The sequence below is a fragment of the Coffea eugenioides genome, chromosome 6 (genome assembly GCF_003713205.1).
Source record: "Coffea eugenioides isolate CCC68of chromosome 6, Ceug_1.0, whole genome shotgun sequence".
Taxonomy (NCBI): domain Eukaryota; kingdom Viridiplantae; phylum Streptophyta; class Magnoliopsida; order Gentianales; family Rubiaceae; genus Coffea; species Coffea eugenioides.
The window spans coordinates 26,426,253-26,498,341 of record NC_040040.1 but is presented as its reverse complement, the minus strand read 5'-3'; the positions used below and the strand labels follow the sequence as shown (position 1 = coordinate 26,498,341).

Below are 72,089 nucleotides of genomic sequence, written 5' to 3'. Positions count from 1 at the left end.
AGATAATTTTAGTCATTGTAATTTCAAAGATAACTTACAATTGTCTTCTAAAAATGACGATCATTTGAATTTAAAAAAAGTAACGTTGCTCAAAAGACTTGCTCGAGGATGACAAGAAATGATAAGAATTTAACCCCACCACTAGAAAGGAGAAAACTTCTATGTCCTTATTCCTTCTTTCTTGCTAAATTATCATGGATGTTCTCAGCATCTCTGCACCCCAAAATCAAGTTCTGATCAATTAAATGTAAATCCTCTTATTTCATTCTCACAGCTATGGTAAATAGATTTTTGTACCAAGCACCTTCGCCCAAAAATAAAAAAAAATAGACCCAATTAGTCCCTTATTTTTTAGAAAAGATTTTTTCGTGCCCCACACTTACAATGGTATAAAATAAGAGTAAATCTTTTATACACTGACGATGTATTCATTATCACGATCGGATATACGACACATATGCAAAATTTGAGTTTCAAATTCAAATTCGGATTACATGTCATGCATCTAATGGTGAAAGTGTATACACTGTCAGTATATAGAAGATTAATTCATAAAATAATGCCTATTTTGGAAATATACCACTTTAGTCCCATAAATCAAATTCGATCAACTCTCTAGCTAAGAATTACATACCCCAAGCACGCACTTAATATATTAGGGGCAAAATTGAAAGGTAAAACTCTTCCCCTCTAAAATTCAATGTTTTGAAAATCAGATCGAACCGGCCGGTTCGTAATTCAACAAGCCGTGGCACCGGTCCGGTTCTATAATGAAGTTGACTTTGTAAGAAAATCGGTCAAGACCGATCAAACCCGTCAAAATCGGTGAACCGGGTTGAACTAGTGATTTCCGATTTTTCAACATTCCCCTCAATTTTTTTTAAGTTTTGGATCGAACTCAAAACCTTTGTGATAGAAGACCAATGTAGTAACTATTGTACCAGCACATCCTATTAGTTTTATTTGATAACACATTTATATAAAACAAACATTCATTTTTTTTTCTCCATTTCCTATAAAATCTCATCCTTTCATGACTCTTTCTTTCTAATTTTCAACTCTCTCTCTCTCTCCTCTTTTCTTTTGTCACTCCGTTTTTAATCAAACCTCTTTAGTTTTAATTTATTGATGTTTTCTTCCATCTTTTAGTCTTGTTTTTGTCAATTAAATTGAAAAAAAATTAAAAAGAATTATTTTTCTTTAACCCTAAAGACTAATTATTAAATGCCACAGCTACTCACTTTTATCTCATTTTCGTTTCTTATCAAGTTTGCATTTCTAGTTTTGATTCTCATAACTTCCTTCAAATTCCAAACTTTTTTTTTAATTCCAATCTCTAAATCCCAAAAACATTAATTAAAATTTAAACTCACAATGTCTAAATTCCCATAGACGTGAATTTTGTATAATTTCAAAATATTTTGGTATTTTTGGGTTGGATTTAAGATTTTTTTTTTTGGTAGATATAATTGAGATTGAGATGAAATTTATTTGTTTGAACTTATAATTTAAAAAATTTATTTTTGAAAATCCAAGTTATTCGAAAATATTAAACTTTCCATCATATAAAGTTTTAAATTAGTTCATTGCATATCTTATTTTGCGCATTTTTTACAAATTATTTTTTTAAAAATTTGTTGAACCAGGATTGAACCGGTCTGACCAGTTGAACCTGGACTCGAGCACCTCACCGGTTCAATTAACGGTCTGAATTTTAAAGCATTGCTAAAATTAAATGAGAAAATGACCAACTTTGTTCCTCACTGATTTGAAAATATTTTCTTTCATCCATCACATTCAAAAGAATCCAAAACCACCCCTGTCATTTTGAACATGTACCAATTTCATCCCAAAACCAAATCTAAATCAACTTTCCACCCGAGAACATTCAGCCTGACCATGTCTCCATACACTTTCATACCCAACCATATGTAAATCATCTCAAGGCCTATTGGTCAACGAAATGACGAAGCCAAAAGTAGATGTCGCACTAGGATCTCGTTGCTTCACTAGTTATTACATGTTGATTATTTGAAGAAAATATATAATCATGCCCATGGAACAGGAAAAATTCGTCTATGAATCTGTTGATAAAACAACAGATGAGAGCAGTGTAAAAGTAGAGCAAGCCAAAAAAGAAAAAGTAAACATCATTGAAACATAGAAGAATTTTATCTAGCTTTTACAAATTACTACATCAACAATTTGCAGTCGAATTTTTCTGGCTTGGTGGCTATGCATTACTGTGTCCTTCAAATAACGAAACATGTATCAGTCAGCGAAGCAACGAGGTTTAATTCGCCGTTTGCTTTTGTTTTGGTCATTTAGTTAATTAATAGCCTTGAAATATTGTAATGTAGCTAGGGTGTGCAACCCTTTGCCTAGAAGTTGATAAAAACTTGATTTTTGGACGAAATTAGTAGTACATCTTTAACTTGTAAGGGTATAGATTTTGCAAGCTTTAAATATGTGAGACATAAAAACTATTTTGCAAAAATATAAGGGATGAAATTCATCATTTTCTCTTTTAGTTTTGATTGGGAAGAATTTTGTTTTTCCATTTGGCTCCTGATATAATACGCATGTGGTTGGGGCATACGACTCTAAGCCAGAAACTTGGTCGGAATTGGGTTATGGAGCGATATTGGTATGTTTTCAAAATTTAAAGCAAGTTTTGCATGGTTTGAAAGTGACAATTTGGATCATTTTCTCAAAAATAAAATTAAATTACCAAGAGAATGCATCATACTTCTAAGCCAATTTTGCTCCGTAATTCTAGGTTACATAACCATCGATTAATCATGTAAGCTTAGATGAAGAAAACCCCGATTAAGGGTCCGTTTGTTTCGGGTGAAAATGTTTTCCAGGAAAATATTTTCCTAATTTCACGTGTTTGGTTGCACAAAAGTTACTGAAAACATTTTCCTATGTAAAATATTTTCACTCATCTTATGGAAAACAACTTCCCTTCCAAACTTACTGAAGTTGTTTTCCTAAATGTATGCATCCCGCCTGTAGTATGTTCCAAACTTACTGAAAACATCTTATAGTATGTTTTTTTTTTTTTAGTGTAAACAGGAGGACTCGACCCAAGACTCGTCTTACATCCTCCCCCCCGTACCACCCAACCCAACCCAACCCCCCCCTAGTATATTCAAAATAAAAAAAGACCTCATCCTGCTCATCCTATGCTAGTAATTAATTATGTATAATAGGGACATTCTTTTCTAGAGAAACTTTCAACAGTGAAAGTGCAAGATATATGTCACAATAAGCATTGCATGTGATTGATATTTGACACTAAATGACCAGCAATTTGTTTATTGCTTCATATATACACTTCTCCAAGATTTTTTAAAGTTAAACAATGAGATAAATTTTCTTATTTTGCATGGGAAGAAGTATGTAGTTATAATGTGTAGAAAGTAAAGATAGAGATAAAAGTGAAAATATTTCAAAAGTTAAACAAATATCAGAAAAATGAAGTAAGAAAATATTTTCAATAAGCTAACCAAACACCTGAAAATGATGAAAGGGAAATGATTTTCATGGAAAATTACTTCCACGGAAAATATTTTCCCAAGGAAAACATTTTACTTCCAACCAAACAGACCCTAAATGCAAATCTTAATGACTTCTGCTTGAAATTAAAAGGAGAGAAGTGCAACTAATAATTTGCCATGGTGTAGCTGCTTCTCGTAAGCTTTATTTGGGAGAATAAATCAATACGCGTGCATTTTATTGGCCTAATGACTTGATGCATTAAATCTGCCCAATGACTTGACTTTTCCAACTTAACAAGTCCACGCTAAAGAGTTCATTTTGACACTACCATACTCGCTTCATGATGTTAATTCTACTACTGTTTCCTTCTTCATCTGAATTGGGGACTTTAAATTCCACAACATTTCTTAAAGACATATGGCGAAATCCCAATCCTACAATTCAATGGAATAACGACCAATTTTTCCATCAGAACATTTGAGCCATATATATATATATATTTTCCCTGCAAGTCTGCGTTCCAATGTTCACTCTTCTTGTATACCTCTGCTTTCTCTTCAATTTGTTGTTTGTCATCGCTTCCACTGGCAGCACTCCGCCTTACACCCCCACAGATTATATCCTTATCAACTGCGGCTCATCCTCGAATTCAACCTCAGTTGATGGCCGGAACTGGGACGGTGACGCGGGCTCAAAATTCTCACCGAATGACATGGCAAATATTTCATCAGCAGTCACAGCTACTGAATTCAACTCCTCAGTTAGCGAAGTCCCTTTTTCAAGCGCCCGAATCATCCTTTCTCGATTCTCTTACACCTTCCCAGTCAGCCTAGGCAAAAAGTTCCTCCGCCTTTACTTCCACCCTACCTCGTACTCCGGCGGTCACAAAACAACTGAGTCTTTTTTCAACGTCACAGCTAATAACTACACCCTTCTCAGTAACTTCAGTGCATATCTCACAGCTTCTACCGATTTATTCACACTAGGCTTTGTTAAAAAAGAATATATCATCAACGTTCAATATATGAATCAATTCCTCAATGTTACCTTTTTGCCCTCTTCAAATTCCTATGCTTTCGTTAATGGAATTGAAATTGTTTCAATCCCAGACGATCTCTACATGGGCAACATTGATAACCTCAAAGTCATGGATGGCCAGTTCGAGTTTGTTCAGGACAGGACTGCCTTTGAAGCTCTTTACAGGCTCAACGTAGGAGGTGATGTTGTTTCTGTGGTGGACGATAGTGGGATGTTCCGGGGATGGGCTCCAGATGACGATTTCCTCTGGGACGTTAAAAAAGGAAATCCAGTGAGCAATGATGAAATTGCCATAAAGTACACTCCACTGACCCCAAATTACACCGCGCCCCCAGTAGTGTATACTACTGCAAGGGCGATGGGAAAGTTCAGCACCAACTTCAACTTGAGCTGGATGTTCCCTGTTGACTCTGGGTTTTATTATCTCATGAGGTTGCATTTTTGTGAGATTGATCCTGATTTGATTGCAGCGGGTTACGAACGGGTGTTCATAATATTTATAAGTAACAGAATAGCTGAGCCAGGAGCTGATGTTATTCATTGGGCAGGCGGCCAAGGAATCCCAGTTCTCAGAGACTACCTCGTGTTCGTTCCAAACCCACCAGAGGGTCGCCAGACCAAGCAAGGCTTGTTTCTTGCTCTGCACCCAAATCTTGACGTCAAACCAAAATATGCCGATGCAATCTTGAATGGCTTAGAATTGTTCAAATTGAATACCTCCGACGGCAGTCTTGGCGGGACCAATCCTAATCTATCGAAGGATCCCAATTCTCTGGCATCAAACAAGAAGTCACCGATTAAGGGGAGTCCCGGAAAACCTCGGGTACTGTTTGCTGCCATTGGAGAAGGGGCGGCAGGAGGGGTTTCCTTGATTTTAATCCTTGGTTTCTTAATTTTCCGGTGGCGATGGAAGAGAAGGGTAAAAGACTTGGACCAGAAAAGTGCTCCAAAGTCATCTTGTACCCCACTTTCAACCCCACCAAGGTCAACAAAGACTGGAGCTTCAGGTTCATCGTCGCTTAGGAGATTTTTGTTGGAAGAGATTAGATCCGCTACTGCCAACTTCGATGCCAAGTTTGTGGTTGGGACCGGGGGATTTGGAAACGTGTACAAAGGGTACATAGACAACAATCTAACCACGGTTGCGATAAAGCGATTAAATCCTTCATCAAGACAGGGTGCCCGCGAATTCCAAACCGAGATCCAGTTGCTATCAAATTTAAGACATCTTCATTTGGTTTCTTTGATAGGCTACTGTGATGAAAAGGGTGAGATGATCTTGGTTTACGATTATATGGCTAATGGGACCCTCCGCGATCATCTCTATAGAACAGACAATCCACCGCTCCCATGGAAACAACGCCTTCAAATCTGCATTGGCGCCGCCAAAGGGTTGGATTATCTCCACACAGGCACCAAGCACACTATCATTCACCGCGATGTAAAGTCAACCAACATATTATTGGACGAGACATGGGTGGCCAAAGTTTCGGATTTCGGATTATCCAAACTCGGTCCGAGTGGGATTTACAGCCATATCAGTACGCAGGTCAAGGGGAGTTTCGGCTACATAGATCCGGAGTACTACACGAGACAGCAATTGACGGACAAGTCCGATGTGTACTCATTCGGGGTGGTTTTGTTTGAAGTTTTGTGTGGTCGGGCACCTATTATTCTAGACTTACCCCAGGAGCAGGTGAATTTGGCTGAATGGGCCAAGAAGTGTTACAAAAAAGGGATTATCCATCGAGTTGTGGACCCAGATGTGAAGGGCGAGATTGCTCCCCAATGTTTGAGGATTTTTGCTGAAACGGCCATTAATTGTTTGAACGATCAAGGGATTCAACGACCGGGAATGGATGATGTAGTTGGTGGCCTTGAATTTGCATTGCAAGTCCAGGAGGCAGCTGAAAATGAGGGTGGTCGACCTGATCCATTTCCCTTGCATATGCATGGAGGAGATGTGCAAAATATGACCGATGATGATACGGATGTGATTTCTGAATCAGGAGGTGACCAAGATTCTGCTGGCAAGATCGAGATGGTGGTATTACAACTTGGACATCCACGGCAAGCAGTGACAACTTCAAGGTTTGACAGTGTTTTCTCTGAGATTACGAATCCCACTGGACGGTAAGGTTTTTTAATCAACAAACCAACCTTGAGGCTTGAACCTAAAATATTCATTTCAGAGGACTCAAGAGTCTGGTACGCTGTGTCGTTCTTCTTTGTCGCTGTCTTTTTTTTTTTTTTTCTTATAGCAAATGTATAGTATTGTGTGGTTTTGATTCATGCAAGCGCTGCGTTAACTCATAGTCAAAGTTTAGTTCTGTATCAAATAAATCCCGTAGAATATGTAAAATTGTGTTGTTGTGCCATATTATTAAGGAAATATTGACAAGATGAAAAACATTTAAACTCAATAACAATCTAAAGGCATCGATTTTTTTTTAAAAATTTTTGTAGGGATTGGATAGATTGACATATTTAGGAGATGTAATCTTATACTAATCTCTTCTCTGTATGATAATCTTATACTAATCTTTTGGTTGAGATTGTCTTGAGTTGAATTGCTATTGAGTAACGAGATTAATTAGTTATTTGTCACTCTTAAATGTAAGTTGCATTTATTATATCCACTGCAATGTTCCTTTTCTTTTTCTTTTCAGTTGATTTTAGTAACACCTTTGAAAATTTGGTTTAGTTTCCTTCATATTTAAACATCATGAGAATTGCCCCATATATGTTCGAGAGAAAAAACTTTTCTTCTTCCAAAATTTCAAGTTAAAACAAAAAAGTTTAATTACTTCATGAAACAACACTTTTTTTATTTTTATTTTTGTCAAACAATCTTAAGAAATTAAGACACACCTCAGAGTGACCTAACATGGTGGGGCTTTAGATGAAGTGTTGATAATAGAAAGGAAGGCCTAAAGTTAATCCAAATATTCCCAACCATACACTCATTATCTAAAGGATGGACTGATAGTGGTTTCAGAAAAAAATTTAAGTCCAAGGAGGCAAAGGACATCAAAGATGGAGAAATCATCCAATAAGAGCAAGAGCCTGTTTAAGCTTAACTACCCAATGGCATGGCTGCTACTTACTACCACAATTCTCCTCAAGTGTGAATATTATTATTTATTGACGATCGCTATCAAGTTTCCATCGATACAAACTCTCTCACTGTCCCTCTGCTAGAATTTTATCATTCTTTGGATTTATTCCCTGATGTATTTGTACTATTTGACTGCTGTATTTGTACAAGTTCTTTTATGTAACTTTTCATATCCGTTTCTTCAAACAAAAAGCTTTCTATGTGCCGACTTGAGTACATGTCATATCTGACAGTTATAATGGTAGCAAATGGGACGGATCAAGTTCAGTTTTGATCCAATTGAATCGAATTCGATCTAATTTTATCAAGATTAAATTCGAATTCGAATTTAATGAACTTTCTATGTAAAATTCTGTAAAACTTGTACTTGAGTTTGAACTTAATCGAACTCAAAAAATTAAAAACTAATTAGTATATATGTTTAAAATAAAAAATATAGACATTTCACTTTAATAAATAATTACAGAAATATGAGATGCATACATGTAACTTCACTGTTAAGGCTGCTGGATTAGCCTGCAAATCCAATGAAATACTGGCCACATGATTCTTTACGTCGCTTTTCGAGTGAAGTCGGCATCTGTCACTGACGGAAATCAATTATCTCATTCTAAACAGAGCTCTTTCCAACTTCTTTTGGAGCTTCAAATGTGTCTTACTTTTTGTGGTTGTTGAAGTACAATTTTTGTTCACTGTTCATGGAAGAAAATGCAGAGAAAACTTTCTTTCTTAATCTAAACAAAATAAATTTGAAGATATTGTTGGAAACTTTTCAAAATTTGTATGATGTACATACATGTAATTAATGTATATTCATTAATGGTTTTGGTACATGTATAGTATTGTGAATGTTTCTAAAATATACATTTATTTATGAATGTATTCATGTATATGGGAATTCTTGAATGAAAGCATAGATTCATGTTTGATCTTAAAGATCATGAGATGCATGAATTAAAATGCATGAATGTGTACACAATACTTTGAATCTATTCATATAAGTATTTAATGAGTCCTTTTGTTTCCCAAACAATCTTCCTATATAAAGAGGTCAAGTAGAGAGTGGTTTGCTGCAGAAAATCACTTTCCTACTATTCTATACTCTCTCAAAAAGCACTCCTTAGTTCACAAAGGGTTTGTCTTGCTTTGTGCAAGAGTTTAAGACAAACAAACTTCATCTTATCCTAAAGGATATTTGTCCAAGGTTATTGCATGTTATACCGGACAAATAAAGCCTAAAGGAAAGTGATATCTATCACGATTTGAAGCCGATTCTTGTTACAATATTTGCCAGTTCTTTACAATTTTTCCAACAGATATGATTTGCCGCGAATTCCTTAAAATGCTGGAAATACGGAATGGAAAAGGCGAAATGAGCCATATGAACACATTTTTGTTATGTCTTTCTTTTTTAAAAAAAATTATTTCTAGCAGGAGAGGAATGGAATTTAAAAGATGGGAATTGGAAAGGAGGATTAGATTCCAGAACTTTTAAATTCTGAAATCTCAACCTTAACCACTATATTTCCTCTTTAATCTAATACATCATATATACTGGTGTGCCTACACACACAAGAAAAATATGCACAGTAAAAAAACACGTGACCATATTCCTCTTAGTCTAAATTCATAAGTAGCTGATAAAGTTTACTCCTTAAAGGATACAAAAAATTTGCGGAAAGAACTATTCAAAATGCCAATTTTCTTTGTTCCTTTTTTGTCTCTCCTTTTTTTTCTTTCCAATGCTCTTCCTTTTATAAAAATTAAAAAAAAAAAATCAAGCATGCCTTTTGAGGATAACAAGTGAAAGTGTTCTCGAGTGACAATAAATAATAAAAAAGCGAAAATATTCAAAATCGTAATGCAAAATTGCACACCCTTTGCAGATAATTGGTGAAAATGTTCAAACTTCTCCTTAGTATCAAGCATAAATCCAGCTGCGCCACTGGACTTGCCTTAAAATAACCTTCCCTCCTTCGAATAGGTAAGCATGTATATACCAGGAGAGAGCTCCAAACATATTACTTGATAATGGAAAGGTCAGCTATCTGTTTTTGTTTAAAAAAAAAAAAACGGAATGACAAATTGTGTTCGTAATTCAAATCAATTTGACTTCTCACCTCTTGGGATGTTAGCTTTATCTGGATACATGATGATTGATCCCAATGAGGTCCCATGGGCGGTAGCCATTTACACATTACTTCTCCAACACTCAAATTCTTCTATCATCCATACACTGAAAATCGACATGAATCAGATATAAGCCAAAGTTTTTGAAACCCCAGAAAAAGTAATTTAGATAACACTAAAATCAGTATGATGAAAACACACTGGATATTAGACCTCCTCATGTAATACTTGAATAATAAAGGACTAATTTCACTATGTGATGCAGAAATTTTAGTAATATATAGCAAACATGCTATATCCATAAGTGGCTTATATATATATATATATATATATATATATATATATCATGAACATGCTTATTCACAACAAACATTCTAAGAACATTTATTTCTGATAAATAATAACCTTAATTTAAATTCTTGGTAAGATAAATCAATAGAAGGTGAATGATAACTATACCTAGAGGTGGCAATTTGGATTGAGATCCATTTATCTATCCATATAATCCATAATTAAATGGATTTGGATTATTCATTTATAATATTGGTTTTAAATGATTGACCAAAGTAAAACCATTAATTAAATGGATTTATATGAATTATCCACAAAAACCACATATATCCATTTACTTAAAAACCATGTTTCTGTCTTGTGCTATTGTGGCATGCATTAAAGGAAATGTTTTCATGATGAAAGTTTCATCTGATGCTGAGAAACGAGAGGGACCACCCTTGCTGTTAGGCCAAGTGTTGTACTTGGTTTGACTGGCAAGGCGCTTGGCTCCTCTTAAGCAAGGTCTCGGGTTCAAGTCTTGTGAATGGAGAGACAGGTGCTGGGAGAGCTTGCGCCTCTTATGGGGTGCAACCTGGCTCAACTCCGGATTAGTCAGGGCCCAAAGTGGCTACTGCATACCGAGGATATGACCAAAAAAAAAAGTTACCAAAATATTTAAATGGATAATTGATTTTTATTTAATGGATAAATTTTATCCACCATCCATTAAGTCAAAATCAATTATGAACCATTTATCCATATTGCCAACTCTAACTATACCCATGATTTCTTGCATGAAATAGCTATATGCTTATTAATATAATATCAATATGCTTATTAAAACCAACTTTTGGAAAATTTCACTTTATGGAAAATAATAAAAAAGAATACATTGTCTAATGAGCAAAACACAAGCAATTTTCCATTCTTGTCATCAGACATTTGCACTTGGAAGTCATCTTTGGTGTCTATGCATAGGCTTCCAATTTCTTTATTCAGGCGGGCCAGGCAATTGTCAACATGACTAGTTGCTGATAAATGTTCGACAGCACCTTGTGATGAACCATGTGAATTCATCCATTCAAGCCTGCAAAAACATTTGAAGTGTGCAAGGTTACAAGTTCATGATTAAATTACATAGCTAGTGGAAGCAAGATAAATAGTAACTTAGAAAAAATAATGAATGTGTAGACTGGAAAGATTATTATGAGCTTCATACTTCAAATAGCTTTGTCGACAGCAAATGATATCAAATGAAACAAGGCCTAGAACTACGAAAATGAAATTATTGGATTTTTGTCAAATAGTTAAGTAGAAAATAATGAAGGAAGAAAGAAAATAATAAGAAAATAATGAGAAAATGAAGTTATTGGATTTTTATCAAATAGTTAAGTAGAAAATAATGAAGAAAGAAAGAAAGAAAATAGTTAAGCAGAAATCTCAAGTTTGGTTAGATTTGCACCGGAGCATAAACCTAATAGCAGCTCCAAAAGAATCAAGATCCTTAGCTCCTGTTTGGATTGGCTAATTATAAGAGCTTTTATTTAAAAAAAAATAATGTAATAATTTGATATATGTGAAGTAAAAAAGTGATTAAAAAATATGTTTATAAAAATATAAATTTTTTTTTTTAGAAAACTGTGATCCAAACAATGCCAGTATTTCTTTTTTGTACCTGTTTATTCATATGAAAATTTGACATTATTATTTGTATAACGTATAATCAACCCTATTAAAAAGTTCGTATTGTGGTTGATGCAGACAGCAAAGCAGAAGAGAGCAGCAATCCCACATACGTGGGAACATGCAATAACAGATATGTTTTTTTTTTTAAGGGAAGCAATGACGGACTCGACTGCATCAACCAATGCAACTATGAAAATCACGGTCGACGTGATATCTCATGTGCCCCCGGTTGGCAGCCCAATACCCATCGATGCTGCTACCGTCATCCTGATTCGCCACCGGCTGCCATTGGGGGATCCAGCAAATTAGGCTTAATTCATTGATTTCATGCATTGGATATTGCAATTGATTTGAAGTATTCTATATCAGATTTTATTGGCATTTAAATATAAATTGTAGAAGTTTTGCTTGAATTAAATGTTGGTAGATTCCAGGATTAGTGATCAAGTATCTTATTATACGGTTTTTATCCCATGTGTTTTGGGCAACCGTTTACAAGATTGAATTTAAAATTACTCCAAGCCATTGGCTTTTAAACTTGTTCTAGTATTAAATTTGACCAAAAACCCTTTATAGTTCTTGTTATTCAGAATAAACTACTTTGTTCCTTGTTGGGGGTTTTGGTGGTGGTGTTTGGTGGGGGGGGGGAGGTGTCTGGGTCGAGCAGTGAGGTAAGAAAAATTGTAAAGTAGAAGATTTTGAATTCAAAACCTCCCACTTACGAAAAAAGGGAAAAAAAGCTACTTTGTTCCTTGAACTATAGCATTTTAATTATGATTAATTTATTATACATTGACATTGTAAAAATTCATACAAGCAGATTCCACGATTTCAAATATGAGCACAAGGCACTGAATAAGAGTGGAGATATTAGTTTTGTTAAAAAAGTGTAGCTAATTTAAGAAAGCATATAAATATAGGAGTGCAATAATTGTAAGGGATAATTTCAGAAACCTCCCCTGAGATTTTTAACAATTTCATTTGGCTCTCTTGAGATTTACATAATTACGGAGACCTCCCTTAGTGTAATAAAAAGACAAAAATGCCTTTCATTAATTGTCAAATCATTGAAAAACTCTATCAAATATTAAAGTTCTCTCATCTATTATCAACCAATAATTCAAACTACAGTCTTTCCTATTTAACTATCTATGCTCTTCCTCCTACATCTATTTTCCTTTCAAACTTATTTATTTATTATTATTAACCAAATATGTACTATCGTTACTAATAAAATCACCGTACACACAAACCACCAATACTTACATATTTTGGTATCTATTCCCAATTCTCAATTTTTCATTATTATTAAATAGTTTCCTTGGGCCCATTTTTGTTTCCAATTTTTTATAGGCATTAGCAAATTGCAATTGTCAAATGACAAATTGAGTGCTAATTTCATTATCAAATTAGATGGAGATGAAGATAGTTACAGTAATAAAAAAACATAAAAATTAAGGATAGGAAGTGGGATAGAAACTAAATATAGGTTATGCTGTTATGGTTGTCATGAAAAAAAAAATGTTCTTGGTATATATTTATAACTACATTGTATTTCTATTTTTGATTTACAATTATTGATGTTATTCCTATAAAGAGAATTTGATTGATTTTGAGCTCCGTGCTAATGGAATATATTGGATATTGACATTAGTAGTGATGAGTTAAATTATTTTGCATTAAAAAGGTGACAGCCATAGAATTGAAATTTAGGGATATTGATGAATATTGTTGTGTATTAAGTAAAATCTGATATTGACATGAGATGGTAGATAAGTTTTTGGGTATCTGATATAGCGTTTATAGTTGATACAATTGTCTACATTATAAATTTTTAGGTAAAAGAGAAACATTAAAACAAAGATAAGTATTTATTTAATAGTGATTTGGATATTGATGGGTAGGTAATAGTGATAGCAAGTAAAGATAAACGAAATAGAGACTGTGAACCATTTTTTTCCTTTACATTTTTATTGTGAATTGTAACTCAAGGGCATTATAGGAATTTTGAGAAAAAGTATAGCCTTTTGGGGTTAAAATGTTACTTAAGTAGTGAAAATAGGGGAGGTAGGTGTAATTTTTAGAACTCGAGGGGAGCTTTCTGCAATTGTCAAAAACTTTCGGGGAGGTATGTGAAATTAACCCTAATTGTAATTGTGTGTATTGACGTCATATGTTAGGTCTACCTTAAATGTGCTAACGGATACTAAAAAATGCTAATTCTTTTAAATTTGCAAAATGGAAATCTCAATGTTGTCCAGTGGGCAAAAATTAGCATCTTGATTTCTGTTCCTCTTTTAAGTTGTTTTATTACAAGTAGGGCAATCAGCCATCCGCCAAAATATAGTACCTGTCTGTTACCATAAATACCCTCAATCATAGAACAATCTTGTGAAAACAGGAAACAAAAAGAGGTACAAAAATAAAAAAGCTAAATTTTTAGAGTTCTCTCTGTGAGGTTCGAGGTTCGAAGTTTATATTTGATAGTTGTGGTGAAAAGAGTGTGGGGAGGGATGTGATGGTAAAATGATTTGATTTTGATACCTGACGATTAGAGATGGAAAGAGTGTAAGGAGAGATAGAAAGATTAAAAAATATATATTAAGTTATCTTTTTTTTTATATAATAATATATTAAGTTATCTTTGCTAACACACTAGCACATAATGCACGGCAGAAGCAACTTGATTTCAAGGAAAAAGTTCTAAAACAAATTCCTACTAATGCATTACATAAATCCACCAAGGTTTAGTGACTAAAATTGAGGCACTTAGAAATTAGAGGTCCTGGATTCTAACCTCCCTTCCTCCTTTCTGCTTTTTGAATCCTACCCCTCCCCTGTTAGAAAAGAAATTAAAAAAAAAATTCCCTGCTAAAAAAGCAAAAATAAAAATAAAATCGTGCAGTATCTTTGTAATTAACACACATACATCATCAACATATGCTTAAAAATATCAGCCAATTGGACTTCTGGTAGATGGTATCTTTGTTAATCTATAGAATTTTATTACTTGGGACTTGTGAGGCCAATTGGACATCCTAGGGATCCAAAAGTGGCTGCTCAATTATTCGCCGGGAATGCTTGTTCTACATCAGACGTATATGGAAATCTTCTCTACCATCTTTTCTTCTTCGACAATTGTTGGAGATGCACCATCTTCCATCTAATAAAATTTTCAGATTTCTAGCAATGAAGTATATGTATGATAAATTCTTTCTTCCACACCATAATCAATTTGTTTGTGGGAGCACGATGTAGTAAAATGTCCTGTAACTATATAATTTCATGTCAAATAATGTACACGTCTCTTTATTAGCCCATTGCTTCAAGTAAGATATTCATTTAAATCAAGTACTTTCGAAGAAAAAAATCTTTGCCATTTGCAATCTTTAGGGAAAAAAAGATAATAAAAGCTCTAGGGTGAACATGCTTATTACAGTTATTCCGTTGCTCTAAAAGAATTATTGGTTGATTCATAGTTGACCAACGCGGGATACACATATAACAATAAACTCATTTCACAGTCAAATTTTACATTTATAAATTCTAAATACCCCACACGCGATTTTTTCCAAGTATACGAGTCGCGATTGAGTATATGTGAGGACCCGAATTTTTTATTTTACTTACTTTTATTTTTATTTTACTGGCTTATTTAATTATTTATTTACCCGTTTACTCCGAATAATTTATTTCATCCATTTTAAATCCATTTGTATGGAACAATGTCTCATTTATATTTTTAAAACGTTTCGTTAGCGAATTTAATTTTTCTGCGGCTTGTTTAGCGAGAAATAGCCAATGCACGTTTTTTGAGGCAAATTCGGACCGAGAGTACATTAATCTTGGAGAATTAAGAATGATCAATAGTAGACTAAAAAAAATTAACTGAGGGATTAGAGGTGAGTAAGTTAAATTAAACTCAATTAGGAACACTAATTGCTCACTAAACAATTGTTGACTTTTGGGGTCAAGAACACCTTTATGTCATTATTCTTGTCACTCAATCAAATCACCAACTACCACCCAAAACCCTTCTCTTCTTCTCCTCACCTTGGCAGACTCCCCTCCCCCATTTCCTCCCCAAAAAATTCAGCTAGCTTCTTCCATTGTTGCTCCAAGAAAACTCTCCACACTTGCTTCTTTCCTTGGTTCTTCATACAAGCTAGGAAGGTGACTTGAACAAGGTAGAAACTTTGGTGATTCAAGAGCTTATACTAGTGGTTGTTCTTCATTCTTGGAAGAAAGGTAAAACTCCTAAAGCTCTCATCTTTTCCTTCAACTTATGGATAGATTAGTTAGTCTAGCTAGTTAGTTGTTGGGTTGTTGATGGGTTCACAAGAACCTTGACATTAGATAGAAGACTTGAGGTGACTTTATAGGTAGAGGCCTTGAGGATTTTGTATATTTACTTGCTTGTTTGATGCTTATTTTTAGAAGATATGGCTTAGTTTTAGTTGGAAAGTTGGAAAAGAAAACTAGAAGATGAAGGATGCTTGCTGTCCGAAATTTGGCTTGATGAAACCCTCATATTAATTTCGAATTTTGATGTTATTTTGGTGCTATAATGTTTGTTCTATGATGGTGTTTATGTGTGTTAAAAATCTCCCAAAAAGCTTTACAATTGGTTGAGTTAAAGCAAGGTTTAAGTGAGGAAGAAATCTGGAAATTTTCTGACCAGAAGCACCAATTAGTGTTCACGTTTTGGATCATAACTTTTTGTTTAGGAGTTGAAATTGAGTGCCATTTGTGGCAACCAAAACTAGACTCCGAGAGCTTTCCATTGGTACAAAATGCATCTCCAAATTCATTTTCTATGAGCCATAGTGAACCGGCAAAGATGACTGAATTTCTTCACTGCTTTCATCCGAGAAACAGTCCTAGCTGCAGTTTGTAGCTCAATTTTACCTATCTTGCAAAATGAATTTTAAGACAGTTCCTTCTAGTAATTTCTAGCATTTTGAATCTAGTTTTCAATGCCACAAAAACACTAAATTTGAGTTGTGTAGCTCCAGTTATGATCAGATTTTTAAACTCTGTCAAGCCTTCAAAACTGAAAATTTCGTGTAATAGGTTCCAAAATTCAGCTTTCTTAAAACCATTGTATCTTGATGTAGAAAGGTCCAAATTGGGTTCCGTTTATTGCATTTGAAATTAAATTTCAAATTCTATTAGCAGTATAAATTTCAAGGGTTGATTCCATTCCTATGAATTTTACCGAATTTCCAAACTTTACTAAAAGAGCGAATTGCGCGAAATGTCACTAAACTATTTCAAAGTGCCGGTTCTGGTCACTAAACTTTTTTATTAGCGCGAAATGTCACTGAACTAATAAATCTGTACCGTTTTGGTCACTCCGTGTATTTGTGCCGTCAGGAGAGACGGAAATCAACTTTTTGAGGGGCAAATTCGTCTGCACAGCCTTAGTGGGAAGAGTTTCATCTGGTAAGTGAAAGGTTTAAGTGTGGGGCTTTGGAATGTTGGTAAAATTTTGAGAAAGGGTGGTTATATCCAGCAATTTCACAGGTTGATTTCCGTGAAAATAAGTTCACGTATCAAACCAACTATTTTCATGTTTAGATTTCAAGTTCAAGAAATTAACATATTTTTAGTCTCCAGACTATTTTGCTAACACTTCTGCTCTCTTATATTTCCGTGAGAAATATAAATTATGCTTTGTAAACGGCACACTTTTTTTTTTAACATTAGGGAATTTTGTGTATGCTGAAGCGAAGGAAGGTATTTGCACTGGGGCATTTACAGAATTCCTAAAATATTCGGTCCTCAATAGCAAGGGGTTTTTGAAGCTTGAAGGCTGAAGCGAGGGGTTTTATGAAGCGGCAAACTTTTTGCCGAATGGGAAGGGGTTTCGGCTGCCTCAGAGAACCTCGACTCAGGTAACTAAATCGCCGTTCCTCATCCCCTTCGCCGCCGTTAGAGCCAGAAAATTGGACCTTTTGTAACTGCAAAAGGATGATGCGAATAGCTGAGGCTAGAAAAATGAGATCTTTGGGCTCATCATACGCTTGTCTGGAGTCTTTGAGTTATCAATTTCTGCAAAGATGCTTAGTCAGCGGAACTGCAAAAGGGAAATCTAAAATCAAAGGAGCACAGCCATTGAAGAGATCGAAGGTAACAACCAAGAAAAGAACTGGGTCGGGTGATTCGAATCAGAAAGATGGTGGGCCCAGAAGAAAATCCGAATTTGATGAATTGGTCGACGAGTGCTTGGCTTCAACTTCCCCAATTAGATTCTTGAAGCCTAAGGAAAAAGCTAGGGAAGCCGAGAGAGAAAAGATGGGGCTGAAAAGTAAGGTAATGGAAGAACAGGAGAAGAAATGGAAGAAAATGAAGAATGAATTTGATTCCCCATTTTTGATGGGTACCCCAGGATTGGATTTGATAAAAAATTTTGAGAAAGGGTGGTTTACCAACATTTTACCCCTCAACATTTTGAGAAAAGACTGTGCAGACGAATTTGCCCCTCAAAAAGTTGATTTCCGTCTCTCCTGACGGCACAAATACACGGAGTGATCAAAACGGTACAGATTTACTAGTTCAGTGACATTTCGCGCTAATAAAAAAGTTTAGTGACCAGAACCGGCACTTTGAAATAGTTTAGTGACATTTCGCGCAATTCGCTCTTACTAAAATTGCAAGCCTGTTTGGCCCTGTCCTGTCTGGAACAGTGATTTTGAGCTAAAATTTGAGTGAATTCGGATTGGAGTCTAAGAAAAGTATCTTCTAGAGAGTTTTAGTTCCTTGAGTCTAGTTTCCAACGGTATAAAGTTCCCAACTTTTGGACTTACGTAACTTGAGATAAGATTTTTCCAATTAGTGTCGCACTAAACTGGAAATTTCTGGTTTCATACAAAGTACTCTTTTAAGCACTTCCAACCTTCCTTTGTGATTGTTGGCTTGTTTTAAGTTAATTTCATGGTCGGATACAAGTTTTTTTTGAGCTTTAAACTTTCATTTTAAATCTTAGTTTCTAAAGAATTAAACCTCTCTTAATGTGTTTACTTGGTTGTTTAACTTCCTTGGTTAATAGCACTTCATTTTATACTTGAGTTATGGATTTCAGTCCCTAGGCTTATACCCTTCATTTCCATGACATTTAACTTTAAAAGTGGAGCGTTTTAACTAGAGAAAATCTTGGAGAATTTTAACTAGTTTTCCACTCAAAACTTGGAACCTTTGGCTTTGACATTTACGATGAAATGAGTGGAGTTTTGGACGAGTTTTGACTCCATTAGTTTGAAAATGTGAACGCTCTTTATATTTTAAAATTCGGACATGAGATTAGAAGTTTTGAGGAATGAAAACCATCTATCTTTTTCTCGATTTTCATTCCGAAAGTAAATATGGTACTTTCTTTTGGAATTGAGATTTACTTACTATGACATGAATCAAAAATGACTTTTGAGTTCTCTTTGAGCATTATTTCAATGATTTAGCGAGAAAAACGCCTTTAACTTGACTTGAACTTGTGACCTTAAACCTTCATTTGTGAATATCTGTTTTCAATGAAATAAACCCTTTTTGATGCATTATCCTAATTCTAGGCAAACGAACTTTCTTTTTTGTATGCTCGATAACCTATGTTATCCGTGAGTGATGGTTGGTTAATATTTCTTCAGGTACTCAAGAGGGATTCGAAAGGAATTCCGGCGACGAACTTTAAAGGAATTTCTTGCTCACTTGTTTTTGAAACTGGTGAGTGTCAAGTGCATGACTTGTTGTATAATACCATGACTTGTTGCATAATACTTGAACTACTTCTTGTTGAATATGAAAATTGGACTTGTCGAGACGAGTGTGTACTTTATCGCACTCGTTCTCTTTTACTTGACTTGATAATTGATCTGCTCGTACTTGATAATTATACCTGTATTTGACTTGGCGTCGATTTGAGAGCAATCTCATCGATCACTCATACTCGTGGGGACGCCCAAACCCAATGGCTAGCCATTCAACTCAAGCCAATAAGGGCTTGGTTGAGGAGTTTGGTGAACCTTGGGCTCATACACTACTTGCCTCGATATACTCGAGTAATATCAAAACTTTTGACGTTCGGGCCCGGTTAGGGGGTGTAACGGTGGATGGAAATTGGTGAAAAGTGGGGTTCTACAGACTTGTTACTTGCTCGGTTGACGGAGTGTCAACTTGGAAATTATGGATTAAGATTATCGATGAAGCAGTGTGGATTTAGCTCCTGAGAGCTCCCGTATCTTTCATTGGTTGTGTTTTTAATTCCTTTTGTGATTTTACATGAATATTTTGGTTGCCTTTTATTTATATGTTATTATTGCTAGATGTACCTATTTGCTGCCTGCTTTTCTTGGCCTCACTGAGTGTTAGCACACCCTTTTAAGTTTGTTTTCCTTAGCAGGAACTTGAAGTGGAAAGATTTTGGAGAATCTGGCTTTGATTGTCTTTTGGTCCAATTGTGGATGTAAATGATATAGTCAACTTTTGGTGGTCGTATTTTTGGGAAAATTTGGTGTAACTTTTGAAAATATTATGATGTACAATTGGATGACTATCAAAGGAAGTGACTTTTCTTTATATTAGTTTCTTATTGGTTGTTTAGTTCTAAGTTATAATCTTGACTTGCATCGAGTCCTGGCGAGAGTTAGGCAGGCGGCCCGCCGAAACCCTAGGGTTTGCCTTAAGGAGAAGTGGAGTCGTCACAGTATAGGGTATTAAGGTTCGAACCTACAGGGAAGATTTTCAATTATCAGTGATTTTCGAATTCCTTTATTATTTAGACTATCATAAGTGCAAGAAATTAAATCTACACTGTAAAAATAACAAAAAATACAATAAAAAACGCATAGAGGTATGGAATTCCTTACTATTCTTGCAAATGAAGTTACCAGTTAAGTGAATGCTATTATCTTGACTGATTATGGCGTAATTTTCTAATGTATGTGAAACTTACTCTCGTAGTGAATCAACTATACTTACAGTTGAACCATACCTACTCTCGTGGTTATGAAATTAACTACAAACTTATTTCTTCTATGAAATTACATGAAACAAGTCACTTAAACCAGAAAGGTGCATCTTTACTTTCACAAGTGTACTCCCTAGGTTTATTACTTCCTTGAACTAGTGTTAAATTTCAATTCTCATTGCAAACTTAACACTTTAAGATTATCACAATTAATGGCCAGTTAATCATGATTAGAAAAACAAAAGTGATAAATAACTTGCTTAAAATAATATCACCAATTGACCAAGTAAATATCACAAATAAGATATAGAAAGTTTATCCATACTTTAGGCATAAACTTTAACTAAACATGAAAACAAACACAAAACTTATATTATAGTTAAACATGAAATCAAATACAAAAAAAAAGTGATAGGACAGAAGTTACCCTTGTCACATGAACTCTAATTCTCCATCTTTGCTCTTCAAATTTTCATCCAAATCTAACTACAAATACAAGAAGGAAAAACTAGACTAACTATACTATACTACTCTAATTAATGAATAAAAGAAATTCTAGTGAAGACTTTATCTTTGTAGAGTTTCTCTGGCCTTCCAAAGTTGTGAAAATGTTCTCCAAAGGCTGCTATTTATAGAGGATTAAAGCTCAAGATGAGCTGTTTCTTGGTTAGCAAAGTTGGCTTTTGAACTCACCAAGAGTTGTTCTCCAAATTTTCACACTCTTCTTGGTCAAATACAGCCGAAATTTAGAGTTGTAGATGAGTTGAAAAGGTTGTGTGAATGCAAAATAAGTTGCAAAGCAAGTTGCAGCAGAAAATGAAGAATATACAACTTGAAAACGCGACCGAACCCCACATTTTCTCCTTTGCAGGTTTGCACTTTCTAGGCAAAATTCCTCTTTACTCTATTTTTGGTCCAATTTCAACTAATATTTTCTTAATGTTAGAGGCTGGACTAGCTCTTTTGTAAAACATAAAAGTTGTAGTCCTTTGAGTTAGCTTTCCAATGCATCAAGAATAATCTAATTTGGAGCTCTGTGGACTGATAAATGACCAAAATACAGGCAACTAGTCAGAACCTTGTTTCAGCTTTCGATTATGAAATTGCACTTCTGTATTTCGACTTTTCAGCTAGGAAAACGATCTCAATGGACTTGATTCTTCATACTAAATGTAGATATTTCTCTTAGCTTCAAAATGGTATAAGAATCACTTTAATCTGATGCTTGTAGCTCAAGATATGGCTGAAATACCATAAGGTGTCAAAGCTATCTTAACTTGCATTTCTTCCTTTAAACGTTTTGCACTTCATGTCTTCTTTAAATAACTTCAAATTATCATCAATCATCCAATTATCTTCTCAATTCATGCCAACATGAAGTTTTCATCATTAAAATCCATAGAAATGCAATTTTTACCACTTAAATCACAAAATGCATATTTTCACTAAAATCCTAGTTAATTAACTATAAAAGTGGTTAAAGCATGCCAAAACTAATTAATAAAACACACTAAAAACACATAGAATATGCACTTATCAATAGTTCAAACCGAAAAATTGTAAATGTTCAAGAATCAAAAGGAATTTGCAGTTTATTTGTGTCTCCACTTAAAAGTAATCCTGGCTTTGCCACTATGCGTGTTACCATGCAGAATGCTTCCTATCCTGCCGCCTAATTGCCCAATCAGCTAGGTGGCCTAGTATAATGTTATTGTTATCCTTTCTTATACTATTCTAGTCTAAGCACGTTTAATTTTGAAGTTCTGATGGAATCCAGTGCATTAGTGTTGATATCATTAAAGAAAATGTTATTGTTACGGTATATTCAAGAAATATCAGAGGAAATGTCATCTAGCATTTATAATCAACGGATTACACATCCTAGGCTTGCTGGCACCCAAGTCATAATCTGTTAAGAACTTAGTCATGGATTGCTATATTATTGCAGCATTTCATTTGAAATGAGTCATTTCAAATTTCAATTTTAATTTCAACATAATGCACAATAGTTTCTTGGATATATTTCTTCTGTTGACTTGACCTTCCTTTTATGGCACCATAAAAGCAAGAGCAACACCATTGTTTCAACTTTAACATAGTGAGAACAGATACGTTGATGTAACATTTTTGTGCTTCCTAACAATGCCCTCGCTAAACAAGTGTCCTAATACCTTTTAATTTTCCTTAACTTCCTATCCTCAATTTATTTTTTATTCTCTAAGGGTGCGTTTAATAAAATTGAAGTCTGAAATTTGAATCTATTAAATTAATTGAATTTTTAACTACTAAATTTGATACATTTGATTGTAAATCACATTAATAATAAGTGAATAGTTTATCACTTGTTATTGGGAGCCAATTGTGCCTAAAAACTTTAGTGCCATTTAATTAATTTAGATATTTAATTTTTAGTTATCAAATGCATCTAAATATATTAAAATCTGAATTCATTAGGTTTAAGTGCTGAATGAGATGTTCAATTTTTAGTTATCAGACACATTTGAATATATTAAGATTTGAATCCATTAAACAGGTCCTAAATTCATATAATAACTTTCTGTTAATTTTTCTTAATTTAAACCCAATGAAGGGTGTACCCTTCCCACTACTAACTAGATAATCCTTCAAGCATCGATTTTTTTTAAGTTCATAGACTCGTTATCATAATTTTCAAAAAATGAGGTAAAATATTTTCATGAACTGAAATGCTCATGTACTGGATCTGTTATCCAAATACTGGTATAGATGCTTGTGTATTGAAGTATCAGCATGTTGCCTGATGTAACTTTTCCATTCACAGTTTCTAAAACATCTGTGGAGAGAAAATTTGGTAACCAATTCTAGCAGCATTAATTTGATAAATACACAATTAATGATGCAATTATTTTACTATTCTTATTAGACATGATATAATTTTTATAAAATCACATCTCAGTTTTAGTGATTCACTTACTAAAGTAACATATGCTATTTGATTAATACCATAAATACAAGATTTGGCATTAATAATCAAATCTTTATGGTGGGTAAAGTTTCAATATAAAGAAGACCTTCTGGAACACTTGTAGGATGTAGTATTCTAGCTTAACCAAGAGCGAGAAAGACAAAAAAAAAAAAAAACCAAAAACAAGAAGATGGCAAAGGCATTGATCTTTTTTCTGTTCTTGATGACCTTTGATCATCGTGCCGCAGGTATATTATAGGTTACGATGTGTCTTTGTGATTATGAATGTTAGAAGAAGCCAATGCTAACACATCTTGAAACTCTACATTTTTCATTAATAAAGACAAATAAATTTTCTTGAGTTTAAGCTTTGTTGCAATGCTAAAAGTAAAAAAAGGAAACCTTTGTTGCAATTTTTGTAGTTGGACTTGCAACATACCAGTTGAGTTTATGATTTTAAAAGCAAAAGGGGTAATTCCTGTCAAGTGCCAGGTAGGGGTATTAAGTATTAACCCTTCCAAGACTTTAAAAACTATATTTCCTGCATTCTAAAAGTGAAAAGTTCCTAGACAAGTCTTTAAGAAAATTACATTATACTCCCAGGGTGAGATGGATTGAATGGTACGGAAGTAGGAAATATAAGCGAGAGGTTCCGAATTCAAATCCTTTCACTTACACTAAAAGAAAAAATTACATTATATTTCCTTCGCTTCCCTGCTCTCCCACCCTGGTCCCAGAAAGATTTTTGTAAAAGTAGAGGTAAGCCCCTTTATCGATTTGGTAAACTAATATTTGCCCTCTGGCCCCAGTGCCAAAATCCTTCTCGGTCCACTACGGCATCTTAGAGTTCTGCATTCAAATTTGATTGACAGCTAACATTTTGATAGATGAACATACCAAATGCAAATGATCACGCAACATTTAAAAAGAAAACCAAGAAACCAGTTACATAGCAGTCTACCAAGAAGAGGTATAGCTCTTGTGAAAATTCCTCTTAAAGGAAAAAATTTTATAATCTGCAAATACGAAGAATCTCATATATAATATCCAATAATTGTATTCAACAAACAAAATTCGGAATTGAATTTTATACAAACTTGTATGCACATTCTTTACTGGGATGACATCGATTGTGATGATTTTGTTAGCTTGATTTAAAATCTTATATAGAACCTATGCATAGGCCAAGCCAAAAAGAGCGTGCCATATACTGCTTATGTCTGATTTTCAATAAATATTAAGCCAGCTGACACAATTTTTTTTTTTTTGGGGATAGAGTTTAGGTGAATTCGACACCAATCGCTACCGCGGTCAGACTATATCCTTCGAATCATAATTTATAAGTTTTTTTTTTTTTTTTGTCAATACAGGGGTGTCCGGGTCAAGACCCGAAGGCGGCCCGACTAATCCCCTGCGCCTGGAGTACAACACCACCTCAACCGCACCCAGGCGTTAAGTGAGGTTCGACCCCACGACCTGCGAGTGTCGGAAGCAGCCACAGACCGCGTGATCTAGCCCCGGGGGCGAATCATAATTTATAAGTTGCTTAGCATGTTTTTACATATCATCAATCAATATAATTCTGATAGAGGTTTTACACACGTATATCGTGATTCTTGTTAAGGATGTTAGTGCTTGGTTTGGGTTGCAATTTCCGGGCTCAACTTCAGAAGATATAATTTGCTTGGATACAAACTCTAATACGGCTAGAGGTAAAACCCATACCAGAGCCTAAATGGATTTGGGCTTGGGGATCTATTCGTCATTAGACCACTTAGATCCACACCAAAATTAATTTGTTTAGATTCAAACCGGGGTCCAAAGGTGTACAAGTGACCTAACGGGTACGTGCCCATGAATATCCATAATTTCACACAATTCTTGTGACATTGGGTCATTGACCTATTTTATTTACCATGATTAGTGTTCTACAAAAAGTCGTCTGAGAAAAAATTTAAATTTTAATAGTTTTGAAACTTCCTTGAGGAAAAGTATATTCTGATTAACAAAATATATGGTGAAAGAATGACAAAGATTCTTCCAAACACAAATGTGTTAACATGAATGTATGTAGTAATTATAATACAAAACATGCCTATGCGCATATACATGTGTATGTATGCACTATTATGTATACAGCATTCTATGTGGTATTATCTAAATACATATAAATGGGTGAAAATTTATATATGTGCTATTATCTTAGTACTATTTTGTGTTATTATCTATGCATTATAGGCTGAGTTTGGGTTGGTTTAGATGGTAAAAATTTAGATCCCAACCAAACACATATGTTGTCACCCTTAATTTGAGAAACATTTCATGGGCCATACTTTTTGATTTCCAACTAAAACATTTCCATTTTTTGCATTTTATACCAAATGTAATTAGTATGGCTGGCGATACTGTCAGAGCAATAATATTCTTGCCAGAACAATATTTATCCAAATACCAACATTACCCTCAACTATTCAACACCATATATTCTCATTGATTCTCTTGGACCCATTATCCACCAATTATTTCTTTTCGTCTCTCTCTAGTTAATTGAATAGCTTGCCTACTTCTTCCATCTCTTTAATTTATTTATCTATTATTTTCATAACTCATTGATTTGGTTTTGAGTTTTTACCATATTTTTTCTTAGATTGTAATTCTTTACTTTAAAGCACTCTTATTTTTAATTTTCAAAGTCGTATTTAAAAGCTATTTTGTTTTTTTGCAAATAAATGTGATTTAACTCAAACAACTAACAATCTAAAATGAAAATAGTCCAAAAAAATGTACACACACTTTTCCTTCTATATGCATGGGGTATAGAACATAACACAATTAAAAATAAATTTAATCTAGTTATTAGAAAATATGGACACATGTTGAAATCAAGATTCATATAATAATTAGAAAAGCGGAAAAGGTAGTGAAGTTTATAAGGAGATCAATTGCACACTAATACATTAAACAAGCAAAATTCAAAGAAATAAAGCATGTTGCATATATCATAGGATTGAGTTTGAATGACATTATAAAAGCAATCACACAGTTTTTCCATGATCTTTAATAAAAAAAATATGAATTAAAAAAACATAGTAAACCCTCAAGGTTCTAATTTTATAATATGAAAAAAAATGACTTTAGTATGGATGATTAGATGTGGCCTAATGATCTCCCTCTTCTCTTGCTAACGAATATGAGCTTGTCCACTAAAACAACCATTGCACCGTAAAGATTTAAAGTTCAATTAAAATTGATGAAGCCATTCAAGAGTAGGTATACCACTCATAATAAGAAGCACCTGGAACATAGAGGAGTTATAAAAAAATTGATGAAATTTGTAATAATATGCGGATAGTGATGGAAAACATAATGGAATAAAAGAAAAAATTGTAAGCAAAGATTATTTAATAGAAAACATAATGGAATAAAGCAAAAAAGGAAGAAAAAAAGAAACACTTACTAATAGTGATGGAAAAATAGCAAGAGCAAAGCGGAGAATAGTATTATGCAAAAGATCTTGAACCATATACTACAAAAAGTCTCAACAAAATGAAAATAAATTGTAAAATAGGAAATAGGGAGAGAGATTGGAAGGCAAGAATTGGAGGGGAAATGAAAGAAGTAGACAAAAGCTCGTTTTGTCAATGAGAAAGAGAAAGAAAATGAGTAATTTGTGGATAATGAGTTTAAAAACAACAATTAGAATATATGGCATTTTTTTTTTTTTTTTGTAACTTTAATCTTTATTTATGAACTGAAAAGAGTACAAAGAGAGACAGCAACCAACTACTGCCTAACAAGCTAAAGAAGCTCTACTCCTACGAATGTTCGGAACGCCTAACCGATCAAGATTAACATCACCCCTCACCAGGCAAGGCAACTCAGAAAATGAAACATATGTTGAGTTAAACCCAGCGTCCACACCCACATTGGCCAATCTATCCGCAGGCCTATTCGCTTCCCGAAAGCAATGAGAAATCTCTCTAAACAACCCCTTAGCCTTCAACACCTCCTGTAAACCTCGTTGCAACTGCCATGGACACCTCACCGTTCCCCGAATAATCTGAACTAACACCAATGAATCTGATTCGATGTGCAAAGCACTGTATCCCCGATCTACGGCCAACCGAATCCCATGAAGAAGCGCCTCCAATTCCGCCTGCAAACTTGTTAGCTCCCCAAAAAAACATGAGAACCCTAGCAGAAACCTTCCCTCATAGTTACGAATGATGCCTCCCCCTCCACTCATGCCAGGATTACCTCTAGAGCAACCGTCAGAGTTTAGCTTCCCCGAATATATGGCATTAACTAATTGAGAATAATGTCCGTGTTTGGATTAATATTACTCTGACAAGAAGATTATGGGTTTAGTAGTATCGCTAGCCAATTAGTACTCATCAATTCTATTGCCTTATAAGTATTAATCACAGGTATATAATTAATGTTTCAAAAAAATATAGCAAGGCTAAAACTGGTGCAGTACAGTTCTAGTTTGAAAACCAGCATTTACTTCATTATTCCATTCAAATGGATCCTTATCTAACAAGTCAATTAATATTCAAATGGTTAATTTTATACGCTAGAAGTACGCTAAGAGGTCATGCTTTGCAATGTAAAAATGATCAGAAGCCATTTGGTTGTTGTGAAAACTTGAGAAAAAGTATATGTATGCTATGAATTTCTTTTATTTTAATTATTTCGATATTAGAAATATTATAACAAAAATTATATAGTTGAATAAATATATGCCTAATCAATTTTCTTTAAAACCAAATGTGTGGGAATTTACTGGATCGATATAAGGGAAATTGTTTTTTTTATATGGTACATACAAATTAAAACAAATGAAATATCGAGAGAATGTGCGAAATAATAAAATTACGGACTCATGGTAACCAAATGAACTAAAATGAAAATACTAAACTAACCTTGGAATTTTTGGTTAAACTACTATGCAGCCAAAGAACTAACCATCAGGAATTTATAGGACAAACCGAGAGCTTGAGGAATTGAAATTGAATAGGGGTCGGCCAATTAGCTACCACACTAAACGGTGGAAAGGAAATGAGTAGAGTTTTGGCTGCTAGCTTGGGGCGGTGAATAACTCTCCTTTGGACAGCTGTTGGAATGAACTTGTTACCAAAAGTTGCTGAGTAAGCAGTGACCGAATGAGAGTTGGAATGATCAGCACCGAATGAAGAGGTTTGAGTGGTCGGCTGAGTGAAGGAAATATGTTCATTTCTCTTCTTACCAATCCAGTATTAGAAACAAAACTGAGGGAGAGTTTCGGTCACACCCATGCATTTCCAAATACCACCGAGTGAGAGGAAACAGAGAGAGTGAGAGCAAGACCGAGAGAAACTAAGACATATTTCTCTCATCTCCGTACACCATCAAAAGGGAGGAAAGGAAGCATTTCTGATTTTCTCTTGCTTCCAGTTCAACCGAAAGAGTGAGGAGGAGAGAGTTAGACAGTGTTAGCTGCATTCATCTCGCTTGTGACCTTAGAACCGTGAGCTAAGAGTGAGTACAAAGAGGTGAAACCAGTCTGCAACTCACGTATCAACTGCATCAGTGAGGGAACAGAGTGAGAGCTGGTGCAATCTGGAGGAACCGAAGCTTAAAAACTGGAGCAGTCTGCAACTGTTGAATTCTAAAGGAAAGGAGGTGAAAAATTCTGTAATAAACCTTTACTTATTAAGTATAAGCGAATATATAAGTTGCATGTTAAGTTTAGCAAGGAAATGAATTCTTGACCAAGGAAAATTCTGATTTGGGATTGAAAAGCTGTTGGACTGAAACTGGTAGGAACCGAAAGTTCATTGGTTAGAGTTGCAGCTTGTTAACAAGTGTAGAATGGAAAATAACGTTGGAAATTCATGTAACATATATATCTCAAGTATTATAAGAGGTTTAGCTGTAGAAACTTGTGAAAAGTTGGAGATTTGGTTTGGAACCGATGGAAGAACCTTGCTGGAATTTTCCAGCTTCATCCGAATGGAGGGAAATGGAAAAGTTTCAGCTGTCATTGCGAAGAATGACTCTAAAATTCTGTATTAATCTGTAATATGTTGTATAATATCTCGATTTCTTCATGCATGAAAGATTTGAGTAAAAAAAATGATGGATTTAGTGGAAGGAATTCTTGTCTTTTGCACTGATTACTGTTTAGAATTCAACCCTATGGCCGAGAGAGGATATAAACCTTGGTTCAGTTTTGTTCTTTGATTTTTTTGGCTGAACCATATGCTGGAATTAAGTGTTATTTGCCTTGGTTTGTGTTGGACAGAATGTATACTCAGTGTTTAGTGTTTTAAGCAAGTAAAAGATGGCAGTTTGTGGAAATTTTTGAAGTGGAAAATTGTCTTGCTGACCGAGAGAGTGAAGAATTGAAACTAAATGATATTTCGAAAAAATTCCAGGATGATTGGTTGTAATCTTGTATAAAACATCTTCTAACATCTTGACTCTATCATTCACGTTCATTTTAGTGAATTTGAGACTTGAAAAGCTAATGAAATCTGAGAGAACTTAAACAACAAATTGGATTGGAAATTGTTTTGGCCGAGAGAGAAGAAATGAAAAGTTTTCCAGTTCTACTCTTTAAGTTGGATTGAAAATGATATAATCTTAGTCTAAATACTTCACAAGACTTTAAATTTGGTGTATATGTATATATTCATCATTCTTAGTTAATAAACTTAATAAATCTCGAAGAGAAATGGAAGAAAGAATTGCTGGAATTTCACATCTTGTTTAGTAAGCTAAGGAACTTGGTTTCTAGTGATTTAAAAAGCTTAAAACTTCTCTCCTTACACTTTAGAACTTATGTTTGGGGTTGTACATAAAATTCCTAAACTTAAAAGTGTAAATCAAATCAAATGGGAGTTTTAAGAGTATTAGACTGCTTGGATTGGTTGAACTATGTTTAGAGAATTTTAAAACTCTAAATAAACCTATTAGAATTCACATTAAGAATACCTGAATGATTGTAGTTGTATTTTACCTCAGGAATTGAGAGTGATCAAGGGTTTAACCCAGAAAGCGAAGCTTAATCGACCTTTAACGGTGAGTGTTTTCCGAATTTATGTGTTAAACTGCTTATGTGTACCTAAGTGCAATTATGTGGCGAATGTGCTTATTATGAAATATTGCTAAGTGATTCATTGTGAAGTGTTTTCAATTGTCCCTCGTCTTCTAAGTCGGAAGTGTACTTTATCGCACTCGACGTAGTTGAACTTGAAGGTTGATAATTGATCAAGTGATATTGTAAGTGTGCATGACTGTAAGTCATGTGTGTACTTTATCACACTGGCTGAACTAGGCCCCAAAACCCTCTGTTCAACGGACTATTCGAGCCAGTAAAGGGCTTGGTCGGGTAGGACGGTAGCTTTGGGTAAGTGTTTCGGTATACTCGAGTATTACCATGGAGTAGCAGATTACTGATATTGATATGGCCATCTAAATGAGGGAAGTGTTTATTGTTTTGGAGGTTATACAGAGGAGTTCGGCGGAGTGTGTAGTGCATTGAAGTGACTCTAATGCGAGCACCATATCCTTTTAAAAGTGATTGTTCAGTGAAGTGAAGTGCTTCTTCAATTGCTTAATGAAAGTAATTGTACAGTGAAATGTGCACTACTTGCTTAACTGTACTGATTTAAGTGCTTATTGATTGTTGCTTGCATGGAAACCTCACGGGCGTAAGCTCACCCTTTTAGTTTTGTTTTCCTTACAGGAGTCGGAGATTGAAGAGTGATTGGATTGAACTAGAAAGTTATTTGGGAAGATCCGTCATTCTGTGTATATAGTGTAGTCATGGTCTCTTTTGAATTTTGAGACGGCTGAATCTTTTGTTTGAGTTGGTGTGATATTAAGAATGGATATTTAGAACAAGTATTTTATTTCTTTTATTGGACAAATTTATGTTTCCAGTTTATTGGAGTTGTACTTAAGAGTGAATGTTTAGTTATCCAATGGTAATGTTATCTCTGAAGTTAATGTGAGTGAGTGAGTCCTGACTAGAGCCAGGCAGGCGATCCGCTAACTTCTAGGATATGCCCAAGGAGAAGGTGGGGTCGTCACAGTTGTCAGTCATTATATGTAGAAAATAATCCAATTGACTAGAAAAGAAGGTTGATTTGGAGAGTTTGGCTGGTAAAGGGAGTGCAGTCTCAAGGTTCTCAAAACACTTTGGAGGTCAGATGAGTGAGTTTTTACTCAAGGACTTAAACTAGGATGATCTTGAAAAAACGAGACATAATCAAGGATTGTGCAACAAAAAGATTCATGGTGCTTCTAAGGCCAATAGTTCATTAATCATTACTCAATGAAAATGGTAGAATTTGAATTCCTACAAACCTATTTGTGTTACAAAATACAAAATTTGTCTTTGATTAATCAACCATACACTTCTTGTAATACAAAATTTGTCTTTGATTGTCATGTCGTTTAATTTAGGCTAAAGAACGCAACCACTCTTTTTAAAAGATAGAATTTAGATGCATATTTTGCTGAATTCACATGGAAATTAACCAGTGAAGTGCAGATATGCAAAGCAGAGAATTTGTAGTGGTGTAGCTGATTCCTTAATTATCTTCTGTTTGAGTGGATAAGATTTGTACGCGTGCATTTGTGGCTTTCCTGATTAGGACAACTAGCCCTCTAAAAGGATCTCTTGAAAATCAAGTCTCCAGATGGATTTTCTAGCTTGAACCTAGTCAGAATTACGTAGCAAATGAAAAGATAAGAATAAACCTACTACTCTTGTGACGGGCTTTTAATATACGTACAAGTTAAAAATCTAAAATACACCTGTTTCACTACAAGTATACAGGTCAACTAGTAGTTTAGGGTATATATCGGGTCGATCCCACGAGGAAGATTGAACAATTACCGGCACTACTAAAGCTTCTTTATTATTTAGACCATCAATGAAATATAAGAAATGAAACCTACTGAACTTATGCAAAATAACAAATGAAAACTCCTTAGATTATGGTATCCCTAACTACTCATGCAAATGCTATTTTTGGATCATTGATTACCACTATCTTGGCTAGTTATGATGTAATTTCCTTATGCATATGAATCCTACTTTCGTAGTGAATCAACTATACTTATAACTAATCCATACCTATTCCCATGGTTATGAAATTAGTTACAAGTTCATTTCTTTAATGAAATTACATGAAATTAATCACTAAAACACCCTGTACTCTCGTGAGTGTACTCCTTATGTTTAGCACTTCTTGAACCAGTGTTAAATCTCAATTTTCATTGCAGAAACAACACCTTAGATAATTACAATTAATGGTACCAAATTAATTATGATTTAGAGATCTAAAGTGCTAAATAACTTGCTCACATCATAGCAATCAAATAGCCAAATAACAAACACTAACAATCATAGAAAGATCAACCAAACCCAAGGCATAACATAATAAACATAAAATCCAAAACTTGTATATTAACCATACTTAAGAATCCAATATAAAAGATAAAGAGTTGGAGAAGAGATAAACCTTGTCACATGAGCTTCAACTTCTCCTTCTTTATCTCCATCTTCATCCTAATCTAGTTAATATACAAGAGTGGATGAGCTATACTACTCTATACTAAACTAATCTAACACACAGAAAATGGAAGAACTACATTTCTGCAGACCCAAGCTTTCTCCCGTATGTCTCTGCAAGCTCTCCAAGTGTTTTTTGCAAAAATTGCTGGCTAGAGAGAATATCACCAGCCTCAGTTTTTATGCTAAATTCTGATGTCCCTTCCCTCTCCTACCGTATTTTTCTTCTCCCCCCTTGATTCTCCAAATCTAAGGTGTTAACAAAGTCAACAAAACAATGTTCTGCCTCTTGATTCTACCGTATCTTTTTGACTTGACAATAAGCTATTTTTCTTCCTTTGTGCATCAGAAACATGTGCAACCTAAATTTTCTCTCCAACTATAGCTAGAAAGCAGTATGAAAATGAGAAAAATGGATGAACAATTTGCAGAAATTCGGCTGCCATATGCGTATTCACTTTTGACCTCGTTTCAACTGCAATTTTCTCTATGATAGCCACCGAACTGACTATTGTGCAAAACATGAAAGTTGTAGCCCTTTGACTTAGCATTCCAATGCTTCAAGAATCATCTAATTTGGAGCTCGGTGGATGGAGATATGATTGAAATACCATAAACTGGTCAATTCTGTGTTTCAGCTCTCGATCATACAGATAAGCTTATGTGTTTCGACTTTTTGACCAGAAAAACGGCTGAATTGGACTTTCATGTCTTTATACCAAATGTAGATCTATCTCTTACTTCAAAATGGTTCAAGAATCATCTTAATCCAATGTGTGTAACTCAAGATATAGCCGGAATACAGAAACGTATCAAAATAGTCTTCTCTTGCAATTCTTCATTTGATTATTTTGCATTTCATTTCTTTAAACACCTCAAATCATCACCAATCATCAAATTTTCTTCTCAATTCACACTCTTTGATGATTAAATCATTAATCCAGCAAAAACATGAAATATTTGCCGTAAAAGTTTATAGAAATGCAATTTCACACTTTAAACCATAAAATACATATTTTCACTAGAATCTTAGTTTATTAGCTATAAAACTAATTAAAACACACCAAAACTAACTAATAAAACACACTTAAAACACGTAAATTATATTCTTGTCAAATACCCCCATACTTGAACCATTGCTTGTCCTCAAGCAATAAAAAATACATTCCAACAATGATTCAAAATTTTGAAAATAAACATATGTGCACAATTCAATTTCATTTTCTCAAAACAAGATAAATAACCATTATGCAATCATTCAATTAACCTCAAGTACTCATAATATCAAGTAAATGAGAGCCAATTATACCATGATTTTAACTAGTTCAACTCAATTTCTCATCCTTACCCAATTTCACAAGCGAGTAACTCATATGGTCAACAAAATGCTAACCAATCTCATGATCATTTTCTTATTCAATTTAGAGAGGGATTTATTCATAAAATATTGCTGAAAGCGTCTTTTTACCCAAAAATCGATATTGTTAGATGAAAATCGTCGGTTACTCAACACTTCACATACTTAAGTTGTTTTGCATACTCTTAATTCAAGTACTTACACGAAAGTCGACATTTGTAGATGAAAACTCCCGGTTACTAAGTACAAGAACCATTGGAGTAGAGCAATTCTTATTTTTCTTTTTTTCTCTTCTTTTTCTCTTTTTTTTCTTTCTACTTTTTTTTCTTCTTTTTAACAGCAAAGATAATAATAATTTTCTCAAAAGAATAATCATGAGAAGAGTATTGCACTTATTGACCATATTTATTACTTAACTTATAAAATCTAATAAAGAGAAGAAAAATTTTATTAAATATGCAAAAAAAAAAGGCATAATTTTCTCCACTTTATAAGATATACTTTCCTACAAATGCACAACTTATAATCACATAATATTTATTTTCAAATTAAATGAGAAAAGAAGTTTCCAAATCACATATATTTATCTCAAATGTAGAAGAAATTTGAACTACCAATGGTATGGAAACTTGTTACCCTTTTTGATAAAATCAAAAAAAAATTGAAAATTTTTGGGGCAAGTTTGCAATTTTGGACAAGATTTTAGAAAAATTTTGAATTTTAACACAAGTCCAATATTTGCAACCAACAAGTCAATCACATATAATGTATATAATCTCAATTCTTCCCCCCGCATTTAACATGCACATTGTCCTCAATGTGTAAAAAGAAAAGTCAAGATAAAGAAAAGTAATACTCCCCTATTGTTGCGATTGAAGTGTCAAAGCATGAATTTCACTAGCAATTGTCCACTTATCTTCACAACTTCATGAGTTCCATTGGAATCCATTAGCAATACCATCTAAAATTGGAAAATGAGAGACAAAGGTGATAACAAAGGCATTAAGAAACATATAACGGTGATCCGTAACTTCATGCCTTTGTTTTGGTAATGTACTCAAATCGAGGGGTTGATTTGATCGAACTTCGTCCTTTTCACCTTATTTGGTCATTTTTGCTTCCATTTTCAATACCTACAATTGAAAAATAACAAAACAACTTAAACATATAATTTAAACATAAAATCACACCAAAATAACATAAATAACCAAAACATTGGGTTGCCTCCCAACAGACGCTTTTGTTTATAGTCGTTGACTCGACTATTTTGCCTCCTTTCTCAAGGAGGCTTGATTAAGGAATAATCCACCATTTTTGGACGTGGTGGATCATTAAAAGGTAACTTTATAGAAAAAGCCACATGTTTTAATGATGTCAGAGATGGAAGTGACTTACCTATCTCAAGTGTTTCATAAATATTATTTTGAATATGCACCACTTGAGAACTTACCAAAGGAGATGACATGAGAATATCTTGGGCAGCAATACCTTTAGAACCTATACTTTCAATGCACTCCTCAAGAGGGGTGAAAAATGAGTCATTAAAACTCACCTCTTAAGGTTCAAAATTAGTTCCAAAGATATTATCATGTGAAATGGACATTTGCTCATTGAAACACAATTGAGATTCATCATTTTCATTAAAATACAATCCATTTTCACATACAACATTCCCACCATTCATGCTAGGATTATTTTGCAAATTATTGGAAGAAATAACTTCACATAATGCATTCAATTGCTTATTTATTCTACCAAAGTGAAAAGTTAATTCATCTATTCTTTCCTCAATCCTATCAAAACGGTTGGAAGTCACATTAGCTAATTTTTCTATAGCTAACTCCCAAGATGGTTTTGATTCATATTGGACACTTTCAGGTTGGTAATCATAAAAATATGAAGAATCACTACAAGTACCTTGATTATCCCAATCATAACATAAGAATTGCTCCAATTAGTATCATATTGATCAAAACAAAGATTGTAATGATCTAATTCATTATAGTAATTCACATTTTGTACTTGTCTACATATATTAGTAGCATGATAATCTCGACACAAGTCACAAATCACATGATAAGAATTAAAATCATTAACATTCCTCCTTTGCTCAATTTCATGCTGTTGGTCTAATCAGCAACATCCCTCCGATCCCGACTCGACGGGACTAACCGCCCAGCCCGTGGCACCCAGGGGTGCAGCTCCTCATGCTAGCCGAGCGTGGTACGGTACTTTGCGCTGCCATTGTGGTTAAGGAAATAAAATTGCGCCTTAACTAACAGCTATAACTTTTGGTGTAATGGTAAACGCTTGATCCTGACAAGTGGTATCAGAGCGAGGTCGCGGGTTCGACTCTCCCTGGCTGTTGCTGGGGGAGGGATTGTTGGCCTAATCAGTAACATCCCTCAGATCCCGACTCGACGGGATTAACGGCCCAGCCCGTGGAACCCGGGGGTGCAGCCCCTCATGCTGGCTGAGCATGGTACAGTGCTTTGAGCTGCCATTATGGTTAAGAAAATAAAGTTGCGTTTTCGCTAACAGCTATAGCTTTTGGTGCAATGGTAAGCGCTTGATCCTGACACATGCATAATTGTGTCCATCTGAACTTGTAACATAATTACATTAAATTTTGTCTTTAAGCACCTTAAACCATTTTCAAAAGACATACCTTCGACAATTTTTTGGTTACCTCTATTGAAGGAGTTTTGTACTTGGTAACCATCCCTTGCCAATCTTCCACTTCTCAAGTATTGTCTTCCAAATTGACCTATTCTTCTCATCATCTAAAATTATTTTTAAACAATCTCAAAAGCAAAATTAATAAAAAGAATAGGTACTAAAACACATACACATATAAAATACTAAAATAATAGAAAATAACATTCACACTATAACTAATAAAATGTCTAAACTAATAAAGTTGTTCTTCACACCGATATTGTCAAATCTTCCCCGGCAACGGCGCCAAAAACTTGGCGGGTTTTTAATATACGTACAAGTTAAAAATTCGAAATACACCCGTTTCACTGCAAGTATACAGGTCAACTAGTAGTTTAGAGTATATATTAGGTCGATCCCACGAGAAAGATTGAATAATTACTGGCACTACTAAAACTTCTCTATTATTTAGACTATCAATGAGATATAAGAAATGAAATCTACTGAACTTATACAAAATAACAAATGAAAACTCCTTAGGTTATGGTATCCCTAACTACTCATGCAAATGTTATTTTTGGATCATTGATTACCACTATCTTGACTAGTTATGATATAATTTTCTTATGCATATGAATCCTACTTTCGTAGTGAATCAATTATACTTATAACTAATCCATACCTATTCTCATGGTTATGAAATTAGCTACAAGTTCATTTATTTAATGAAATTACATGAAATTAATCACTAAAACACCCTCTACTCTCGTGAGTGTACTCCCTATGTTTAGCACTTCTTGAACCAGTGTTAAATCTCAATTTTCATTGCAGAAACAACACCTTAGACAATCACAATTAATGGTACCAAATTAATTATGATTTAGAGATCTAAAGTGCTAAATAACTTGCTCACATCATAGCAATCAAATAACCAAATAATAAACACTAACAATCATAGAAAGATCAACCAAACCCAAGGCATAAACTTTAGAAACACATAATAAACATAAAATTCAAAACTTGTATATTAACCATACTTAAGAATCCAATAGAAAAGATAAAGAGTTGGAGAAGAGATAACCCTTGTCACATGAGCTTCAACTTCTCCTTCTTCATTTCCATCTTCATTCTAATCTAGTCAATATACAAGAGTGGATGAGCTATACTACTCTATACTAAACTAATCTAACACACAGAAAATGGAAGAGCTACATTTCTGCAGACCCAAGCTTTCTCCCGTATGTCTCTCTAAGCTCTCCAAGTGTTTTTTGCAAAAATTGCTGGCTAGAGAGAATATCACCAGCCTCAGTTTTTATGCTAAATTCTGATGTCCCTTCCCTCTCCTACCGTATTTTTCTTCTCCCCCCTTGATTCTCCAAATCTAAGGTGTTAACAAAGTCAACAAAACAATGTTCAGCCTCTTGATTCTACCGTATCTTTTCGACTTGACAATAAGCTATTTTTCTTCCTTTGTGTATCAGAAACATGTTCAACCTAAGTTTTCTCTCCAACTACAGCTAGAAAGTAGTATGAAAATGAGAAAAATGGCTGAGCAATTTGCAGAAATTCGGCTACCATACGCATATTCACTTTTGACCTCGTTTCAACTGCAATTTTCTCTATGATAGCCACCGAACTGGCTATTGTACAAAACATGAAAGTTGTAACCCTTTGACTTAGCATTCCAATGCTTCAAGAATCACCTAATTTGGAGCTCGGTGGATGGAGATATGATTGAAATACCATAGACTGGTCAATTCTGTGTTTCAGCTCTCGACCATACAGATAAGCTTCTGTGTTTTGACTTTTTGACCAGGAAAACGGCTGAATTGGACTTTCATGTCTTCATACCAAATGTAGATCTATCTCTTACTTCAAAATGGTTCAAGAATCATCTTAATTCAATGTGTGTAGCTCAAGATATAGCCGAAATACAGAAACGTATCAAAATAGTCTTCTCTTGCAATTCTTCATTTGATTATTTTGTATTTCATTTCTTCTTTAAACACCTCAAATCATCACCAATCATCAAATTTTCTTCTCAATTCACACTCTTTGATGAGTAAATCATTAATCCTGCAAAAGCATGAAATATTTGCCGTAAAAGTTTATAGAAATGCAATTTTCACACTTTAAACCATAAAATACATATTTTCACTAGAATCTTAGTTTATTAGCTATAAAACTAATTAAACACGCCAAAACTAACTAATAAAATACACTTAAAACACATAAAATATATTGTTGTCATCTTGTACCCTCTAGAACTCAACTACTTGTATTCCAACTCTCATATCCTTAACTCCCAGGTTTATCAGCAAAATTATTTTTTAATGCAACTAGAAAGTGATGCGAACTGCTTGGACAAACAATCCTGCAGTTTTTAGTATGTTTAAGATGGACAATTACCAGATTTATGTTTCTAGTGGACTAGGTTTAGCAGTTGTATGCTTCTGCCAAATTAACACGCGTGAGATTGATAGATTCGCCATTCTTTTTTTCTATGGACAAATAATATTGTTATATTCGTGAACAAAAAGTTGAAAAAGAGAGATCAAAGGGGATGCCTACTGATTGAAAAGGTTGAAGAAACATGACCTCTCAAGTTTGTTGGCTATCTGTCTTTCATCTGACCCTATATCATGACTAGGTTCGTCCATTCTCCAAAAAACAGCATGTGGCTTGTGAAAAGTAATTACATGCAAAAACTGCATGTGTGGAGACAGGAGAGCCCTATAAAGAGAGTGACCTAACAAGGGGCAAAAGCATAGATTAGTTAATAGAGCATTAGATGTTCTCTAGAGTTCCCTCGAAACACTTCAACGGGGACAATAATTTTCTGCCTCAGTTAGGCCAAAGAATTCAGCCTAGTGAAGTGTTTGGGGGAACTCCTGAGTTCATTTGATACATATCAACAATTTTGACAAAGCGAGTTTTTTATAGGCACTCTTAGAAGACCTCATCATTATTCTCTCTCCAGCCTTTTTTTTTTATCTTTTTCAACACTGGATAAATTTTCTCAACAAATTTCTCTCTCAGCCCTCCGTGGACGCTTTTTCATGTTAAACAACTATGTAAATCTCTTATCTTTTGCACTTGCAGGTACGTTAGGAAGGTTTCAACTTTTATTTTCTTCATATTTTTTGCTCAAAATTCTTTGGGTTTAGTAATGGTTCTTCTTTTTGTCTTCATATTTTTTTCTTAATAGGTATCGAATTTTTTATCTTAATAATTTCACCTTGTATATTAAGGAGGATGAATATGATGAAAGTAATAAAAGGTATTGATGAAATTTCTTCATTTTATTTATAATAGTCTTTGCTACGTTCTTTCTGATTCATTCTCCAAATTAATAGAGGAAAAAAAAAACAGTTTCACTTAAACTAAAGAAAACGTAAAAGCAAAACAGATGCCCGTGCAATGCACTAGGTGACAACTAGTTAGTAATGAGATAGTTGGCATGACCACATTCCAAAGTATCTTCTGCATAAATTAATTATTTGTACTATTAACATAACAACTAGTTGAACTTTGAAGCTCTTGTTTTGGTAAGTTAGGGAAAGAAAAAAATTCGTGAACAGTTTTGTCTTTAAAGCTTGGTTAGTCAACTTCATATTTTGATGCTCCATTTTAGAAAAAGGAAAATGGCCATTTTAGTCCATTATCTTTGGAGTTTGATCAATTTAGTCCCTTATTTATCACTGTAGCCATTTTACTTTTTTATCTTTACAAAAAAAATTAAATAATCTAGGATATCAAACAGAAAAAATGAAAATCTCTAATGGAATTAGTTAACTGCAAGCCATGTGAAGTACTTGTGAGGACCTCAAAAATTTCATTATCCTCTGGAAAATTAAATCAAAATATTATTGAAAATATTAAAATTATCCAATAATATGTATTTATATTTAAATAATATTGTTTTCAATCATTCAAATGTTACATTTCAATTTATTTGAATTTTTAAGATTTAATTGACGGTTCGTGTTCGGCAAAGCCCTAAGTTGAATTTTCGCGCACCGACGCGCGAATTAGTCCTAAGTTGAAATGTAGTATATGTAGAGGCTATAAAAAGGTATAATTAAGTTGGAGAAATGTTAGATGAGGAATGTGAGGACTCGCAATTTATTTCTTTTAAATTCCCATTCTGAGGTTATTTAATTAGTTAATTGTTCAATTATTTCGAATATTATTTTCTAGCCCTATTGGACCCAATTCTATAGCATTATAGCTCATGAGTAATTTTAAGGCAATTAGTTCGCAATTCAAGTCTTGAAAGTTGTTAAGTGTGAATAGTGCCCGTAGGCTCAGGAATAGTAACTGACTTGAGAGTTCATGAGCTCGAATAATGGGAGATTTATACCCTAGTCCTAAAATAGGTATTTCTATGCCTAAATATCCATGTATTCGTTAGAAATGCCATCGTTATAAGAATTTCTCAAAAATTTCACCTTATTGCGCATAAGTGGGAAATACGTGTTTTACGCGCGCGATTTATTTGAAAGACTTTAGAACCTTATTTTGAGGTCATTAAGAGTGAATGATAATTACATGAATATATGTGCATTAGAGGTTTAGTGCACAGTTAAAACAAACCTCAGAGGAAACGGGCGCGAAACGCGCGCGCGATACACTGTTCACGGTTGACTTGGGAGCACAAAAGTTGTACCACACTCAAGCTTCTCAAGGAAGCTTTCCATTTCAGATTTTTCCCTCCTTTTCCCCTCACCATAACCGCCGGTCTCTACTCTCTCTCACACTCCAAATTTCACAATTTTTCCTCCACCATTTTCTTGCTCCAATTCACACCAAATTCACCACACAAGCTCAAGACAACTTGGACAATCACTTGGACAAAGAAGGAGCTGCACATTCACGGATTTTCTTGGGGCTTTTGGGACACCAAAATCTGACCTTTTAGCACACAAGTAAGGTAACCATGATCCACTCTTCAATTCTTATTCAATGAAGGCCAACTCACACTTAAGAGCTTGATTATGCTTATGGGTAGCTTATTATTGTTGGAAATTGTTGAATGTGGGCTCCATGAACTCCCACTTTGAGTTGATGGCTGTGATGATGTTTGATGATGGTTTTATTGTTGAATTAGTGCTTAAGGAAGTAGATTAAAGGTGCATTATTGCTAGAAACTTCATTGAGCTCTTGAAGCAAAAAGTTCCGATTCTACCCCTGCCAAGACCGACCTTTTTCATGCGAAATTCTGAGGTTTTAATGGCTTGTATTTGATGTTTATGTGTTGTTGGAGTTGTGTGTAAAGTTTCATTGAAAGATATTGAGGTTTGGTTGACCAAAGGTGATGAATTCCAAAACCAGCAAAATCTGGAAATTTTTCCCGTATGGCTCAGGCAGCCATTTTGTTTCGATCATAACTCTGCCCTCCGACATCGAAATTGAGTGCCGTTAGCGCCATTAGAAACTAGACTCTTCCAGCTTTCCAACGGTGTAAAATTCACATCCTGGTTCCACCTGAATGAACCGTGGCAGTCTTTTAAAGTTACCTGTCCTGCTCTACTGGTTCACTGGAAGCCAGGATATGAGCTGCGTTTTGTTGCCAGATTTCTAGCTAGTTATGAGTTGAATTTTAAAACGATTTCTTCTGAAAAATTGTATCCCTATGAGTGTAGTTTCCAACGCTACCAACCATGCTCAAATCTAAGTTGAATTGAATGAGATGTGACCAAAATATGAAAACTGCTCTGCTGTTGAACCAAACTGTCCAAATTTTCCCAGTTTGTGTTCGAGTTTTTGATCTGATTCTTGACAAGAAATTGAGCTTCATGGATTGTGTAAATGTTAAGCTGAATGTCTATGGTCATTTGAGGGAAAATTCACCACTTTCGTAGTTGAAATGATGTTGAGGAATTGAAGGAAAAGGAAGGTATATGCTGTCCAAAAAAATTAAATTTCTGGAAATTTTCCAGATTTTAGATGAATTTTGGGGGTCAATTTTGACAAATTTTTGAACTACTTGGGCTGTATACATGTTAACCTATATGGGTAGTATTGTTTGGGTGAAAATGTAGCTTTTGGCTAGTTGAAAAATTTTGGATAAATTGAAGGCGAAATGGACTACTTGCTACCGAATGCACCTGAAATTTTTCCAGCTTTGAATGATAATTGTGAACTGTTTTCATGATAACTTGAGCTCAAATGATTTGTGTATTAATTAAGGGGTTTGTATAGCTCAATTTGGGACAAAAATCTAGTAGAGGTTACGTCCAAAAAGTGGACCAAAATCTTATTCTTCAAGAAGATACCAAAACAGAATTTTTGTTTGAAATTAGAAATGGTTTGATGTTTGGATTTCATTGTGGGTAAATGTGGACCAAAGTTGTCCCGAAAATGTTTTCTAGCATTAACCGTTGTTACTAGGTCCACTTTGAGTTGATAACCTTGAATTTTATTAGACCAAATGCCCTATTTTGAGGAATTTGTCAAATCTGGAAATTTTCCTAAAAACTCAAGTTTTTGCCTTCATGAAAATCATTGGACTAAGTTGGTCGTGGAATTTGGCAAACTTAAGGAGTTTCTATTTTATAGAAATTCTAACGACTAGTTTTACTTGGTTTATATGATTGCCTCTTAAAGGAATTTCCCAAGATATGTTTGGGAAAAATTTGAGGGGAAAATTCCTCTAAATGGTTTAAATGTGATTTTTCTCAACTTGTGACACCAAATTGGTGTTAAATGGCTTATATGATTCTAGAACTTGGATGTTGGAATATTTGACGAATTTAGCAAGTTTTTGGGTTTTAAAGAAACCTCAAAATTTAATTTCACTCGATTTGTGGATTTCACTTTGAGAAAACGATTAATACTAGTTTGGAGATTTTTGAGTGAAATTAAATGCTAGTTGACTCGAGTTAAATTCGCCAACTCAAAAGTGGAAATTTATGTGAATTATTTGTATGATTTTAGGAGTTGGTGAAGAGCACAATCTCGATCAAAGTTTGGAATTCTAGACACTTCACTTGAGGTGAGTGTCTCTTGCATGAATCGTGTTTAACTGCTAGTTGAACTACTTGTTAAAAGTACTTGCTAGAGATATCATGAAATGTTATATGCTATGTGATTGCGTGAAATGCCACAAGTACAAGTGTTGCAATGTCGATTGGAGCGTGGTCTCGTCGACTAAATAAACCAAACGGATGCACGTACCACGCTCTATTAGAGTGGGAGGTACCTCTCTGCCGTCTTGGTAAAAGTGCTTGCAATATTCGTGTTGGAGTCGGGCCCGAAAATAAGGGGGAAGACGTTGCTAGGAGATGTGTAGATTAGGGAAAATGTCTACATGGAGTTTAGGTAGTGAAAGTTGACGGAGTGTCAACTACTATAAATTTTCTGATCAAGTGCGTGGACTTTGGCTCCTGAGAGCCCCGTATCCTTTTCTTTTCATGTTATTTTGCTTTCTTAAATTGTTAAGTGCTTACTTGTCTATTTGTACTTGTTAAATTGCCTTATGTGAATTGCATGTTTCGAGGCACCACTGAACTATTGGCTCATCCCTTCCAAATTGTTTTCCTTGACAGGTTCTGAAATGCATGAAGTCTTGGAGAACTAGAACAGAAATGTTATATTTTGAATGCCCACTTTTGTAATTGTACTTTTGGAAACGTTAGTATCTTTTGGATGATTTTTGTGTTTTTGGGAAAATGTGAATCCTGTGGTGCTTCTGTGCCCTGGATTAGGAACTTTAAATTGTAAATTAAGTTGAATTTAAGTATACTAAGCTCGACGTTTTCGTTGGTACTTGGAATTGTGTTTTGGGCTGTATAAGTTGAATTGTATGAATTATTTAAGTACGTGACTTGCTCGATAAGTAAGGTTTATTTTCGATTTATATTTGGTGAAATTAGTTACTAGAGTGCGTGAGTTCTAGCGAGAGCTAGGCAGGCGACCCGCCAACCCTTTGGTTCGCCTTAGGGAGAAGTGGGGCCGCCACAGTACTAAAAATGACTATTTTGGTCTATTACCATCAAGTTCATGTCTAATTTTATCTTTTCAGTAATTTAAACTCGCATTTTCACAAAATAAAATCACTGTAGGACTTTTAATGAGAAACTAGAAAACCATAATAGACATATAAGGGACAAAATTGGACATGACTTTGAAGATAGTGGACCAAAACCATCATTTCTAATAGTGCACATGCCTTATATGTGACTAATTCTGTCAAAAATTTCTAATTTTTCATTAGAGGTCTTAAATTGGCATTCTTTTGCAAAGATAAGAGACTAAAATGGTCATGGAGATAGACAAGGGACTAAATTGGCCAAAATCCAAAAGATGAAGGATCAAAATGGCCATATTCCTAAAAAAATGTGAAGACTATTATGAGCATTACTCCCCACACTAAACGTATTCCCTCTGACCCAATATTAGAGTTGTTTTATGCGAATCCAATTTTTTACAGAGACATGATAATCATATGTCTAGATGAGATGGCATTAATAAATTGACAAAAGCATCCTTTGAATTCAAAATATTTTCTTAATAGATGTGTATTAGAATTTTAAAAGTTGCTTTTTCAAATGACAAGATTGGAAAGCATATATTAAATTTGAAATGGTGACTCTTATTTTGAGACATCAATAAAGTGAAAATATAACAATAACAATGGGATGGAAGGAGTAAAGAGGATTATAAAAATTCAAAATGGTAGATTATTAATTTAATGCACATATATTTCTACACTAATATGCGTTTAAGTATATATTAATTTTCTTTCATATAACATCATGACTCCGCCAGTAATTCACTTGACATTTCCAATTATGCTTCATTCACATTCGATTTCTTTAATAATTTCTATGAACAGTCGATGCTTTAAAATGATCTCAGAAACAGATACGAAGACGATATGACCTTATGCTGAATGTTGAGTTACGCTTCCCCTTCCCAGTTGTTAACTGTTGAATTTAGTCAGGAAAATGAGCAATATCTGATCATTTAGGTGGCAAAATTACTAATTGCAGCTTCATGTGTTTACGTGTTTGGCTAGTTTTCACAACAAAATGGTATTGTTAGTCTGCATGGATGTCAAACATTTTAGACATATGCTCTCAATTCCAAAAAGCTAGTTGAAAACAATTCAATTATTTTTGAAAAACCAATTTCGGAAAGATTTAAGCCTCTTAAATCTGGGAAAGATTTTGAAAAACCAATTTGGGAAAGATTTAGTCAAGGTTCAACCAGTGATTCAAGCCTCTTAAGTTTCAGAAATTTTCCCTTGAATAACCAGCTTCTTGTCATCCAATAGCTCAAGAGTAACGTAAAAGAAAAATTAATAGATACTTAGAATCATATTAGGGTAGAAATATATGCGTCTTAAACTGATATTTTACCATTATGAATTTTTATAATCCCTTTTGTGTGTAGGGTGGTGTAACTTTTGGAAAATTGCTGTTGACCGATGTGGCTAATAAAGTTATCTTGAAAGCTATTACACGATTTCAAGGTACATCTAAATTATGGTAAGCTCAAACAAACAATTCATCTTTCATCAAGATGGTAATGACATAACAAAGGACTAATACATGGCTAAAGTTTGTACTTTCGTTTGAGTTTCTAATTATAGACACATACAAACAAGGTCTATTATAAAATAAACATGACATTTATGAAGTTCTTGACATTATGGGTGTCAAATTCATGGGTCATGCTATGGCCTAATATGTCGAGGTTTGCTTTCCAGAATTGCACTTTTACCATTACGAAATCCTTTAACTCTGACGGTACGAAATCCTTTAACTCAAAAGTGGTTTCAAAAATGGTATCTTGGAGGGACTATTTATGACTGTGGTTTTATGTACAATGAAAGTTACTGGTGACAATATTTTAGTAGTTTTAGGTGAAATCCCTTATATCGAAATGATTTTTATAGCTTTAAAACAAATTCTTGGATGAGGGTTTTGGGATTCACCATTTGAGGGTGTGGTAGCTTCTGATGATGAATTTATAGGTTTTTTGGATGGTAAAGCTTTGTATTAGCTTGTGAGAGATTGGAATTTCATTGATATTTTTGCTATTGCCTTTAATCTTCAAACTGAGATTGGAATTTCTTTGATAGCTTTGTTGCTGCCTTTGATCTTCAAACTTAGCAATTACTTGATCATCATGGTGATAGCATTCACCCGAATTAGGAGAAAGGCTTGCTATAACAACATATACACAACATACCAATCAACAATGACTTATGATAAACGTTTAATCCTAATATGCAGAAGTAATTATCTTCTTTCTCGCAAAACAACAACGAAACAAGGCATGAAAATTTATAAAAGTTATTCAAATGGTAGGGTGGCTAAACCCCTACCATACTAGGTCGTTTTCTTTGAAGGAAAAATGATAAAACTAAGAACATATTACATTAAGCACAAGATCTGCTCCTACGCAATTTTATTTACTTAAAAGTAATGCATTAAGGATTTTGCTTACTTGAATAAAAGATATACAATGGAAATAAAGGTAACTTGAAATCTTGAATATATTATGGCTTCACATGGAAATCAAGTTCCATCTATTCAGTTAAGAATTTTTTTGTAAACTGCCACAAAAAGCCAAATACGAGTTCTATGATATAATGTAGTAGAAAATTTGGAATTAACTTTTTGCCCCTTTGCTAATTTTTTCTAAGTTTAGACTTAGAGGAGTCTTTTTCCAAATGAATTTTTGTGTATTATGCATCATTTAGAGGACTATATTTTTTTGATTAGTAGCCTACGCCTTCGGGAGGACTAACTACTTGGCTTGCATCCTTAGGAGGGTTGTCCGTTTATTTTCACGAGATCTCATTTAAGTATAGTGTCTTTCAATAATCCAAGATAGCTAAAGTTTTAAGAGTTTTCTTAGAAGTTTTTTGAATATAATAGGAATTCATTAATCAACTAGAAGATATAAGATGATGAAGCTTGTCCACCCCTGAGTTGATTACATCATGAACTTTTGGATTTCCTAGAAGGAACGTGTTAGAAGCTCTTGTTGAAAATAAAACTTCAAATGGAACGAGTTAGAAATCCAGGATTTCTCTACACAACCTCTCGTACTTATGTCCTACTTCTCACAAAGAACTGCTTTACCAAGTCTTTTGAGATACTCTACAAGATGGACGAAATGGTTTTTGATAACTTGGAAAAGTTCCTCCTCAGTAACTTCCTTTGTTTTCTTTTCTCCTTTAGTGAAGTCATCATCACCATACTCACTTCATTCATGTTCTTCTAGGATATCCACAAATACTTGCTCGAGCTCTTCATCAGAGTCATTCCCTTTTTTTCTATGTTTACTTCATGACCATGCACTCTCTCTCTTAAGGTACATGCCAATTTGTACAAGTAAATAAAATTTTCTTTCTTTTGCCTTTAAGAGATGCAATGTAGCATTTCCAAGCAGCAACTTGAACCTCTTTCACTTATTCTATGCAAGCTTTAGTAGTTAGGGAACTTTATTATTTGATGGACAAAAGAGAGAATAGCCTCAAGTGAAGCGATAATAAGACTCCCGATAATGCATTACACGGAGAAGAATCTACTATCACTTCAAAGTCCACCCTCATGTTTACTACTTTTGGTGGTGGCCTAAGAAAACAAGAGCACTAGTTTCCCCATAGAAGTTCACTAGTGGAGTAGAGCTTGTCTATCCTTTTAGCTTTTGCTGGAATTGTTACCTACTAGTTTCACATTAGGATAATGCTATGGTGACTCAGCTTCACCTCACTTTTGAATATTTTAGTGATAAAACTAGTTATAAGTAGTTCCCACAGTCTATACCAGTACTTTTAACGATTATTTTGTTACCAGTCATTCAAGTTTCTTGAGTCCCAGAAACTTGAAAAGTATGGTAAGAAGGTAAAGTAGTAAATTTGACCATAAAATTGGTAAATTCAGCCATAAAAATAGTAAGCTTTAATATCATATAAGAATTACTTCTTCATTGCAAAAATGGTAAAATGAAATTTACAAGTTCTTTCACTAATTTTACCAAAAAAAAGTGTCACATGTCCTCTTAAACCATCTCTAATTATTAAAAAAAAAAGATTATTGTTGAGTCCCATTGTTTCCCCACCCCTTTTAATCCATTTTGATCTCAAGGCAAAATATATGCGACTGTACTACCAATTTTTCATCAATACTTCATAAACCAAAACCCAAAATCCTTAGCAGTTTGTTATTGATATCAATCACTAAATCTTTCTTAGCTTTGAAGGATCTCTCAGTTTCAATTGATGTTGCTTTGATCTCCTAATCAGAAGTGGCCGAGGAGTAGACAATGTCAATTATTTAGAATTTTTGTATTAAAAAAGTATAACCTTTTGAGAATAAGCAAGCTGCAGTATGATTATCTCCGCGTTCTGAAGCTGAAAAACTTTTTGCTCAATAGAGTTTGTCAATTTTTTGCTTTATCTGTAGCGTTGATGAAAACAGTTGTTTCCTTTCCGCTAATCATGCATTGCTAATTCAAAAAGTTATGTTCTTTCCACCAAACATGCATTGCTAGTTGAATTCATTTGCCATTATAGTTCTCTGTGGTCAATAATTTGCATGCTGGCTTCGCCCTTTCTAAATTTAGAGGGAGTGGTTAGTTGGAAGGATAGTGTAAGAACTAGCGAAAGGAAAAGGGAGGGAGGATTGAAGGAAACTTAGCAGCTATACGTTGCCAGGCTAATTAGAGCAAGGTGATTTTTTTGGTATAGTTCAGTGATTTACTTGAGAAACAGTAACATTAGATGAAAAAGTGGGAAGGTATTTTGATTATAGGGTAAATTGTGCTATCAAAATAATAAGTTTGAATACTGATTTGGTAAACATTAGTTTTGCCAAATTCACTACTTAATAGCACAAACTTACTATTTTATATGTGAAACCTACACGAAGTTGGATTAGATTAATTCCAATAATAGTAAGTTTTGAAAAACAAATGGTAAATCTTATTAATAAAAAGGTATTTTTTGTAAGGGACTAAAATTTACTACTACATTGCACAAACTTACCAATATATTAGTGAAACTTACTTAAAACTTGGTTAGTAAATTCTTTACAATTATACTAAATTGTGGAAGATAACTAGAAACTTTGTGTATTGAAATGGTAACTTATATGGATGACTAAAACTTATTACTTTATTGTCCAAACTTACCATTTTACTTGAAAAACTTCCATACAGCTAGACTAGTAAGTTTAATGAGATCAACAGTAAGCTTTGTCAGATAAATGGTAAATTTGACTAATAAAAAGATAATTTTCAAAATTAACTTTTTTATTGCACAAACTTACTATTTTACTTGAAAAACTTACATACAACTAAATTAGTAAGTCTAATCAAAATGATAGTAAATAAAAAGGTAACTTTTAAAATTTGCTACTTTATTGGACAAACTCACTAATTTACCTTAGGAACTTACCTGTCACTAAAGTGAGTAAGTTTGACAAAAAAAAATATAGTAAATTTCATTACAAAAATGGTAAGATTAAATATTAAAAAGGTAAATTTTGTTAAGTAATTAGAACTTACCATTTTACAAGACAATCTTATGCATTGAGTTGGAAAAGTTACATGTACTTTTGGATGAATTATTTAATTCACACAAAAAAAGGATGCAAAAGACTCTAAATTGTCACAAAAGGAACGAAAACCGAATGTTCAAGTCAACTACCATTATTTTATATTAAGTCACCTATCGACATCTGTACCATAGCACTATTTATCAATAATTTTAGATCCATCCATCCTAAATTGAAGACAGACAACTTAAATGTTTCATGTGCTATCATAAATATAACAATTTAATTTACAAATGCAAAGCAGACAAAACGAGAGATTACACACAAGATAGAATATTTCCGATAATTAAATCTAACACATTTGTGAGCTATCGGTATGAATTTAGAACATACGTTGATCACCAAATTTGCAGTGCATCGATAACCTCTGCCATCAAAGCACCAAAATTTTAAAATTTTGGTTAAATATCTAATAGCATTCTTATATGTTTATGGGAATCATTAATTTTGCACTAAGAACTAATGAGACAACACTATAATTGCAAACTCAAAATGCAATATTTTGTAAATCTACAAATGAATCTGAACAAGATTTGGCTCTGTTTGGATATTGCTATTTTTTAAAAATTAGTTTTTCAAATACAATGTTACAGAAATAAATTAACAAAAACAACTTCAAAAACATCAACCCATAAAAAACAACTCACAGATACAATAATAATAATAATAATAATAACAACAATAATAATAATAATTCTACCACTGTTATAAAACTAATCAAATAAGCTACTATAATATCAAGTGAAATATTGGAGAAAGAAGTAGAGAAAGAAGTAGAGAAATGGAGAGTAATATTCTTATATTCCAATAAGATACAAAAGTCCTCCCAAAGGGTCTCAATGTACCTCTATATATAGGCACTACAAAATTAAAGGTACATAAATCTTATTAAACATCCACTACTACAATAATATGAAGAAACCTATGAAACGGTTTCTCCACTACATGAATGGATTTATGAATTGTAACTTATATACATAAGTAGCCATAAAATCATGAATTAATCCCCTTGGGAATACAAAGGGACATCCACATTTTTGTTATTTCATAACACTCCCCCTTGGATGTCCATTACACAAAGAATATGCCTCGTTAAAACCTTACTAGGGAAAAATCCAGTGGGACCAAAAACCCTAGTGAAGGAAAAAGAGTACACTATTCTTGTGTAATAATTTCTCCCCTGATGCAAACGTCATTTGAGATCTTTTAATCGTTGCATTCCAATACTCTTCACCAATTTCTCAAATGTCGCAGTTGGTAATGCCTTGGTAAATAAATCGGCCAAATTATTATCTGATCGGATTTGTTGCACATCAATTTCACCATTCTTTTGCAAATCATGAGTAAAAAAGAATTTTGGTGAAATATGTTTCGTCCTATCTCCTTTAATATATCCTCCTTTCAATTGAGCTATACAAGCTGCATTATCTTCATATAATATAGTTGGAGGATTTTCTTTTCCGGAGGATAACCCACAATTCTTCCGGATATAGTGGGTCATTGATCTTAACCAAATACATTCTCGACTGGCTTCATGAATTGCTATTATTTCATCATGATTCGATGAAGTGGCGGCTAGTGATTGCTTTGTAGATCGCCAAGAAATGGTTGTGCCTCCATATGTAAATAAATAACCAGTCTGAGACCTTGCTTTATGCGGGTCGGATAAATACCCAGTATCAGCATAACCAACCAATTCAGGTTTGGATTTATTTTAATAAAATAAACCAAGATCTATTGTTCCTTGGAGATAGCGAAAAATATGTTTAATACCATTCCAATGTCGTCTTGTGGGCGAGAAACTAAATCTTGCTAATAAATTTACTGCAAATGATATATCAGGTCTTGTACAATTAGCAAGATACATTAGTGCACCAATTGCACTGAGATATGGCACTTCAGGACCAAGTATCTCTTCATTTTCCTCTCGTGGTCTAAAAGGATCCTTATTAGGATCTAATGATCTGACAACCATTGGGGTACTCAATGTATGTGCTTTGTCCATATAAAATCGCTTTAATACCTTTCGGGTATAAGCAGTTTGGTGGACGAAAATTCCACCTTTCAAATGCTCAATTTGTAAACCAAGGCAGAATTTTGTCTTTCCAAAATCTTTGATCTCAAATTCTTTCTTCAAATATTCAACACTATTTTGAATCTCTTCAAGAGTTCCAATTAAATTTAGATCATCCACATATACCGCAATTATCACAAAATTTGATCCATTTTTCTTGATAAAAACACATGGACATATTGGATCATTGGTATAACGTTCTTTTGTCAGACATTCATTGAGACGGTTATACCACATACGTCCAGATTGTTTGAGGCCATACAGAGACCTTTGTAATTTAATAGAATAAATATTTTTAGGATTTGATTTGCATGCTTCAGGCATGTTGAATCCTTCGGAAATTCTTATATAAATATCATTTTCAAGATTCCCATATAAATATGCAGTAACGACGTCCATTAGACGCATATCTAATTTTTCATGTACTGCAAAACTCACAAGATATCTAAATGTGATAGCATCCACTACAGGTGAATACGTTTCATCATAATCAAATCCAGGCCTTTGTGAAAATCCTTGGGCTACAAGTCTTGCTTTATATCTCACAATTTCATTTTTCTCATTTCTTTTTCTCACAAATACCCATTTATATCCTACTGGCTTTACACCTTCAGGTGTTTGGACTACAGGTTCAAAAACTTTTCTTTTAGCCAGTGAGTCCAATTCAGATTGGATCGCATCTTTTCATTTTGGCCAATCATTTCTACCTCGACATTCATCAACCGATCTAGGCTCATGATCCTCGTCCTCTGCCATAATATCAAGTGCTATATTATATGCGAAAATATTATCAATAATTATTTCTTTTCGGTTCCAACTTTTCCTTGAAGTGACAAAATTTATTGAATTTTCTATAATTTCATTCTCTTCAAGAATTGGCTCTTTAGGAGCGACCTCTTCAGGAGGTTGAATTTTGTCAGTAATTGTTGATTCATCTACTCCTCTTTTCTTTCGAGGACTTTTATCTTTGGAACCAAGAGATCTCCCACGCTTCAGGCGTGCTTTAGACTCATTAGCACTTGTGATTTGTCCTTCAGGGACATCAATTTTAATCGAAGCATTTTCAGCAGGAATATGTGATTTAGTAACTCTTTTGGAGTCATTAAATGCATCCGGTAATTGATTTGCAATTTTTTGCAAATATATAATCCTTTGAATTTCTAATTCACATTCTTTAGTACGAGAATCAAGGAAATTCAATGATATTTTCCAAGTAATTTCCTTTTTCGGTTGATTTTTATCTCCCCCTAATGTCGGAAAATGTGACTCGTCAAAATGACAATCTGCAAATCTCGCAGTAAATAAATCACCTGTTAATGGTTCCATATACTTAATGATTGAAGGTGATTCATATCCGACATATATCCCCAATCTTCTTTGTGGGCTCAATTTACGACGTTGGGGCGGTGCAATTGGAACATACACCGCACAACCAAATATTCGTAAATGAGAAATATTCGGCTCATAACCAAAAGTTAATTGTAGGGGAGAATAAGTATGATAATTTGTCGGCCTAATTCTCACAAGTATTGTTGCATGTAAAATAGCATGTCCCCAAGCAGATGAAGGAAACTTAGACCTCATCAACAATGGTCTAGCAATTAATTGTAGCCGTTTAATAAGTGATTCGGCTAGACCATTTTGTGTGTGAATATAGGCTACAGGATGTTCAACAGTTATTCCAATGGACATACAATAATCGTCAAAAGCATGTGACGAATATTCACCAGCATTATCTAGACGAATTTTCTTTATTGAAAAATCTGGAAATTGTGCTCGCAATTTAATTATTTGAGCAAGCAATCTCGCAAATGCCAAGTTGCAAGTAGATAATAAACATACATGTGACCATCTAGTTGATGCATCAATTAACACCATAAAATATCGAAATGGTCCACATGGTAGATCTACAGGCCCACATATATCACCATGAATTCGTTCTAGAAATGCAGGGGATTCAGTCCCAACTTTAACTTGTGATGGTCTAATAATTAATTTCCTTTGAGAACAAGCAACACAAGAGAATTCATTGGCTTTTAATACTTTTTTATTTTTCAATGAGTGGCCATGTGAATTCTCAATTATTCGTCTCATCATTATAGATCCAGGATGTCCGAGACGATCATGCCAAATTATAAAATCATCGGGATGAGTAGACTTCTGGTCTACTAGGTGATGAATTTCAATTGCACTAATTTGTGCATAATATAACCCAGAAGAAAAAGAAGGTAATTTTTCTACTTCGCATTTTTTCCCATAAATGATACTTGTGATTAATAAAAATTCACCATTTGTCTCAGTCATTGTCTCGATATGATATCCATTTTCGCGGATATCTTTAAAACTCAATAAGTTTCTTCGAGACTTGGGAGAGAATAGTGCATTATTTACAATAATTTTAGTCCCTTCAGGGAGAAATATAGTGGCTCTTCCGGAGCCTTCAATCAATTTTGCACTACCACTAATGGTATTAACATTTGTCTCTCCCATTTTCAAACAAGAAAAATATTTTTTATTTTTCAATATGGTGTGCGTAGTAGCACTATCAATGAGACAAATATCATAATCACCATTATTTAATCCCAAATATTTGACATCTATTTCTTCTTCAGGAAGAAAATTTCAAACAAAAATAAATATTAATAAAGATGCGAAAATAAATATTCAATGGAAAGAAAATTACATGAAAGATATAAAGCATCATAAAATATCTAAATAATCATGGGATATTTGTTGACATCTTCGGGATGTTCAAAAAAATCAGCAACATCGAGGTGTGTCATGTCAGCATCATCACCATCATCATAGTCATTCTTTTGATCAATGAAATTTGTCTCAACACCTTTGTCTTTCTTTTTCAATGATGCTTGATAGAGGTCAACAAGATGTTCGGCCGTACGACAGGTACGAGACCAATGACCTTCCATACCACACCGGTAGTGTGAGAACCCTGAAAAATGGATATATAAACTAGTGCATATTTCATTTGCATTTCTTTTATTAATAACTTCTAGCATTACTTTTACTTGTTCGCAACTAAGTACGTAATAATAGGTTTATGTGAAAAATAATATACTTTTCCAAAGTTATGAAATTTCTTGGTTTTATTTGACTAATTAATATCTTTAGGGTTGGATTAAATTTTCGCCTTAAAATAAAATGTTAGAATACTTAATTCCTTTATACTAAATTAATGATAATTGAATCGTTAGATTTACTATCTTAAAATAAATTATTTAAGGCCTTATGATTAATTCCAATTAGTTGCTAATGTTAAATGTTAATAAGAATTACTAGGAACCTTAATATTCAAGTTTAATCGATAATTTATTCGCTAGAAATGGTTTAGGTATGTTAGAGTATAATTAGGCGTTTGAATCACACTTGGGAATAATTTTTAGAATTAAGTCAGATTTGCGAAATTAAGTCGAGGTTAGGGAGTAAAGTGAAAAGACTAAATTACCCTTACCTTACCTTTCAATGCAAACTAAACGAAACCTCTGACAACCAAATTTAATCACCGCAGCTTCTGGCCATTCACGTTTTATCTAATGCGATACGCTACCTATTCTTACACACGCAATCCTTTCTCTTAAGACCACGGCACACAATACCAGTCTCTTCATTTCACATCATTAAAACCACGGCACCACTATACTACCTAATAACATTCAATCCTTTTTCATATCACTACCGTAAACCATTTGCTCTATTTCACATCTCAAACCACAATTCCAATTCACAAACACAAGCCGCAACTTCAATTCATTCTCTGCACAAGTAAACCACGATACAGTCTCTTCATTTCACACGGCCCCACAATATCTTCATACTACCAAACCTTTCTTATAACACAAAACCATTCCTCCTTTCTAATACCGAGACACCACCTTCACCAATTCCATTTCCTCTACAAAACCTCACTCCAGCCACTACACTTTCTTTCCACAAAACCATCTCAGCTCTTCCTCTGTCTTAGTCCGAGAACAAGAGAGAGTGAGGACTACAGCTTGGGTTTCTTCGACAAAGGGGAGCAAGAGAGAGAGAGAGAGAGAGAGAGAGAGCCGAGCTTCTTGTTTCTTTTCTTGCTAATCCGTAAGCTGAGGGAAGAGACCAGGGAACCATCACCACCTTTGTCAACCTCAGACTAACATCCACCAACTGCAACCACCTTCATCACAACACCATTTCCAGCTGCAAAGTGAACGCAGGACCAAACCGGGTGCGTGAGAGCCGAGAGGAAAGAAGAAAATTCCAGATTTCTGTGCGTAGGTTTGGAGTGTATCTGAGGTAAATTTCTGGGCTAATTAAGTTAAGTATTATCAGAGGAAGTCTTATCAGAGGTTGCAGGTAATTTTAAGCAGCCGGTTATTGAAATCAAGGTCTTAGAAAAATTCTGCTTTGGAAGTAAAAGTTCTGCCGAGAATTTGACATGATATTTCCTCTTTGATCTGGTTTATTTGATGTTAATTTTGTGGTTTAAGCTTATAATCATAATTAGATAGCTAATAACAAGTAATTAGGCTCTGCATGGGGTCTATTAGTTTGCTAAAGCAGGAAAAAAAAATTAAGAGTGCAATCTGCCTCAGGGCATGATCAACCGAGCCAAGCAAGGAAAATTTTGGAAATTTTTGATGTTAACGGTTGTTGTTTGAGCTTGATTTCAGAACTGGACACATTTACTTGCTAGCCAGATAGGTGTAAACGGAAATTGAGAGTTTAAAGGCATGTTTAAAACCCTAAAATGAAATGAAAACAGAAAGCCCTTCATGCATTGATGCAACCGTGACTAGTTGGATGAGATTTCTGATTTTTTTTTATTTGTTATATGAACCTGGTTTTGAAGTGGAATTTTCAGCAACTAACTAGGTGTTTATATGCTGAAATTGAGTACCTAGCACCATGTTTAAACCAAGGGAAAATTTGATATAAAGCGTATTAGTGGCTGGAAAATGTTGGAGGCCGCTAGCCAGGTTGAACCAGCAATTTCAGTTTGTTTTTGGAGTTTAATTGGTTTTTGGTAATTTATTTTATTTTCCTGGAAGTATGATGGTTTGGAAGTACAATAGGGTTGTAAGTTTTAAATTGTATAATTTGTTTAGCAAGGAAATATTTGATATCTTGAATGATTTAACCAAACATGTGGGTATACAAATGCTGGAAACTTTCTTGTGGCTACCGAAAGTTGAGTTGAAATATCAACTTGGATTTTGGAAATTTTCTTGGACATATAATGGATGTCAATGCCTGGAAAATGTTGTTTTGAAGTTCTTTAAGAAGTATAAAGATGGTTTGAATAAAAACATTTTGGTGTTAAAAGAGAAAAAGGAATTTTCACAAGTGAAAAATGGAAATTTCAGATTTTCGGATGCCCTGACCAGTCTCAATAAAAGGTTGATATCTTGGTGTAGGAAAATCCGTTTAAGGCGCCGTCAGTGGCGTTTGAAACTAGAATCATAGGCCTTTGTCCTGTAGAAATTTTGTATTTTTCCTCCATGTGTACTGCTGTCTGTGAATTTTTAAAGTGGACTGTTATGCATGAATGTCCTGTTTCCTTGTGAAACAGAAATTGGGTTTTGGATTGAGATTTTAGCCTACTTGTGGTTTAAATTCTTGATTAAATTGTGGTTGGAAATAATTGATTTTGTCAAGGGCTAATGATTGATGAAGCCCTTGGCCATTTGAATGATTGTATAGGTACTACAGGGTGACGAAAGTTAATTGCTGGAATATCTTGGAGGCTTTACTTTTATTTTTATTTGCTTATGATGGGCTTGCTGAAACCAAGTGCTAATGATTGATGAAGCCTTGGTTGATCATTTTATTTTATTCAGAATTGCACTTGTTGAAATCTAGGGCTAATGATTGACGAAGCCCTAGTAATTTGCTATGTGATTTTTGCCATATTTTGATCTATATTATGATTTAGGAACGGAATTGGAGCTGTTGAAGTTGTATCGATCTTGTGAACTCGAGTGACTGTGGTCAAAGTAATCAAAAATATTTTCCAGCTAGTATTATAATATAAAAACTCAATATCTAGTGTTTCACCTAAAAAACTTTTCGAATCCGATAAGTTCCTTTAGCTCAAACTAGTCTTGATAGCTATAGTATTTTAATCCTATAGCTTTTGAAAATTCTAAGTCTTATTTCAATTTCTTTTCTTTCCTTAAGCTTTACATTTGGATAGCTAACTTTAGGAAAAATTTCAAAATACGAGATTTACAAATTTTAGTGAAAAGCCTGGGAGTCTTGCTCGGCAGGAAAACTCTATTTTTAGGAAAAATAGTTTTTGGGAATAAATCTTGCAAAAGCCGTATCTTTAGAGAAATGTTCAAAGTAACTTTTTAGCTTTGATATTCAGAGGTTTATCGACTTATTTCAATAAAATAATACTAGTTACTTCATTCTAGGAAAGTACCTCAAGGAAAACCATAGGAAATATCTTTTCTACTTTTGTCAAGTTTTAATCTAAGGAACTCTTGATATTTCTAAGGGAAAGTGAACTAGTAATATATTAAATATACCTTAATGACTATAAGCTTAAAAACTAAGTAGAAACTTATAGTTTCAAATTTTGGTTTTTTTTTAGGGTTTTTCGAGGACGCGGATTTCGATCCTCAACTTGATATCTGAACTCCGCTCTTGGTGAGTGTCCCTGCTTGTTCTATGCCTAATCGTTTAAAGTACTTCCTTGACTTGTTATGTGATAAGTTAAAAAAAAATTGGTTTCTGATCCATCGAAGTGAGCTGTGTGTACTTTATCACACTAGCCGTTCGAGTGGTGACTTGTGCAAAATATTTTCTCCTAAATCCTTGATTCAAAAATGGAGTTGCGTCGTTGGGTGAATCCCTCGACTTTTGTATCCAACTACCATGAATCTAAATGTAGTTACGTCGTTGGGTGAATTCCTCGACGCTTGAATCTAACTACAAAAGTCATTTGGGCGAATCCTTCGACGCTTGAATCTGATTGCAATCACGTCCTTGGGTGAATTCCTCGACGCTTGAAGCTGATTGCAATCACGTCTTTGGGTGAATCCCTCGACTAAATTTATACGGGTATATCTCGAGTATACTGCGTCGGTAGACGGAGTACGGGCCCGAAGCAGAGGTATGAACGGTGACGGGTTAGGATTAAAATAAGTGGATCTACATGGACCATAAGTAGTGAGAGTTGACGGAGGGTCAACTACGATAATTGGTGATCAAGCGAGGGAAATGGCTCCTGAGAGCCACGTATCCTACCTTGTGCTGTTATACGCTTTTCTAACTGTTTAAATTTGTGCAGTTATTAATCGCTGTTTGAAATTATGTGATTGCATGTTTTGGGGCACCACTGAGTTTTAGCTCACCCCACGTTTATTGTTTTCCTTAACAGGTTCTGGAAACTGAAAGCTGGATGCTACTTAAGTTTTTCTTTTGGACTGTATCTGAATTCTATAACTTATTCTGTGGGCTGTAATGTGTTATTTGGGATAGTGTATTTTCCTTTTTGGATTGCCACTTGAAGCTGAAAAATGTGTAAACCCTAATTTGATTACTTGGCTTGTAAGTTATATTATGGATATATGTATTTATCTGTTTTGATGGGTACGACTTATACTTCGGTTTTAGCACGTAGGTCGTTTAAGGCCTCGATCGGTTATTTTTATCATAGCTATCTCTGAAGTTAATGTGGCTTTAGGTATGATTCTATCCGGGGAAGATTGTTTTGTAATAGATTAGTTTATTTTTCGAAAGGTTTTGGGTTAGATTGCTTGCGTGAGTCCTGGCGAGAGCTGGGCAGACGGCCCGCCAACCCTTTGGTTCGCCTCAGGGGAAAGTGGGGTCGCCACAGGTAGCATTTTTCTTCATAAACTTTCTTTTCTCCATTTTTCTGATCGTAGTTATTTTCCCTCTTTTGGGAAACATTTTGTTGCTTGCCACGGTTAAAATTTTCACGGGGCACAAATTTACTACGATCACGTCCACGGCTACGGCCACGTCCCCGGCCTCCTCCACGGCCACCTCTACGGCCACGTCCACGACCTCGACTAGAATTTTGAAATTGGGTAGCATTCGCTTCAGGGAATGGACTTGCACCAGGTGGTCGGGACTCATGATTTTTCAGCAACAATTCATTATTTTGTTCAGCCAAGAGAAGACATGCAATAAGTTCAGAATATTTTTTAAACCCCTTCTCTCGATATTGCTGCTGCAGGAGCATGTTAGAGACATGAAAAGTAGAAAATGTTTTCTCTAACATATCTTCATCAGTGACTTTTTCGCCACATAATGATAATTGAGAAGTGATTCTGAACATAGCTGAATTATATTCGTTGACAGATTTAAAATCTTGCAGCCGTAAGTGAAGCCAATTATATCGGGCTTTTGGAAGAACGACCAACTTCAGGTGGTCGAATCTTTCTTTCAAATCTCGCCAAAGGACAAGAGGATCTTTAACAGTAAGATATTCTGATTTTAATCCTTCATCTAAATGATGACGAAGAAAAATCATAGCTTTGGCACAGTCTTGGTTTGAGGATTCATTTTTTTCCACAATAGTATTACCAAGACCCATTGCCTCAAGATGGATTTCAACATCCAATACCCATGATAAATAATTTTTTCCAGAAATATCAAGAGGTACAAACTCTTGTTTTGTAAGATTAGCCATAAGAAATTGAAATAAGATTTTGACTTAGAAATTTACCTCAAAAGTCACTTGAAGAAATACGGGCAGAATTTCAGCAAAATCTTGTGCTTCACTTTTGTTCAAAGTAGCGCCTCCGTTTTTACCTTTTTGCTCAAAAGTAGAGCTTTCGTGCTGATAACGTGTTATAAAACTAATCAAATAAGCTACTATAATATCAAGTGAAATATTGGAGAAAGAAGTAGAGAAAGAAGTAGAGAAATGGAGAGTAATATTCTTATATTCCAATAAGATACAAAAGTCCTCCCAAAGGGTCTCAATGTACCTCTATATATAGGCACTACAAAATTAAAAGTACATAACTTTTATTAAACATCCACTACTACAATAATATGAAGAAACCTATGAAACGGTTTCTCCACTACATGAATGGATTTATGAATTGTAACTTATATACATAAGTAGCCATAAAACCATGAATTAATCCCCTTGGGAATACAAAGGGACATCCACATTTTTGTTATTTCATAACAACCACTTCTTTTTCTTTCATCACCCACCACCGCCATCACTACCTACCACCACCACTGCCGCCATCCCCTCCCTCCTCTCTTCTCTCTCCTTCTCTTTCTCCCTCTCATTTCTTTTTCCTCTTCCTCCCTTTCCCTCATTCCTTCTCCTCCCTCCTCCTCTCCTTTCCCTTCCCTTTCGCTATGCCAGAAACTCCTTCCCCCTCTTCCTTCCCCTCCACTTCAGATCTGGTTGCTGGTGCATGGCCATCGAACAGACAGTCGCAACTAGCTTCTGATTGCGACCAGTTACTACTAGATCTGAATCTCTGGTTGTGACCAGTCATGGAGGGGGAGAGGGAGGGGGAGGGGAAAAGTGCCGGTGGGAAAAGGGAAGGGAGGGGAGGAAAGGAGGGAGAAGGAAGGAGGGGAAGGGGAGAAGAGAGAGAAAGAAGAAGGGGGAGAAAGAGGAAGAGAGAAAAGAAAGGAGGAAGGAGGAGGGAAAGGATGGTAGCGGTGGGTGATAGCGGTCAGTGGTGTAAACTTTTAAAAAATACCTAAAATGTTTTAAATTCTAAAAATACATCTGAAAAATATCCTTGAAAACACCCTAATACATCTATTAAAAAAGTTTTTCAAATACAATATTACAATAAAATTTTTGAAAAATACTCTCCAAAATACCTAATCCTTAGCGCAGAGAGAGAGAGAATAAACATACCTCTCTAAACAGCTGTTCTAAATGCAAACTACGATCATTTGAACCAACAATCTTTAGTATTAATAACTTCCATTATTATATCCAAAAGAAACTGCCCAAAAAAATGCAAAAAGAACTCGAAGGCGGCTTCAATTACACTTGTAATGGCCAAGAAATCTGATTCTTCACCTATTACACGCGTTTATTTTCACAATGGCCTTCTCCTTCGAAATTATTGCCAAATTATTGCATTTTCAAAATTTATTCCTTTGTTAATTTACTTGTTGCCACGTTGTCCACTTATATTCTTTCTTTATGAGAGTCACAATCCGCATCGATTGTTAATGACATTTCAACAGTTTAAATTTTACTACTTATGACGATCTCAAAGGTAAATAATAGATTGGCTCATATAATAGTGTGTTAACTTGGGTACTAATAATGACCTAGTTATATTCTCTTTTCTCTCTTTTTTTTTTTTGAAAAGGTTTTTGTTATGAGTCCAAAAATGCAAGAGAAATTTTTGTTAATTATCTTTTCCCTCTCCAGTGGAATTTTTGCTGTTCACAAAAACTGTGATATCACATATCTTGAAACGCTTACTCGTGTGTCAAACAATTTGAATTTTTATAAACTTCTTAAAATGTACAAAGTTAGGAGACCGCCATATATAAAATTGCATGTTACAAGAAAAAAGAGAGGAACTTGTAATATTATGATAAAAAATAATGCTAAGTAGGAATAATGGTAGGAAAAAAAATTTCCTCTGCAAATTTGCCATTTAGGGGGTGGTCGATACTTTTGAAGCACTAATTGTAAACCCACTTTCCTTTTTCAATTTGCTTATAGAATGTCCTTAGGGCAGCAAACAAAGAAAAATCATGTAATATATGGAAGGAAAGATCTACAAGTGATTCTTTTCCTTTGATAGGGAGCCTATGCGGCAATAACTAGATTAACAAGGGAATAAAAACTGATAGAGCATTACTTTGGATTATTTTTTAAAAAGTAGGTTATTTTAGCCAAAAACTCCCTATTACACATTAAAATTGTCTTAAACATGATTCAATTATTGATTTGAATGAGACCTATTATTTCAATGAGTTTTATTAGAAATTACAGGTTTCCGCAGATTTTTAAACTGATGGGCTGCCTCTTTGATGCTAATGAAAAAATTGATGGTTACATTAGAGGATAAGCTAGTCATTTTGCGTCCACAAACACTATTTAAGATGCTGATGCACCACGCACCAATTACATAAAAAGAGGGTACAGTAGTCATGTTATGCTAAAGTCCCCATTAGGGCTATAGATGAATCGAACCCTTAACTAATAGTTTAGCCTTGATTCCAGTTCGATTTTCAATGAACTTGAGGTCGAATTCGAATAAGAATTAAAATTTATTTATAGTATCAAATTGAGTTCAAACTTGTAGAAACTCGGCTCATTAAGGCTCGATTCGATTCCAATAATTTTTGATATTTTTTTATTTAAAATATCAGTATTGTAACAATTTAATATTAAAATTGAAAGATTAAATAAAATTTTGAGCCCTCGAATTGAGCTTGAATCCATCGAATATTAAATCGAATAGATGTCGAGTTTAGATTTTGAGCTCGTATAAGATTCGAGTTCAAACTCAAAACTTTCAATGGAACTCGAACTGTGGAAAGTTTGATTCAATTCGATTCATGTACAGCCCTAGTCCCTATCACAAAATTGTAAGGGTTAAAAACATAAAAGCCCCCTGTGGTATAGCTATTATACATAAAAACCCCTTGTGGTTTCAAATCATACCTATCGATACCCCATGGTTTGAAAGAAAGTGTATTTTCGACGGAAATCGTTAAAGGAAACGCAATTATCAACCACGCACTGAAAAGGAACGTGGTTGCTTCGGAAAATGGTTTTTTAACTCAAAGTTTGAGCTGATATACCTCTTGTGCCCTTGACAACTTATTAAAACTTCAAGCCAATCAGCTTCTTCGGCATTTTGCAGCAACCCAGTTTCTTTGACCATTTGCAAGCTCGTGCCTCCTTAAGATCGAGGAGGAAAATCTGCAGGCTCGTGCCTCCTTAAGTGCTAGTTTCAAAAGGTAAAACCTTTAACCATTTGGAATATCAATAAATTCTTATAATGAACTCTATATTTTTCTTTGTATAAATAGTGAAGGGAATAATTAAGAAACTGTACGATGATATCTTCCTCAAGCTCTCAACCAGGCAATGGGGGAAACGGACCTAGAGATCTTCATATCACTTCCATTCAGGAAGAAGAAAGACAACAACAGTTCCAGAAAAGGGTGACAGATAATAGTTTTGAGAACAATATGGAGGCTACCATGTCTCTGAATCCACTGATTAGACTGCCGATTTCTAGTTCAAGAAATGTTGAAGACTCTCTTGTAAGGCACTCTTTGGTCTCAACAAGGAGACCCCACAAGGGGCAGAGGCAAAAGCACCTCCGGCTGCTGATTGTTGAAGCCAAGGGAAAGAAAGGAATGGCAGCTCGTCAATACCAGAGGACTCCTCCCCCTCCTCTGCCTAAAATTGAGGATGATGGCAATCCCCGTTTTGTTATCTTCATCCGCATGGCAAATGTTTGAAAAATGGGTTCGAGAGCTTGAGCCAAACAACATCAGAATTTCCTTCAACCTGACTTTTCACATTAAAACAAAACAAATTATCTAGGGCTTTAAATAATTGACAACCATTTCCTTCTCAAAATTTTAATCCTGTAAGAGTTACATGCAAAATAAAAATGCAAACTTTTTCCATTTAAGTTGCTTAACAGAAAGAAATCCCAATCATCACCTAGCTGAAATTGGCAAAAGGACCAAAACGTATGCGAACTTCTCATTTGAGCAGAGATAGGGAGGGAAAAGGAAAAAATGACTAATTCCTTCAATTTTTCGCTTATATTGTTAGGGCATTTATGTCTTTTCACTGACCTCCGTTTCCTTTAACGATTTCTGTCGAAAATGCACTTTCTTTCAAACCATGAGGTATCGATAGGTATGATTTAAAACTACAAGGGATTTTTATGTATAATAGCTGTACCACAGGGGGCTTTTATGTTTTTAACCCAAATTGTAAATTAGTTTAACCTATTGCACTATCATACTTGTCATTCCTTAACTACCCCTAAAAGTAAAATCCAAACTCCATTTATATATGCATATGAATCAAAGAGTTTGGCTAACTGGTGCCCCGGGCCAATCAAGAGGGTTTCATGTGCTAATTTTTCAGTAAAAATAAATTAATTTGAGAGAGTGTATTATATGCAGGGGTACAATAAGTGTGAATGTATGCATTTACATCACATCTTTCTCGAATTTCAATTGTACCTTTATTTTCCTTACTGCAAATGATTGCTCTTCTCATGCTTGGTATTTTCATATTTGATGTAATTGAGACTCAATTTTATGGTTTCTTGGACTCTTTTGGGCAGTGATATTATTCTGGAAGACCCATGACTTTTTTTTTTTCCAACAATATTAAACAAGAAGCAACTAAATTCACCCCACGAGGGAATACCAAAAGGCTAGCTGACTTTTGGCACCCCCATGGAACTTAACTACAACTCACACACACCACTCACAAACGATGTGGGACTCAGGACGGGGAACAAGGGGACTAACCCTCTCACTCTGTTTTTACACCTCGCCACTGGTCAATTTTCTTTTGCCGACAATGTTAAACAAGAAGCAACTAAATTCACCCACGAGGGAATACCAAAAGGCTAGCTGACTTTTGGCACCCCATGGAGGAAGACCATGACTGAAGTCTCCTTTTTTTTGTTTTTGTTTTTGCTCTTTAGTGTTAAACCTGGACGAGTTCTTCTCTGATTGCAGTTTGTACTGAGTCAATCCATTTTTAGTAAATTCTCCACTTGCCAAAATAAATGGCTAAAACATGAAAGGTCATTCGATATTGTCATGAATAATTTCACCGAATAAATGGTTCCTATTAACGCCATCTACGGTGCGAAAGTTGTCGTCTTTGGTCTAATTTAATTTTGCTTTTCTTTTTAACCATAACCACACGACCGAAAAACAGAACTTCTGCGGTGTGAAAGTTGTACTCTCTGCCTCTCACGTTTTCCACTGAAATCCTTTGTCATTATTAATTTCAGAGGTTTGTAATAAGTTTCCTTTGCAATTAGTCACATTCAAATTTCGTGATTTTGTTTGCAAAAATTTTGTTCCAAATTATACTTTACCAGTACCGTTACAGGGTACTATGATGGAAACCGTGAAGGCGACAAAAACACCAACAATCTGAATCACCTTTCTGATGATGATGATGATGATGATAAGCAAGTTTTTTTTTTTTTTTTTGGAATAAAAACATCATCAGGATCTTATATGATCCAGCCATAAGGCTATCTGACTTGTCTGATATCACAAGACAGGCAAGGTTCTATGTGGCTCTCCCCGGTGTAATAATTTTTCTTTAGCATCTCCAGAATTTCCATGGATGCTATTTTTTCTGCTGTCTTCTTGTTTGCTGCAGTTAGTCCACAAACATAAATGGCACCATTTGCATTAACCTCAAGCTTGCCATCCTCCTCCTTCATGACAAAGTTCTCCTTCTGACACAATTCCTTCAGTTCCCTCCCAGGTTGGAGCTTTAGTGTCTCAGGGGTAACCAGAGGCTCAAGAAGTGGCTTTATGCTTTGAAATACAACGTCTTTGTCATATCCAGAATCAACGTATATAGCCCCGGCAAGAGATTCTATAATATCTGCAAGAATCTGAAAAATATGAGGTTGTTAGCAACTAAATACTCAAAGAAACATAAAACAAAAAAATTTAGCACAGCTAAAATAATAAAGATTGTTTTTTATTTCATATCAAAGATGGAGGATTACCTTGATTACTGGCTCTGACTCCCACCCAGAAGTCGAGTCTTGTGATGATTGCTTAAAATTTTTAACAATAGTGAGAATGCGCCGCTTCAGGTGTTGTGAATCATGTATTAGAATGTGCTGATGAAGTCCTGCTTTAATTGCAGTTCGTGCATAGCAGTCATTGTTCACAGAAGCTGACCTTAAATCGGTTAATAATCCAGAAGACAAATTGGGATGCTCATTATGGAGGTGCATGGTGATGAGATAATCCAGCACCGCATCCCCAAGAAATTCTAGACGCTGCAAATTCCATTGAAACGAGAACATATAGGTACACATGAAAGATCCACAATAATATCTTTACTAGAAGGCATGCCAGTGATATCTTCTGCAGTATGGAACTATTGACAAATTCAAACTAGTGCATGATACAAGGATCATGTAAGCAATCTAGCTATTGAAGAACCAGAACATGCAAACCCCTCCTATGTAAATTTTCCCAACAAACATAGTTTTGCATTTAATCAAGGAAAGACATGTATCTCCAGGGCTATTATCAACTAAACAAGTAATAACACGACCTTTCCCCCTTAAAGTGGTAGCTAATTCTGATTTCATCTGGTGGCTCCAAAAGACATATGGTAATTCAAATAGACTCGAATGATCTAGCAAACCTGTAAGTAACTAATCAATTCGACCTAAAAAGTACAACTAATACCACTGCTTGTAGTATGAAATTTGGCACTAGACTTCAAAAAGCTGATCTCTGCAAGCAAATAATATCAGCAGACACATCAAACAGCTTATCTTTTGGTGCAATATATATCTTGAACCACTAGACTGAATACTGAGGAAAAATACTAAAGCTGGACGAGGAACCAAAAAGATATTTCAGCATATGAGGTTTTAGTGCTTCACAATTTTGCAGGAAATCAAAGTTTGACATAACAAAAAAACGTATCTGTGCACAATCAAGTTGAGAAAATAAACAGAGGAAATACTGAAGACATTTCCAACAAGATCATAAATTGTTTTAAAAAACAAGTAGAATGGTTTACTTTTATAACAAGTTAACAACATGAGAAAAAGGAAGGGCAAAGATTACCTTATAGCATCTGGGGTTCTCAGGTCGCGTGTAAGAACCATGAGTAAGTGCTTCAACAAGGAGAGAAGCATCATGGAATGAGTATTGATTCAAACGAGTCTCAAAAAATTTGAGATCGACCACATCCTCCGGATTTGCAGGGAGTGGCCTTATGTAAGGCACATAAATAAGTCAACTTCAATACCCATCCACTCCATAAATGCTAAGGCTGATAATTCACTGGTAGAGCAAAGGAATACACCAATGAGGGCCTCAATTACATAAGCAACGGTCTTAATTTTAATCATCCTCTTTTCCCTGTCATAAATAGTTCTGCTAGGTGAAAGCTGCTCTTTCTCCAGTGTGTAGGTTCTAGAGTTACCACCAGGTATGATCCATGTTTTAGGATCAAAACGATCAATCCGGATAAAGCCCTAAAGTCGAAAACTGAAATCCGATGAGCAAATAGAACAGTTTGTGTCTATTGCACTAGGCAATAACTAGCAGTGCAATTTAATACAGTAAATGATGAAGTAAACCATGAAGGCGCAGAGATAGAACACCATTGATGATGATCAAATGATGATTGACCATCATGCATCAATGGAGTAGCCAAACACAAAATCCAATACTCAAGTCATAAAGCAAAACAAATATTACTGTAAGCTGAAGAAACTTCATGAGACTAAACTGAATTGATCAAGCATGTATAATAAATTGAGTTGACTATTGAGGTAGTCTAGTAGCTAAGATTAGACCCACGAATTAAAGGTCTTGGATTCAATTCCCCCTCCCCACTTCGCAAATTCCACCCCTCTACTACTTAAAAAAATTGAGTTGACTAATTTGGTAATTCTCTGGTCTAAACCGGGAAAATTTTGAAAAGACAGTTTTCAGCTGGACAAAAATTTCGAACCAAAACTAAATGAAGATAACTCTGTTTTGTGGTGCTCTCCATGAAAAAGTTTAAATATACCAATGTGATATTTTGATGATGCAATTACAATATGCCTCCAACCTTCAATCCCCACTTTTGATCTATCCCAACTATTCAAGTTCTCAGTATAGTTTCTTTATCCTGTTACCATGATGTATTTATTTATTTTGGCTTGATCTCCTTGATATTCATTAAGCCTTCAATTATTTTGGTTCTGCAAGTCAATTCTCCTTTTGTGAGATTTGTCTTGAATCTAAATGCAAAATTTGTATTTTGCATTTCTGATGTTTTAGTTCCTTTTCAATGCATAATTGAATCTAGCACTTCATCTAGTAATTCTTTGGTACTAAATTTTTGTACCCTTTTTATTCATCGAAAAACCTTCCATTTCAATTTCTTCCAAGTTTCATTGTGAAATTGTAGGATGGGAATTTTTACTTGATGGTGTCTTGTTTGAAAAGAAATAGTGGTGAAATTTTATGCATTTGTAATTATAATAGCATGATGTTTGAGTTTTATGAAGCATATACCATTTATGTTAACATTGAACTGGTTTTGCATTTTTCATGTGTTTGGTTTTTAAATTCTTTATTGTTATTTGTGTTGGAATGTATGCCCTAAAACAATGATTTTATTTAATACATTCCTTATTATGTTTTATATTTTAATGACTTCTTCTTTACCTGTTAAATGCTAGATATAATTGATAAAGTCCTTAGAATACTTACTAATGTGATGGTGGTCACAAGTGTTGATGGCTATGAGATATCAATCACATTTATAGTAATATTCTTAAATTTCCCTAGTCATAGTACTAATGAGATAGGACATCATTAGTACGGAAAGACTAGTACACAATTAGTCTCTACTTAATGTAAGTAGTGGTTGTTCTCATCAACCATGGTATATAGATACCTAGGTTAATGTGTAAATGATTTGTAAAGTACAAGTACATTGGAATGATCCGCTTAGAGATCCCATTAGGATATCTATCTAGTGCCAATGGTTGTATCTCTTGTGGTAAGTTATGTAAATGATCCTACGACTTGAGATCACCATAGTATCTTGAGTGTGAATCACTACATTTTGACTCTATTGCTTGTTACTCATTAAGAGTGAATTATAGAACAGAGATTGGGTGTAGTGTGAAGCACGGAAAGGTAATGAGTGATCAAGATAGGATTCACCACTCCGATAGTAGGAGTTGATATCCGGATGGCCACTAGTAGGAAATTAACCCTAAAAGGTCGACTACATTAGGTTAATTGAAGAATATTTTCAAGTTAACCTAATCTAGGGTTAATTCTGGAGACTAGTAAATTTAATTAGTCATTAAGGAATTGGCACTTATTCCTTATTTCTTGACTAATTGGATATCGGTGGTGAAAGGATAATAATTACATGGTAACTTCTCATGGAAATGTTAGGTCAAAATTCCCTTGACTAATTTCGGGTACTTGGGTGGTCATGATGTGTTGCTAGACACCGCTCATGGTTTATAATTAAGAATTAATTAATTATTGTAATTAATGATAAAATAAAGTTGTTTATTTTATCTAATTCCTTTTGGGAATTATAACTCATAATTATTGCCAATGTATTTGGAGCCTATTGGATCACACGCATTAGAGTTTTGGTTCTAGATTAAAATTATGTGTCCAAATGAGGACTTGGAAATAAAGTATAAGATACTTTCGGGATTTAATTTATAAGAAAAATATATTCCAGGCCTATCTGAGCAGATAAGAGAAAATAGTTATCTCTTATCTATCAGATAGCTGAGGGATAGAGTTGGTTATTGGATAAAAACCTATCTCTTCCCTTTTTCTTCTCTACTATGAATCCTCTCTCTATTAGAACAATGAAAAACCTATGACTCTCTCAAGGGAAAAAATAGGGTTTTCGGTATCCATAGAGAGTGGAGAAAAAGGTGTGTAAGACATACAGAGAGAAAAATATAGGCAAGGAAAGTGAAGAGGAAAGGCTGGCAACTTTCATCACTTTCACACATATATCGTAGAGACAATCCAAATATCACTCTCGCGTGGATTTCGGTAGAGGCAGGACATCTGGACTGCTCAAGGGGCTGTTCGTCGTCTCCAATCTGACAGAGGAACATCACACGGATTAAGGTAATCCGTTTTTCCCTCTCTTGTTGAACCATACGCAAAATCTAGGGTGATCCTTGAGTGGGTTTTTGAAAAAAAAATTTTAATTTCCGCTGCCTTTCTGCTCCCAAAAACCTAACAGTGGTATCAGAGCCATCCCTAGTATTTTTCGTATGACTTTATGTGTTTTTGTTCATGGATTGATCTTGATTGTTGGATTTAAGAATATGCGATATTCTTGGTTCAAATTTTTGGTGAGTTTTGTGTCTTTTATTAACCTATAGAACCTGGAAAAGTTTAAGGTTTTGATGGTTAAAGATTGCACAAAAATCTGCTGTTAGCTCTTTGATGCATTAGCCGAAAAATTCTTGAATAACT

The 72,089-nt window shown here is 34.5% G+C and overlaps 4 protein-coding genes, 1 long non-coding RNA gene and 1 other non-coding gene across 6 annotated transcripts; 4 read left to right on the top strand and 2 right to left on the bottom strand.

The window, feature by feature from the left end:
* Positions 1 to 4,010: 4,010 nt before the first annotated feature.
* LOC113772915 (receptor-like protein kinase FERONIA) lies at positions 4,011 to 6,959 on the top strand. The gene has a single exon (XM_027317415.1). The coding sequence runs from the start codon at positions 4,028 to 4,030 to the stop codon at positions 6,677 to 6,679; it is 2,652 nt and encodes an 883-aa protein (XP_027173216.1). The 5' UTR covers positions 4,011 to 4,027; the 3' UTR covers positions 6,680 to 6,959.
* A 10,766-nt stretch (positions 6,960 to 17,725) lies between these two features.
* Positions 17,726 to 18,262, top strand: LOC113773983. The gene has a single exon (XM_027318568.1). The coding sequence runs from the start codon at positions 17,726 to 17,728 to the stop codon at positions 18,260 to 18,262; it is 537 nt and encodes a 178-aa protein (XP_027174369.1).
* Positions 18,263 to 40,488: 22,226 nt separating this feature from the next.
* Positions 40,489 to 40,578, top strand: LOC113776587. The gene has a single exon (XR_003469076.1). It is a non-coding gene; the product is annotated as a small nucleolar RNA R32/R81/Z41 (small nucleolar RNA).
* A 1,389-nt stretch (positions 40,579 to 41,967) lies between these two features.
* Positions 41,968 to 45,017, top strand: LOC113772938. Its single transcript, XR_003468725.1, has 3 exons — positions 41,968 to 42,168; positions 44,175 to 44,232; positions 44,786 to 45,017. It is a non-coding gene; the product is annotated as an uncharacterized LOC113772938 (long non-coding RNA).
* A 10,580-nt stretch (positions 45,018 to 55,597) lies between these two features.
* LOC113773981 lies at positions 55,598 to 61,449 on the bottom strand. The gene is made up of 2 exons (XM_027318567.1): positions 60,846 to 61,449; positions 55,598 to 55,836 (listed from the first exon to the last, which is right to left on the bottom strand). Exons 1-2 carry the CDS (start codon positions 61,447 to 61,449, stop codon positions 55,598 to 55,600), a joined length of 843 nt encoding a protein of 280 aa, XP_027174368.1.
* A 5,585-nt stretch (positions 61,450 to 67,034) lies between these two features.
* On the bottom strand, positions 67,035 to 67,764 carry LOC113773980 (endoribonuclease Dicer homolog 2-like). The gene is made up of 3 exons (XM_027318566.1): positions 67,759 to 67,764; positions 67,604 to 67,654; positions 67,035 to 67,486 (listed from the first exon to the last, which is right to left on the bottom strand). The coding sequence occupies exons 1-3, from the start codon at positions 67,762 to 67,764 to the stop codon at positions 67,115 to 67,117; spliced, it is 429 nt and encodes a 142-aa protein (XP_027174367.1). The 3' UTR covers positions 67,035 to 67,114.
* Between the last annotated feature and the right edge of the window lie 4,325 nt (positions 67,765 to 72,089).

Coding starts and splice junctions, on each gene's coding strand:
- LOC113772915 (XM_027317415.1), top strand. CDS start 4,028: ATGTTCACTCTTCTTGTATACCTCTGCTTTCTCTTCAATTTGTTGTTT.
- LOC113773983 (XM_027318568.1), top strand. CDS start 17,726: ATGCGAATAGCTGAGGCTAGAAAAATGAGATCTTTGGGCTCATCATAC.
- LOC113773981 (XM_027318567.1), bottom strand. CDS start 61,449: ATGGGTCTTGGTAATACTATTGTGGAAAAAAATGAATCCTCAAACCAA. Junction 55,837..60,845: donor TAGCCGTGGACGTGATCGTA/GTAAATTTGTGC, acceptor TCCATTTTTCAG/GGTTCTCACACTACCGGTGT.
- LOC113773980 (XM_027318566.1), bottom strand. Junction 67,487..67,603: donor AGTCAGAGCCAGTAATCAAG/GTAATCCTCCAT, acceptor CATATTTTTCAG/ATTCTTGCAGATATTATAGA.